This window comes from Vicugna pacos, chromosome 21 (genome assembly GCF_048564905.1).
Source record: "Vicugna pacos chromosome 21, VicPac4, whole genome shotgun sequence".
Lineage (NCBI taxonomy): Eukaryota > Metazoa > Chordata > Mammalia > Artiodactyla > Camelidae > Vicugna > Vicugna pacos.
In genome coordinates, this window is record NC_133007.1 from 15,832,578 (window position 1) to 15,904,666 (window position 72,089).

General features: G+C 43.1%; 1 protein-coding gene across 1 annotated transcript; it reads left to right on the top strand.

Moving 5' to 3' along the window:
- Positions 1–13,267: 13,267 nt before the first annotated feature.
- Positions 13,268–46,865, top strand: DPT (dermatopontin). The gene is made up of 4 exons (XM_006211092.4): positions 13,268–13,619; positions 30,136–30,261; positions 42,026–42,133; positions 45,721–46,865. Exons 1-4 carry the CDS (start codon positions 13,315–13,317, stop codon positions 45,785–45,787), a joined length of 606 nt encoding a protein of 201 aa, XP_006211154.1. The 5' UTR covers positions 13,268–13,314; the 3' UTR covers positions 45,788–46,865.
- Positions 46,866–72,089: the final 25,224 nt, after the last annotated feature.

A 72,089-nucleotide genomic window follows, 5' to 3' on the forward strand; every position in this document is an offset into this window, starting at 1 on the left:
CTTGGCTTTCTGCAGTGTGCGTTAGTACTGTGGTTTGGAACCATGCGCTTCCTGTAAGCCACTTTTTTTTTTTAATGTTTCCTGGGTCTGTTTCAAATGTTAAGAACTGTGTGTGTGTGTGTGTGTGTGTGTGTGTGTGTGTGTAGCTCCTAATTAACAGGACAAGGGTTGCTGGGCATGGAGCACCTCCTTTCAGAACTATGCAATCTCATTTGTAAGGGTATCCAATCCAAGCAGTTTGAGGAAACAGGTTACTCCTATGGGGAAACTTGTACACTATCCTCTGCTCCTTCGGTACTTTTCCATCATTGTCATAAGCGTCTGGCTTTGAAGCTAAACTCAGGCTGCCTCACACACTATAGGGAAACATTAGACGATGGGCTTTGAAGTCAGAATTCTTGGGTTCAAATCCCAGGTGCTCTACAGTGTGTCTGTGTGGCCTTGGGCAACTACTTATGTCCTTCCCCGAACAGTTTTCTCATTTCTAAAATGTGTATAATCCCATCTCACAGGGATTAAATCAAATGTGCGGATCAAATGTGTTGACGAGCATATAGAGTTCAGCCTGATGCCCAGCACAGAGCCGTGGGGATGGCAGCTTTTGTTCTATCTGTGAAGTGGTTTCTGCTGATAAACTTGCTCACAGAGCTAAGCCATGTACCCTCTGCCTTTGTCAAAAGGAACTGGAAATTCTTTTCTCTGTTATGGTAATCAGTTATTTTTTTTTTTAAAGAAAGATTTATGAACTGAGAACTGGCGAAAACAATGTTTACTCTCAGGCCCTTTTCCACCAATTACTCTTTCTCCACATGCTGGTTTGTTTTTTTTCCCCTCCTTTCTTTCTTTTTTCTGATCACTTTAAAGTAAGATATTTATGTAGTTATCAGATGGTTCCTAAAGGATTAGGGCTTAAGGGAGAATTCTCATTAGCATTTGGTATTAAAACCAAAATCTCACACCTTGTAACTATTAACATTATTTTATCACTTATTACATCACTGGTACCTTTTAAGTATTTTATATATGTTGACTTATTTAATTCTCACAAAATTGAATGAGGTAGAAAATGTCAATTTTCCCAATTTACAGAGGAAGAAACTGAGGCCCTGAGACATTCACTAATTTACTCAATTTATGCCATCCTGTCTTCCCAGGGTCCTCTAAAAGTCATAGCCTGAGGCAGGGACTAAAGCATCAAGTCTCTATTTGGGAGATGCAGATCTGGGTGCGAGTGAGATGAGGAAAGAGGTGAAGCACAGGCAGGCATGTTCCCTGGAGAGTCAGGGCTTCTCTGGCATGTTTGAAAGGAGAAAGTGTCCCTTGGAGCAATCAGTGGAAGGAACATTTATCTACCCGTTTCCTGCCGTTTTCTCATCCCCTTTGATGGAGGTGCCCCTCTCCTCTTCCCTGAGAGCGCCCTGCCTCTCACCGTACTGCATGAGTACGTCATGCAGTCCCTCAGCTCTGCCGCTGCTCAGGAGCCAACGCCGTGATGTGGAGCGGCACCCAGAGCAGGTAGAGTGCTGTCAGAGAGAGAAGAAGGTGCTTGAAGGAGACTGAGAAGCCTGGCAAGTGTGTGACTGGAAGATAACTGTCGCTCCAGGGATGGGCAGAACTGCCTAGAACCCAAGTGTATTCATTTCCTAGGACTGCCACGAGAAATAACCTCAAACCTGGTGGCATAAAACAACAGAAACGTATTCTCTCACCATTCTGGAGGCCAGACGTCTGAAATCAAGGCGTCAAGAGGACCATGCTCCCTCTGAAGGCTCTAGGCGAGAATCCTTCCTTGCCTCGTCCCAGCTTGTGCAGCTCCCAGCAACTCTTGGGGTTCCTTGGCTGGTAGATCATCACTCCAGTCTCTGCCCCATCTTCACGTCACCCCCTTCTCTGTGTCTCTCTGCATTCTTGCTCTTATGAGGATACCAGTCATTGGCCACCCTAAATCCAAGATGATTTCATCTTGAGATTCTTAACTAATTACATCTGCGAAGACCATTATTCCAGAGAAAGTCACATTTTGAGGTTCTGGATGGACACAAATTTGGGGGGACACGATTTAAGCCACTCCAGCAGGCCTTACAAGACCGTCACTTCTGGTTGTAGTAAAATGAACAGGGTAATCATGCCCCTGCCTGAGAGAGACAAGGACCATTGGGTGCACTGTGGGGCGTGAAGTCAAATAAAATCAAAATACCTCAGAATGTACTGATAATCTAGTTTACTGAGCTTATCAGAATAAAGTCATTTGGTGCCTTTTGAAATAAAGTGCATTCTCTTTGGGATGTCCAATTGAAATGAGCTGTCTGCTTCAGCCACACATCCGTACACACACATACACACATGTATACATGGAGAGAGAGAAAGAGAGAGAAGGTTTTATATGACACTGCTTTTTGTATTATCATATACATGTAGCTAAAAAGACCAGAACTTCTTTGCATTTTTTATGCAATTGGAGGCTTCTCTTTAGTCAATGCCATTGGTTACTTTGGATTACACAGCATGACACTTTTTGCAGATTTGCATCTTCTCTCCATGAATTATATTTTTTTTCCTAAAGCCATCTCATTTTGGATATTGCCACGTGGTATGCTGTTGATTGTTGATTATTCTCTCTGTAAGGTCACAAGCCAGGGGACCACATTAGTTCAAGCCTTGCCTCAGTGGCTCCTGGAAGCATTTTTTTGAGGGGGAAAATTTGAACTGAGAAAGGAGGATTGGAGCGTACCTTTACTTCATTGATGCTGTCCTATTTCAACTCATCCATGCAGGGAAAGGCTGATTCAGCACCTGAGATCAATGCACCAGTCCCTGTGATGGACTCTGGGGATACAGCGGTGAACCCACAGGCTTGTCCCCTGCTTTCAGATGTCTAATCACCCAGCTCACCAGACAGCAGCTGCTTGGATATACTGGGGTCATGGCAAGCAATGTAAGTCAGAAAAACCATCCTTTCTAAGCTACTTCTTGATCTAAATTCAGTGTCTTAAGAGGCAGCAGACAAACAAGTATTTATAGAATCAGAAGGCTGAAATTGACCTCTTGGATCATGTGATCCAGTCAACAGACATCTGATAAACATCTATTAAATGCCAAGAATGTACCAGGCACAGTACCTGAAAACACACCAGTGAGTAAGATCAGACACAGAACTTGCCCTGATGGAACGTGTAGTCTAGTTGGGGAAATCAGATGTTATCAAATAATTACACAAGTAAATATAAAATTGTGATTGTGATAAAGGCTATGAAGAACGTTTATGCAGGATCGTGACAGTGAGATTGGGAATTTGTCTGAGTCAAGAAAGTCAAGAAGGCTTCCCCAGGAATTAGACTCAAGCTGAGATCTAAAAGTGGAGCTTTGCAGGGGCAGAGAAGAGGGAACCGGCAGGTTCATTGTGGATTCGCATTCCAGGTCCTTCTCCAGACCTGCAGCAGGCTCTGAATGGGGACCAGGAATCTCCCCTTTTTTTTTTTTTTTTTTTGCAAGCCATCGGTGTGATTCTGATACAACCCTGAGAGAGCCCTCATTTTGAAAGGAAAAGCTTTGTGTTCTACCAGACTTTAAAACAGATTATCTTCACCAGCTAGGTGACCTTGGGCAAGTTTCTCTTTTAGCATCAATCATCTGCTTCGAAGAATAGGGATAAGATATCCTTCAGAGCGTACAGAGATGACATTCAGTATCATGCATGTGAAAGTGTGTGCCACGGTGAGACACACTGATGTGAGAATGCAGATCAGTGAATTGTCATTTTCCTTTGCTCAGGAAGATCTCCAAGGATAGAGTCTGCATGGTCTCTAACAGCCACAAGCAGCTAGAGACCGATGTCCAGAGCTGGGGACTGTCATCATGTTTCAGAATTGGCCTTATATTGAATCCAGCCTGTTATCTCTTATATCAGTCAGGTCTTGGCAGGCAGTAGGTACATACTTAGGAGGAATGACTGGAGAGAATAAATGAAAGAACCATATACAAAGATGTGAGCAGGATTAAGGGTGAACACCCACACCTGGGCCAGCTACACTAGAAACAGCTGAAACAGTGCTCCCAGGCCAGAAGTGGCAGGGTAAAGGGTGATGTTACTGGAATCTAGCCTTGGAAGAGGGACCAGCCAACAGAGACTGAGGCTTCATGGTGAGAAACCCAGCTACTGCCTACCAGGGCTTGGCAGGCAGGGAAATGAATATTTTGACCCTTTCCTCTCATCCTTTAATATTCTCCTGGTGCCTCCCATTGGCCAACCCAAGGGCAGGAGAGCACATTAATGCAGTGCATAAAACATCCCAGGGCACCTTGTAGGAAGGAGAAGTGACTGCTTGTGGCTGACAGCTACCCCGTAGGAGAAGAATGTGCTCCTCACTTACATGATGATGGGGAGCATCCTCGTGGTTCCTTCTTCACTGTGAAGCCAGTCCCACTTCTGCCCACCAGTCTTCTACCTTCCACTCATATTGCTCCATCCAAATGCACATCTTTGCAGACTGTTCCCTCCAGGAAGTCAAAGGCAAATCTTGTCCAGGAAACAGATCAGGAATCCCTTTGACTTGTCCTGATGCGTGTGGGAAAGGAAAGTGAAATGGAGATTGTCCAGTGCATCACTCACAAAACCGTAACCCCCCCCTTTTTTTTTTAGTACGAGGCCCTCTTCAGGCACTTTCCACATACTGTGTTATTTAATTTCATGTAGATTATAAGTAAAGTATGTGCATGTAGGTAAGAGTGCATGAATGTGCACAGATGTGTGCACACACACACACTCACGCACGCACACCCTGCATGGCTCTGGCAACATAGCAGAAATGCTGCAGCCTCTATCAGTGCTGCTGCTCAGATGAAGCAATCGCCCTGCCAGAGAGTGAATTATTTTGGTAGATGTTAATATTGCAGCATTTTAAGAAGCTAGGATAGAAAATAGAAGTCATTAGCATGCAGCATGCTCAGCTCCAAGATGTTGACGGGGACCAGAGGGGAGGCTGGGCTGCTGCCTTTGCTGTGGTTCTCAGTTCTGCTCTGTCGCTGTCCTCGTGGCCAGTGTGTGAGCCGGAGGCCGCCGGTGTGCGCCATGAAAGCAGGATGATAAAGCCCTCACTGCAGCCCATGGGCCGTGGTTCCGGGGGCACACCTGGACCTGGACCAGCAGCTGGGGAGTTGGCAGAGGAGCCTTGCCTGGTTCTGCCTCACTCAGGGAAATGTATGAAGTCAGACACATTCATGGGAAATGAATACGCACCCTAGCCTATGGTTGTAGACTTGGAAAGTCTGCTGGGGGGAGGGGAAGCTCATTGAAAATACAGATCCTGGGGCCCCATCTCCAGGAGTTCCACTTCAGTAGGGCTGACGGAGCCCCAGGAATCTGCCTCTAGCACATTATTCCTTGACGCAGATGGTCTGAGGACCTCACTTTGAGAAGCACTGATTTGGAGCCGGCATGTGTTTTTAGAGTTGGGAGAGATGACAGGCTTCCTAGGTGGCCAAGTCCAGCTTCTGAGGCCCACAGAGGTTAAGTGCTTGTACAGCGTCAAAGGACGTCCAAGTGTGCAGAGGCGGGAAAGCGAGCAGGAGTGTGAATCGTAGTTAAGGGACCAGCACGACCAGCGGAAGCAGCAGACAGACCGTGCTGGGGAGGAGGGGCAACAGCAGAGACAGTGGAAATACTCTCCCCTGGAGTGGAAAGTTCCCTTTAAGGAGGCTCCTTCTCCTGCTAAATGCTCAGAGGGAAGGGGTTGGTAAACGCTCATGAACTGGATCTTCCAAGGCACTCAGGGTGCGTCACCTTGCTTCCCTACGGGACACACCAAGTCTCATGATCCCAAGTCCTCCAGACCCCTGAGAAAGCTGAGACTGACCGTCAGAACAATGTGGGGAGCTTCAGGATCCCCGATTTGGAAGTGGGAGACATGGGTTTATATCAGCACCCCGTCACTCAAAACGTCTATAACTTTAGACATTGCCTCTCAAAGCCTCCATTTCCAGATTGGTAAAATGGAAATAGTAAAGCCAGCTTTATCACCTCTATCAATGCAAGGACGAACCGGATCATGTCAAAGTCCTGCAGATGGAAGGAGGCAGATACGCACTGAGAGCCTGCTACCTGCTAGACTGTGTGGTTTGTGTACAGAGGCGAAAGTATTTGTAAGGCGGATTTCAAATTAGGAAAGTTGGCTTGGAATGACATCCCTTAAGTGCTTTCTGATTGAATTGTTTCTTTGTTTCTCATCTGCATCCACATTCCCCCACTGGGATGGACATTCCTTCAGGGTGTTCTCTAGCAGGTCACGATCTCCTGATTACATGTATTCGATGTCTGCTGCTTCACTTACAAGTACACAATGTATTCACTGAAGCAATATTTCCAGCCGCCTACATGTCTCTGGGCTTCATTCATCCTCACAGATTCCCCCGAATACTAATTAGGCACTTAGCCCTGCGAGCTTCCTTCCATGAGTGCCTCAGAGCTAACCTGGCTTAACTCCCCAGACACAACCTTGGTTCCAGTGCATGTGAAGACCTCCCTCTCCACCTTGAAGGCTCCTCCTTCTGCCTGTTGCTTCCTAACCTCCCGAATTCTCCTCCCTCACTCTCCACCTTCATTGTCCAGCCCTGTCCTCCTGACATCTCTTCCTGAAAACTCACTCTCACTGACCTCTGCCATCCACATTCATCTACGTGAATTAATGGAGCTCCTGAGAGTGGTGAAACAGCACCCTCCCAGTTTTGCTCATTCCCAGCTAATTCCACCTGTCACATATCTGCACAAGGATATTCAGCTGCCTGTAGGGCCCTGGGATGTTTATCACACTGATTTGTATGATGAGACCCTCCATCCAGTGTCTAGTGTTTCTCTGAAGTGATAATGACAGCCTACATTTATGTCAAGTGTTAAAATTTACAAAGGCTTTGCAAGACGGTGATTTGCTTTGATTCTCCCCAAAATCTCATGGTGGTTATTATCTCTTGTTTTACAGATAATAGAACAGATTTGTCTAACTCAGTGATTCTCAACCAGAGATGATTTTGCCCCCACCAGGGAACGTGCGGCAATGTCTGGAGGCATTTTCGGGCGTCACATTGTCGGGAGGGGAGATGCTACTAGCAACTAGTGGACAGAGGCCAGGGTTGCTGCTCAGCATTTTATAATATACAAGACAGTTTCCATCACAAAGAATTATCTGGCTCAAAGTATCAGTAGTGCCGAGGTCAAAAAATCTGGTCTAATGTCATTTGATTTACTTGTAGAACCAGGATTCTAACCCAGATATTTGGATTCCAGGAGCCCCTGCTCTTTTCAGGATCGTGGGCCACTGCTTTGAGGTCCTGTCACTATCTGGGATAATATACACTCCTCATTAAGAGAAACAGACTGATGGATTCAGTGAAGTCCCTTTTGTGCCTTGTGCTAGCTGTGAAATTAGGACAAGTTACTAATTCCCTCTGAACCTCATTTTCTCATTTCCATAAAATGTTTTTCCTAGAACTGTTGGAAGATTACCCAGTCTATCACATGTAAAGCACATAGTAGGGTGTCTAGCACACAGTAGGTGCACTTTATTCTACCCCTCCCAATCTCCTCTCCTCTCTCTCCATAACTTGGGCTTTTACTCTTTCTCTACTGCCTCTAATATGAGCATTTTTAACTTCCCTGGTAGCTGTCAAGGCTAACTTCAAATGGCACAAAGGTGGGTTCTATCTTAAGAAGGCAAAAGATCATACAAAAATTGGCAAGCTTGAGGAAGAAGAGGACAGCCTGGTTTGCCAAGACTATTTAAGACCTTCCTCCGCAAACTATGAAGATGCTGAATATTCTTTTTGGAGGGAAGCTATGAATGGTTCAGCAGACACTTGTCATCTTTCCTGACAGCATATATATGAAAACCCTGTACTTTGGCCACAGAGAACTACAAATCCTAATGATACACAGAAGTTAAAAGGGGTAAAAAAAGAAAGTGTGCAAAATAGAACCCTCCAATAATTTCCAGTCAATATTCTAGGTTAAGCATCTGTTTAGCTGGGGCTGTCACCTTCATCCAGGCACTAGGATAAGCCATGCCCTCCAACTTCCCAATAGCTTGGACACAGAGCCAACAGACATGCCCAGGTTACTGCAGTGGACTTATGTCTACTCTAGAATGACACCGTGAGTGTATATTGTTTTAACTGGCAACATACAACAGGATCGTCTTCAATCCTGAAAGTCTAAAAGTAACTCACACAGAGGGCTGTGCTGATTTGAAATCCATTCTAGGGCTCCCTGTTGAGATCAGGCCAAAGCAGTATATTTAGAATTTCTCAAGAAGGGACTATATCTCTGAGGAAGCTGCCAGGTAGGAGTGAATCCAGGCTCCAAAATGTCTCACCAGAATGGCTTTGGCTTTCCACAGCTTTCAGAAGAACTCAGACCTAGTTAAAAGTATTGGTGAGGATGCAGAGAAATTGAAACACTCATACACTGCTGGTAGGCATGTAAAATGGTGCATCTGCTTTGGAAAGCAGCCAGGCAGTTCCTCAAAAAGTTAAACACAGAATTACTACACAGCCCAGCAACTCCACTCTTAGTTATGCATCCAAGGGAAATAAAAGCATAGAGCCACACAAAAACTTGTATATGAATGTTCATAGCCAAAAGGTGGAAACAACCCAAATGTCCACCAACTCATGATGGTTGGATAGCATGTGGTATGTCCATACAGTGGAACATTGCTTGGCATTAAAAAGAAATGAAGTACTGACACATGTTATAATGTGGAAGAACCTTGAAAATATTATGCTAAGTGAAGGACCAGTCACAAAAGACCAAATATTGAATGATTCCATATATATAATATGTCAAGGTTAGAAAAATCCATAGGGACAGAAAGTAAATTAGTGGTTACCTAGGGCTAAAAGGTTGAGGGGAAATGGAGAGTGATTGCTAATGGGTACAAAATTTCTTGTTAGATGATTTTAAAAACTGTTCTAAAACTGATTGTGCTGATGGTGGTACAACTCTGTGAAAATAGCAAAAGCCATTGAATTATATACCTTAAATGATGAATTGTATGGTGTATAAATTATATTGCAGTAAAGCTGTTAGAAGGAGGAAGAGGAGAAGAAGAAAAACAAGAAGAATCATCCAGGCTTTTGGAATGCTTATTGGCAGAGTCTCTCCAAAACATCTCAAGTCCATTACTACTAGGAAGTGAGAGGGCCCAGGGATTACGCTGTGAGCTCTGGAATAAATATGAATGAGTCGAGGTTAGACAGGCTTTAGTATCTCTATATTACTCCTTACCGAGTGACCCCCAGAATTTGGGTAGAGTTTTCTGAGATATCTTGTGTATGGTGGCTCTACAGCATGCATCGGATCACCTGGAGGGCTCGTGAAAATGAGTATTGCTGGGCCCTACCCCAGAGTGTCTGATTCAGTAGGTCTGGAGTAGGGTCAGAGACCTTGCATTGCTAGCAAATTCCTAGGGATGCTGATGCTGTGGGTTCCTAGAACCACACTTTGAAAATTACCGATTTAATATTTAGTTCCTGAAGTTCCTCAGGGACTATTGAGTATACTTTGCCAACAACAGCAGAAATTCATAGTGCAAATTAGTATGTGTGTGTTATTATTAACCTTATAAATACTGGATTTGGCAATTATTTCTAAATGTTGATGTGTAATTAGTGGACTGTAGTTTTGATGAAACAATGAAAGGAATCACAGAATAGGAATCAAAAGACCTGGGGGTCTTGCCCTTCTAGCTCTAGGAATTTGAACCAGAAAACTTCCTGACTACAATCTCCTCGTCTGTGAAAAACAAATCCCAGTAATGCCTCACTAATATATAAGGCTGTGAGAAAGATAACATGATAACCGAGTTTAAAGATGCATGGTAAACTCTACGTGCATTAAACTTACACTCTTTTTATTTCTTATTTTTCTTTTATTGAAGTATAGTTAATTTACAGTGTTGTATTAGTTTCAAGTGCACAGCAAAGTGATTCAGTTATATGCATTTTTTTTCAGATTCTTTTCCATTGTAGATTATTACAAGATATTGACTATAGTTCCCTGTGCTATACCATAGGCCCTTGTTGTTTATCTCCTTTATGTTTAATAGTGTGTATATGTTAATCCCAAACTCCTAACTTATCCCTCCCCTCCACCCCCGCTTCCCTCTTGGATAACCACGGTTTGTTTTCTATGTGATAAACTTACGCTCAGGGGAACGATTCCAGGTGAGGCCTCCAGCAATTGGCTCCAAGTCCTCAGCAGTCTCTGGAGGAATTGTAGGAGTTAGGCTGCTTTCAACAATGAGTAGCAAGAGCCTACATCCAAACTAGCCTAAACTGTCAAGATATTTACTTTTTCACGTCACTGGATGTTTGGCCAGGGAAGCTCCAAGATGTAAGATAAGAGAGGTCTGCTGGGAACAGCAACGGGGAGGGCCTAGAAGTTGTTCGGAAATGAATGTGTGCTAAAGATGAGTGCTTACGATGATTTGTATTGTCTCTTGGAGTTCTTTGAGGTTCAAGATTGCTCGTGAGTCATATCCAGAATGCAGGCTATAATTCACGAGCATCAGGATGATGTGTTTTAAAACCTCTGTAGTAGCGGGTCTCAACCTTGGCTGTATGTGTGAGTCATACAGGAATGTTTTCAAGGATCCTCTTGTCTGGGCCTGGCTCAGGACCTCTTGATCTGATGGGTCTGGGGTGAGGCTCAGACATTGGTGTTCTTCAAAAGTTCCCCAGGTAATTCTTAAGTGCTGACAGGGTTGAGAATAATTGCTCCAGCATATCATAAATTAGAGTAGTTGGAGGACTCCGGTTGCCAGCACTGGGGAGTTAACTTAGGGATAGAAGTGATAAGAGAAGATGGTACTAAAACAAAACTGGGACTCATAGTCCTGTCCAGCCCAAAGCCTCTTCCCCTCCCTTTGATAACTGCATCATGGAGCAAATTACGTGCCCAACACACACACACACACACACACACACACACACACACACACATACACGTTTGCTTTCCTCCCATGTGTGACTTTCTCCATCAAGTTCACCTTAATCTAGCCTAAATGCCATCTGGTAAGTATTTTATCCATTGGGCAAGGGGTAGGATTTATAGTGATTTTTTCCCCCCCTGGCTCACATTCTTTTAGGAAAATGGTTCTTCAGCTTTGATGTGAGTAAGAATCACCTGGTGGACCATTTTTTTTAATATAGATACGTGGGCACCACCGGTAAGGTTATGATTTACTAGATCTGGAGTGGAACCCAGGAATCTGCACGTTAACAGTTTCCACAGGGGCTAAAGAGATTATTGGTCAACAACCACAATTTTAAGAAACGTCCTTAAGAACAGCCCTGATGAAAAATGAGAACTACCACCCACTTAGGAGACGATGCCCACAAGGCTCAAGAGATCTGAACAGCTGAATCACCAAAGAAACAGACGGATGGCCAATAAACACATGAGAAGATGCTTAAAATTATTAGTCATGAGGGGAATGCAAATAGAAACCTCATTGAACTACCCCTGGAAACCTATTAACCTATTAAAATGGCTGAAATAAAAGAAATGGCAATTTTCTGGGAGGGGTGCACAGTGGTTCAGCGCTTTAGAAATCAGATCGTTTCTTACACAGCTAAATGCACACTTACCTCATGTTCAGCACTCTTATTCTTAGGTATCTGCCCTAATGGGGAAAAAAAAATTTGCTCACACAAAAACCTGTACATGGATGTTTATAGCAATTTTATTTATAATTACCCACGTCTGGAAAACACCCCACATCTTTCAGGTGGTAAACATATAAGCAGTCTGTGGTACAGCCATAGCATAGAATCCCGCTCAGCAGCGCGAAGGAGCGAACCACTGACACACAGAGACATGGATGAGTGTCGCAAGCATTATTGCTATTGAAAGGGGGCGGACACAGAAGATTGCGTATTTTATGATCCCATCCATTTGACATCCTGGAAAAGGCAAAACTGTACCGACAGAAAGTAGATCAGGAGTTACCAGGGGCTGAATAATGGGGAGGGTGTGACTTGGGGGTTAATGGATCTGTTCTATGCCTCGGTTATGGTGCTGGCTAAATGACTGTATGCCGAACATTAGAAAAGGTGAGTTTTATTACGTATAAATTAAACCTCATTAAAAAGTGAAGTAAGCCAGAAAGAGAAAGAAAAATACCATATGATATCACTTATAGGTGGAATCTGGAAAAAAAAAGACACAAATGAACTTATTTACAAAACAGAAACAGACTCACAGGCATAGAAACAAACTTATGGTTATCAGTGGGGAAGGGAGGTAGGAAGGGATAAATTAGGAGTTCGAGATTTGCAGATGATAACTACTATATGTAGGATAGATAAACAAGTTTATACTGTATAGCTTAAGGAACTGTATTCAATATCTTACAGTAACCTGTAGTGAAAAAGAATACAAAAAGGAATATATGTATGTACAGATATGACTAAAACAATATGCTGTACACCAGAAATTGACACATGGTAAACTGACTATACTTCAATAAAAAAAAAAAAGAAAACTCAACATGGAAGGGAAAAAAAACACCAAAGGGTGTAAAGAAGCTTTTTTCAGGTTAAACCTATTACACATTTGAGAGCCTAGGACAGTTCCTAGTTGTACTTGGTCTACTTTCAGCAGCTCGGAAGGATGTGTAAGTGTAGAGATGCCCCACTTATCTCTCCAGGGGCCCACTGTGCTTCGTATGTGACTTAAAAATTCTCAGAGTAGCCTGCAGACTGGTATTCCCTGCTTACACTCAGGGTTAAAAGATGTTGGGCTGAGAACTTGAAAGAAACCAGGCGTCCCAGCCTTGCAGAAATCTAAATGATGCTGTCCCTTCATCCTCTTATTTTGATGTTTTGAAATCACTCTCTGCATATCTGTGTGGTCCTGGAAGGCTAGTTTGGAGAACAGATACAGGGGTTTGCTAGCGGTGGGTGGGGCAGGGCAGAGAGAGGTGAGGTGCTCAGAGATGAGGGAAAAATACGCTCTTTTTTTCAAGGGAATGTTTCTAAGAAGAGTGAAGCTGTTTGCCTTTGTAATCTGTCTGCTAGCTTGTTCCTTCTCTGGGGAGTTTCTTCCATTTGCATGTTCCTTACATTTTCCTAGAATTCCACCTTAAAACAAGCCGAATGTACTTATGGCCAATAGCTCCGCGCCGAAAAGTTTTGCTTAAACGATGACACACTGCAGTTGGAGCCTGCTCACCCACATCTGGAAGCCACATGTCAGCAGCAGCTGCATAAAACGGGCAGCCCAGCAGACCTAGGGTGACATTTTTTGCCAGAAGCCCAGGCAGCATGGACCTCACTCTTCTGTGGGTGCTTCTGCCCCTGGTCACCGTGGCCTGGGGCCAGTACGGCGACTATGGGTACTCATACCAGCAGTACCATGACTACAGCGATGATGGGTGGGTGAATCTGCACCGGCAGGGCTTCAGCTACCAGTGTCCCCACGGGCAGGTGGTGGTGGCTGTGAGGAGCACCTTCAACAAGAAGGAAGGTTCTGACAGACAGTGGAACTACGCCTGCATGCCCACGCCCCAGAGCCTCGGGGAGCCTACGGAGTGCTGGTGGGAGGAGATCAACAGGGCTGGAATGGAATGGTAAGAGCCGGCCGGCTGCACTCGGCTGGGAGTATCCCAGCAGAACCCTCCCCCTGGGGGATGCTTGACCTTTGGGGAACAGCACTCACTGAAGACTGCAGAGTCCTACCAGGAACCGTACCACGGCACGCTCTGGGTGGGGGCAGGGCAGATGCTATGGGACACAAACCCAGGATGAGGGGTGTCCGTGGCAGACGGACTCCTCTGAGGTTCTGTTCCTTCCAGAAGCAGCCCTTCTCAGTTTGGTCCAGGAACGAGTGTGGCGCTGTGAAATGTTTACCAGCCTGCCAAAAAATTAGTTCAGAAATGGAACGTGTTTAAGCAACGTTGTAGCAATTTAACAGTGCTGTGACGTCCAAGTCCTATTTTAGTTAAGTAGTCATTTACTTTTGCTGTTTTACAAAAGGATTGGTACCCGACAGTCTGGGGGAAGTAAACGACAGGACCCTCACCACGGACAGTTTGAGAAGTATTGATTTAGAGCACATGAATGGGGGAGAGGGCTCTGAGAAATTTAGACAAAGAGAAGTGACATTACATCGCTCTCCACTGCCCCGATTAGATATAAGTGCCAAGGGTCTTTTCTCTGAATTTAAAATGGGGTTCGTTGCTGGGAAAGAGTTTACTAAAGTCTTCTGGGGAGCAGTGCTGTTCTTACCTGACTGGGTTCTGCCTTGGCTGATGACATGGAAATGGCCTGAGTCTGTTTCTTCACTGTGGGATGTGACTGTCTCTGCCTAGGACTTGGTCAGAGCCCATCCCAGAAGCTATGGACTCTGAGGTCATGGCCGCCTGGATGGAGGCAGGACCGCTGGGTGACTAGGGGAGGAGAAGGGGTGAAGACAGACCCTGAGGGAGCCGGCCTGGGGAGATGGAAGCCCAGCCTGCAGGCTGCTGCTGTGGTTACTGCAGAGAGAAGGCTCCGTGAACAGCTCCAGCCAGCATGTGGCCGAGTGGGGGAGGGAGTGGTCAAGCATAAAACTCTGAGGGTCACTCAAGCAGCACATAGGACATTGACGGGGAGATCAGGAGAAAAAGACTGATGGGGAGAGGAGCCAGGCAACAGAGAGGACCCCTGAGTAATAAAAATAGCTGCCATTGATCAAGTCCTTACCCTGAGCAAGCACCATGCTGAGTGATTTATATGGATTATCTCATTTACAGCTCGAAACAAATCTATAAGTCATTTCATAAGTAGACAGACTGCAGCACAGAGATCGGAGGTTCCTGGAAAGTGGGAGAGCAGAATTTGGAGCCAGCGAGTCTCAACTCCAAAGCGTATGTGCTTAGCCATGGTGATGGGCTAGCTGCGAGTCGGCTGCCCCTGCTCAGTGTGGGCTCGGTCAGCACAGCCAGGGCCACAGGACTGGACTCAGGGCAGTTCTTCACCCTGGGGAGGGTGAGTATCTACAAGGTCACAGAGGAAGTCGGTCCTGGAGGGATGGGACCAGCTTGATTACTTCCGTGGCTGAGGAGGGGCTTAGCCAACCTGGGGAAGGGATGGGAGAGGGTCACACACGCAGCAGCAGGAAGAAGCCCCTTTACTGGGCCTTTCTCATCCACCTCCACTGCTTCTCGTGAGCAGATTTAATTATCCAAAACCCCTTCTGACAGATGGCTGACCCACAGTCTAGCCTCACCTCAATGACTGACCATCTCCAGTGGCTCCCCGTAGCCAGGCCTATTGCCTGACACAGAGCGTGGGAAGGACCTAATTACAACTATCCATCTAGTCCTCCCATTTAGGGGGCCATTATATGGGTGGGGCCCCTTTCTAATGCCCCCTTTCAGAGCTGGAACAAAACAGCACTCAGAAGATTTCTTAAGTCCCAAAGGAGGAGCCATGGGCTCTGAGTCAGGAGGCCTGAATTTAGATCCTGGGTTTTAAAGACAACTTGCCAATGACCTTGGACCATGGGTTCGGCTCTCTAGGCTCCCACCTCATTTGGATAATGAGCGGTCAGACGGCATGATCTGGGAAGTCTCCACAGCTCCAATACGCTGTGCTCTACTTGGCCCTGAAAATACAGCTGGATTTTTCTTGCATTCTGTTGATCTTTGTGTTTATTCCTGCTAGGGGAGAAGGCAAATTATGTTTAGTTTTAAACTTGCCAACGTGTGACTGGTTTGTCATTAACTCCCAAACTATTTAAAGCAAGGGAGTGGAAATACCGTGATTTTGTTTGGCCAGTGGGAGCCACATGAGAAGCTGAGAGGCAAAATCTCTCTTCCATCTCCTCTTCCTCCACATTTTTGAGTATGCAGAGTCAAAGAACTTTTTTCTTTTCTCTTTCCACCCTCTGTTGCCTCCTTCTCCACCTCCATTAATCACAGAGTAAAAAATGTACAAACATGAAAAACAGCTTCTTTTACAGGAGAACTCGGATGCCCCAGGACTGATACCAATTACCCTGGAGGCATTTTCTTAGATGATTATTGCTTTGAGTTTAGACTCCAGATACAGTGAAAAATCTGGAAGGAAAGAAGTTGCTCATAAACTGGGGAGCAATTTTATCTTCCCATTGGCTTCAGGCTCTTAGTCTGTTCTGGGGGAAGAATTGATGGTTTTGTGCAATTTGGCTGCCTTGTATAACTACATTAGCTTGCAGGTTTATTTTAAGTGGGGAGAGGAATCTCGAACACAGATTAGACCACAGTGCAGAGGATCTGCTTAAAGACACTTGCTAATTAGAACACAGTCCTTAAAAAGGGCTTCCATTGTGGCTGAGTGGCTTGTAACACTGCTATTCGCTAGGGTTTCTCTGTTGAAAAATCACTCCTTCAGGTGCCAGATTCTTAGGTGTGCATGCTGCCCACCCACCCCCTCCTCCCCTCCACTGACAACTGTTTGGAGGCTTCACCTGGGTCCCATGAGTGGCATTTTGCCATCTCAGAGTGGACCTCACTTGTTCCGAGAGGATCTTCTCTGACTTGGGTCGGCACAGGCTGGAGGACATGTGGGTCCTGGGTGGAACAAGATGAAGGTGGGACTTTCTAGGCAGGCTGAGCTGGAGTGTGGTGGCAGGAGCTCTGGTCTTAGAATCAGGAAACATTGATTCACAGCTCCTGTTTCTATCATCTCTAACTCTGTGGTCTTGGGCATTTCAGTTGCTCATTCTGGCAAAAAAAAAAAGTGTGACACCCACCTCACAAGTTGTTAGGAGGTGTGACTGTGATGCTTATAGGAGAAACTGTGGGAGAACTCTAAAACAAATCTAAATCTAAGACAAATCCCTGGCACGTCACGGGCAGTCAATTAAGATTTTGTGGCATCTGGAACTTGCTGAGGCTGATCTGGGGCAAGCCAGCCTTATGTGGAGTCTGAATTCAGAGGAAGGACATTGAGTCTATTACCTGCTTCCTCCACTGGGTTTCAAAGAATTCTTGAGAAGACGTCTTAAAGTGACAGCTTGTATTCGAGCTGACTGCTTGAATTTATGAATTCACCAAAGATAAGCCACGTAATAGAGAAAAAGAAACCATGTTGCTTCTACAACATTACAAAATCATGAGATACTCTGAAAATGTATCTACTGTTAGTATAAATTGGGGCAGTTTTGTACTTGGCTAAAGTACAAGCCTGCATAAAAGCATAGAATTCAGCTTGTTAGGGCCAAGTAGCCATAGATAAAGATACCACTTCATCCATATCAGAAGAAGTTACAATAGCATATCCAGCACAGTTTTTGCCATTGTCACCTTTTAAATAAGCACCATCAGTGAATCATGAATAGTCAGTTTTACCCAAAGAATTTCCCACAGATCAACACCCATCAGTGTTAAGCAGTCGTGGGGAACTGCATCAGTGATGCAGGCGAGAAGAGTAGTGGGATTAAGGTTACAACAGTGTAAACACGTGATGTGAGGAACAGTTAACACAAGGACTTCTTAGGAGGTGAGGCAGTTGGCTGAGGGGTGCTGACTGTGATGAGAGTTCAGGTGAGCTTCTACTGCATAAGGTACAAAAATGGCCAAAGGGGAGCCCACAGTGATTTTCACCGTGCCCTCAACCAAAAGGGCAGTGATTGTAATGGTTCTAAGGTAAGGGGAGGGGGGTGTACCCCTGAGCCATAGAGTCCAGTTGCGGGCTGTAAGACCCTATGGTGGTAGGGTGGTCCCTGCGTTTTGGGGTGAGTGCCCCAAGGGCATTCCTTTCTCTTTCACATATGAAAAGGGAAAAAGGAATCTGATCATGGGGGTGCCTAAGGGCAGGTGGGTTCATCAAACTCTCTTTTAAGGCCTTGAAGGCTGTGTCATCCAATTTCTCCCGTAAAACTGCATAGGGGTTGTTCTTTAGTAAAGCATACAGAGTTTCGGTCATGAGAGAAAAATTTGGGATCTGATTTTGGCAATAACTAACTACCCTAAGAAAACCTTGCAGTTGGCATTTAGTTTTGGGTTTGGGGAAACTTAGGAAACTATGAAGCCCATGTGGATCTGGATGTAGCCCTTGTTTTGATGTCAGATGCCCTAAGCATTAAACCTGGGTTTGGGCAAATGGTAATTTTTCCTTGGCAACCGTATGTCTCTTTAAAGTTAGAAGCGTTAGCAAGTGCATGCTGTCTTCCTGTGAAAAGGCTTGAGGAGGACAACGAAGAAGCAAATCATCCATCATTAAAACTCTGAGTCATTACTGTCCAGCTTTTTTTCTTCCTAAGCAAAGCAAAAAGGTGTTAGCTAGCTTCATCACCTAGAACACTAAAGAATTCACTGCATAAATCAATTATAGTAAAAAAAAAATTGTTTCCAGTGGAAATGGATGTTAGTAACGTATGAGGGTTAGGAACAATAGTGTTAAAGGATAACAATGTTGTTTATTGCTCAAAGGTCCTAGACAGACCTCCACTCTCAGCCCTTAGGTTTTCTCACCCTAAAATAGGAGCATTACAGGGACTAGTATAAAGGACAATGAGGCCATGAGCCTTGTAATTGTGTAATATGGTCTTTATGCCTTGAAGGGCTTTTTTACTTATACGATACTGATTAATTCTGGGAAGAGGTTTTAAGAGATCTATTTAAATCTTGACGGAAGGTGGGCTGTGAATTTTGTCAATATCAGCTGGAAATTTTGCCCATGAGGAGGGTGGTAGTTGATTGAATAGGGGCCGATGATCAGTGTTTTCAGAATCAGCTCTAGTACCATCAAAAACAAAGCAAATAAAAGATGCCAAGAGTCATTTAATTCATTCAGTCGGTTGGCTGCTTTGATGACTACTGTCAAATTCTAGAATCACTTTCCCCTTTGGGGAGAAACAAATTCCTGTATGATACTTCTCTAAGACGTCTTGACCTGATAAGTAGATGGTCAGAGAAATCGAGAAGAAAGGGGTATGTGTTTCTCAAAGGGCCAAACAAAAGGGACTAGGTTCAGAGGCAGAAATCTCTTGAGGTCCATGGGAGACCCCACCACTGGAATTGTTTCAGTACTCTGAGGCAGGGGCTGCTTTGTTGTAGTGAAGCTGAGCACAGAGAGTGTGGCTCCTTTGTCAATTAGGACTGGAAGAGATTCGTCGCAGTCAAGAGAAACGTTTCTTCAAGTCAATTAAGAGGGAGGATTGGGAAGAGACCCTGTAGTTCCTTGGAGCCTAGTCATTGAGAACTGAGAGAATGTTGGAAATGCCAATTAGAGGGCTAAAGGCACTTAAATTTGAAAGTTTCTTTTCCAACGTCCTGGATTTTTGCAATAATAGCAGAAACTTGGGGAGGGGAGTTTCATTTAGGGGACTTCATTTGCTGGAGTTGAAGGTTAAGAATTGTGGCAGTCTTTCTTTTAAGTGACTGTCTAGAGTATGAGAGAGTTGGTTTATCTGATTAACTAAATCTGGAGTGGACATAGTTTCCCATCCTGGTCCTTTTTACTAGAAGGGAAAGGTCCCCGGTTCAGCCCATTAATAAACATAGAATTAAAAGCCACTCGGGTGGAATCAACATCTGAAGAAAGACCAGAATTTGCTTCAAAAATAAACTGAAGTTGATTGTAATAGTCATAAACAGGTTCATCAGATTCTTGTGTGCAAGCCTGCATTTTACTCCAATCAGCAGGATTTGGAAAAGCCTTAGGAATTTCTCAATGAAGCCACTTGGTGATTGCCTGCGCCTGATCATGTGATCTGTTAGCAGGCTGGCCTCACGGTTGTAATTCTAGAGACCGCTCAGGATTTTCCCTATTAGTGGTTTTCACCCAGTGCTGGGCCTGGCCTTCGTCAACAAGCTTGTGAACTAGCTGAACTAAGTTAAAGAAACCAAGTTGACAAGTTTCAATGACTATTCGTTATTCAGCAGATCTGTGACGGATCTCCAGTTACTCTGGGGAGATCTTCGACTGTGGCTCACAGTTCAGCTTCAGTCCAGGAAATATAAGAAATTGAGGGTGTAGCCTCTTGATCCTCAAAGGGCTTAATTTTAAAGGGACAGTTTTGGGTAAGTTCAGAGGGAAAGAGAAGGGGGAGAGTTTCAGAGAAAAAGGGAAATCTGGCAAGAGAATTGGTAAGGGGGATAGAGTAGGGATAGGTGGCAAAGAAGGAAAGGAGAAAGATGGCAGTGGAGGCAGGTCTGAGCAGGAGGAGCTGAGGGAGAGAGACAAGGTGTGGTGGTGGGGGGTGGAGCCTGAGACGAGAAATCCAAGGAAGAGGAGCCTGAGGCTTCAGGAGTCATTTTCTCTTTCTTTAATTGTTTACCTCAGTTCATCTTAGAACCTTGCAGAAAATTTCAGAGATGCAGTTTTAGCCTCCTGATAATGTTTGGGGGCCTCAAAATAACAATTGAAGGAGGCAGTTGGTTGTAGAAATTTAAAAGCTATGGTTGTCCAATTCAATTTTAAGAAAAGTAAGTTTGGGGATTTCAAAAATTCCCCATAATGTCCATTGATATTCTAAATTGCCTTTGGTTAGGTCAGTCCATTTAGTTAGAAGTGCACATGAAAAAGGACCTTGGTTTTCAAACATAAAATAGGCCAGGATCCCTGTAGATAGGGGGTAACCTCAAAATATTTACACAACTGGGATCTCATCGCTTAGAGCTTTTTCACTAGAGTACAAGAATAATTTTCAAATAACTTAAACAGCTCAAACAGCTCAAATAGCTCCAACAGTATGCACACCTAATACCAGCCAGTTCTAAGGAAACAGTCTAGTCCTGGAAGAGCCAGGCAGAAAGCTGCTAAGCACAGTTCCAATGAAACAGCCCCTGCTCCTGAAGGAATGGGCTGATGGCTAGCCAGGTCTAGTTAGAACAGTCTGATTTCAAAATCGAACTGAAGGGCCAAATGTGTCCTTGCATACAGAGCAAGGTCTTAACCAAAAAAGATGAAACTTTAAAATAGATCCTGAATGAAACTTGGAGAGCTTCAAAACTCAAAGAGGGCAAAGCTCAGATCTAGGAGAAGGACTTACCCTCAAACCCCAGGGTCAGTTAGAAAACCACTGAGCAACAGTGGTTCAGTGTTTGCACCTATTTGCTCACCAGGCTCAGGGTCATTGGAGTCTTTACTGGATCCCCATATAGAATACCAAAATGTTGACCTAGAGCAAATATACTGCCAGTTATATTCCTAGAAAAAAAAATGAGTTTATTTGGGATGAGCAAAGAATTACAATTTAGGATCTACAACCATGGCAAGCCACATTCAAATCCTTCACAAAATGGAAAGAACTCTTTTATAGAGGGAAAAGAAAGTTAGAAGGGCTGTCGCAAACGAAGAGTCCATGGCTTTTCATTGGCCGAGTTTGACAACCTCTCATTGGCTGAGCTCTTGCAGGCGAGAAGAGGAAGTCCTTCTTCTTCCTGTTGGGCTCCGCTATCATCCCAGGGTGTGAGAGCTCCCCCTTCTGTTCTCCTGACTCTACTTAATTGAGGTTTCTGGTTTCTATTAATTTTATATAGAAGCAACTCAGTTTTCCATAATCTGATTCTAATTGAGACCAAGGTTCTGTATAGTACAGAGCAATCAGTCCTGATTCGTCATTCTGACCATTCAGTACACACAGTGCCCATCTCCTCAGAGAAGTCTTCCCAGACCACCTCCTCTAAACCAGTGTCTCTTACTCCGTACTCCCAAAATTGCTCTGTGTTTCCTGTGGTGCACTTGTCATTACCTGATTCACATTTGTATATTATTTGCCTCCTTCAAAATACAAGCTTTGTGAATGTAGGGACTTTGTCTCATTCACCACTGTATAGAATATTGCCCAGCACTCAAACAGTGCTGGCACATTGGAGGTCCACTAAATATGTAATGAAAGACCAAAGAAAACTAGTTGATGCTTCCAGCAGCCCAAATCCCAGCCAGTGTCCCCAGCACCCTCAACAAAGAAGCCTGTGTACCTTCCTGCAAGGGAAACCATTTTGCTTACTTTTTTTTTTTGGTTTACACTTTTGATTTTCAATATGCCAGATCTATAATATGAGGCTCCAGTTTATTGTTCACATTTCATTTTGGCCTGTAGCATTTACCACCTTACAAGATGGTCTTTTTCAATTTCCTTAAGTTTTCTAAGCCATACACAGAGGATGGCTGACACATTTGTTACCTCAGGATAAATTCTTTATTAGGTTTCCATTATCCCCAAAATTTAGTGTCCCAATATGCTTTTTAAAAAAAATGCAGTAGTAAAACTCTTCATTGCAAAAGCCATAAGGGCTAAATGCTACATACTATCCTAGTTTGAACTCTGTAACAGAGAAAGGGCATTAATGGAAAAAAACTAGCAAAATCTAAATAACATCTGGAGTTTACTGTTATGCCAATGTGAATTTCTTTGTGTTCATAAAGGCACCATAGTTATGAAAGACAACTTTAGGGGAAGCTAGGTGGAGGGCATAACATGGATCCTGTGTGTTACCTTTACAACTCTTCTACATCTCAAAAATTATTTCAAAATTAAAAAATTACAAAATACAGATGCAGACTGGTGCATATTGGGAGTTTAAAAGGCAAACAGAACATAACAGAATCGAAGACTCTCAGCACTGAGGGGAATTTCATGTATAATCTAGAACAACCTCCCTCCATCATAGATTAGGAATTAAAGCCAAGAGAGTGAAGCAATTGGAAAAGCCATGAAGCAGGTACATTACAAGTGCTGTTACCCTAATCCTAATTGGTATGGTGCTTTAGAAAGTATTCCTCATTCATACATTCATTTGCTTATTCATTCACTACCAAGTGCTTATTAGCACAAACTTTGCCAAACTCCAGGAATATGAAGATGAATAACCTATGGTCTATGCCGTTGAGTTGCTCATGGTTTAATCTTATCTGATCTGCACAACAATACTGAGAAGCAGGCATTACTGTTTTCTCCATTTTATACACAAGGGATAGTGTCTCAGAAGCACTGGGAGACTTGCCCCCTCAGTCAGTGAGCAGCAGAGGTGGAACGCAAGCCACAGTGCTGATGTCACAGAGCTGCAGGTGGATATTAAACGTTGATGTATATTTGTTCTCGAATAAAGCTGTCGTGAGTGCTGGGCTGAAGAAGATACCACATCCATGTAGGAGTGACTTCTGAGGGCAAGAAGGCTGAGTGTGGGCGAACAGAGTTATGGCAGATCTAGGATTCTTGCCAACCTTCCATCTAGGTCATGCTCCTAAGAATCAACAACCAGTTGTCTAGGGGAACTTGAGCTTTGTAAAAATGGCTCTTGGCTGTGCTCATAAAGATGGCCAAGGTTCACTCCTTCTAGTAGAGGATTTGCTTCTGTCTAGGTGCTTGTCAGAGATAATATTCCTGATGAATAAGAGATTTCCACAGTTAGGATACCTTCCTCTGTGTGTGTGTGTGTGTGTGCACGCGTACAAGTGTGTTACTTTGAGGTATCTTGAAGTAATGGGAATATTATGAACTTCTGAGTCAAACAGAACAATTCTTAAAATGCAGCCCCACTACTGCCTTTAGGCAAGTCATGTCAACTTTCTAAGTCTCAGTTTCTACTTCCATAAAGACAACTCCCTAGAATTGTTGTGAAAATTAAGTGAGATAATATATATGTTTCATTGGGTGTGTGTCCTTTGGGAAATTACTCAACCTCTCTAAACCTGAGTTTCCTTATCCATCTAATGGTGATGGGGGGCAGGAAACTAATTATCCAAGCCCATTTCATAGGATTGTTTTGATGATTAAAATAATTAATGCAGGTATAATGCTTAATGCAATGCCTGGCACACGGTTAAGTCCTTAATAAAAGTTCCTTATCCTTACTATTACGGCTACTCTCTGGAAACTGAAACTGAAAGAGATAGATTGATAAACTATAAAGCTGGAGTTGAAATATGAATCTTGAGATTACAAAGACCCCTGTACCATTTTGTTTTGGGAACATATAATTCAAGTACCGTTTATAAATATTAACTGTACATTATGAGAGTCTTAAATATTTGTCACGTTTTCAGATAGACATTGACATAGCGTTAGATCTCTTGGTTATCAAATATTGCAATAATTGGCGTTCGTGAGCTCCTGTGGTTACGCCTGAAATCTCTGCACGACCTAGGCTAGATCTCAAGCCATAATTGATATCAGGACCTAAATACATCTTATAAGATAACCTGGATCTTCTCAGAGGCCTTGGAGTAGCCTCTCCTGCTTTTATGTTTCCAAAACAGGTCAGGTGTTTGTATTTTAGGGAATTTCTATTTCTTCCTCTGTCCTGTTCTGTGTCTCTCTGTCCAGAGAAGCTGTACAGCAGGTCACTTCTGCTTCACCATCTTGAAGCCTGGTAGACCCTTGCAAACTTACAACTTGACATGGAGAAGATAGCAGAACTCTTATGTAGATGAGGGCAGGACGAGAGCAGACTGGATGCGACTCAGCAGTATTTAAAAAGATTGTTCCTATCCCCACCATTGTTGTCTGGGGACCAGTGGCCAGTGGTTCAGAACCCCTGCAGTCTCTCACCATAGGATGGTTCAGTGATAGCCCGTGTTAGAGGAACTATGTGATAGCGACATCAACATGTCATGAGGAAGAAAAGTCAGTATGAATTGGAATTGTCAAGAAAGGAAGACCTCTTGGAGCAAGTGAGGCTTGAAAGTACGTTTTATTCTCTCTCTCTTTTTGTTTTTCTGAGGATCATCTCACTGCCCCACTGGAAGAGTTCGACAGTGACAGTTCCTAATTTCGGTCCCAACGGAAGGTGGTTTGTAGAGACTAGAATGTAGCTTCTCTTTCTAGTTAATTGCAAATTTCAATGATATAGTAATAATAACAGCTACACCTTTCCTGCCTTTCAGTAACACCTTGTGCCAGGCTCTGGGATAGATCTTGACATATAGCATCTCTTTAATTTTCATTGAATTCTATCAGGCTAGACATTGTCGTTCCCATTTTGCAAACGCAGGCATTAGTATCAGCAGAACAGAAGAGATGGGGCATTGAGTCATTCTGCAGGACTGAAGAGAGAAATCTAGAACTTATAAAGATCCTCTGTCCGGGTAAACTTGTCCCCAAGCTGATTTGTCTCTGCCCCACCATCCCCATCCCCACCCAGTCTCTTGTTTCTCTTCTCTGTCTTTAGTACCAATCTACTTCTTCTCTCCAACTATCTGCATTGTTGTGATGCCTCTTCCCAGAATTCTGGAAAGAATTCTGGACCAAGTACAGTACAAGGCATAGAGTAGTTTCAGTGAATATTTGTTGAAAAACTTAACTAACATTCTGAAATTCTGTGGACTACGTTATAAATGCCTGGTAGCAACTCAAAGGATTATTCTGGGGAAAATAGAGTTAACAGGAGTCAAAGCTTTACTCTAAAGGAATGAATCTTTCTTGGTGGAATTTAAACCCTCATCAGGCTGGGTTGGGAGAGAAGTGGTGAGTAAGAGCCTGTGCCACGTGGTCTCCCAGGCACAGGGAGTTCGCCACTGGCCTGGAGGACAGGCAAAGCTGCTCTTATTCTGTCTTTGCCATGGAGTTGGAGACTGGCTGGCATCCCTGGAAACACGTCTGTATGTTTGTGGAGCTGGAAGAGACGAGACCAGCACAACCAGTCCATCCGTTTGCCGGCGCTGTGAAAGCTCTTAACCAAGGCAGCGCTGCTTTCCTTTACCCTGTTCTCCACACAACCCAGTGCCTCCTCCAACTTGCTAGGAGTTTGGACTTTCTGTAAGTTTGGACTGAGACTAGCAGAGATCAGGAGGGGAGACGAAATCTTCACGGAGGAGTTCACCAGCAAAACCAGACATGTGCACACTTTCCAGTCCTGGTCTCCATGATTCAACCCAACTGACAGCCCTGGATCCAATGAAGAACACAGAGAACAGGGAGAAAGCCTGGCTGGAGAAGGGATCCGAAACAGAAGGACAATCCTGGAGCAACTTTTTGTGCTCCGTGACAGTTCATGAACGGGAGCTTTGGCCTCAGAAAAATCTGAGTTCAGATCCTGGCTCTTTCGGTTTCTGTCTTGGCCAAGATTTTTGCAGGCGCTACTTCATTTCATCCTCACAGAGACCTAAGTGAGGCACTGCACAGCATGTGAAGGCCAGGGCTAGGACCAGGGCTAAGACCAGAGCTCATGTCTTCTCATCCCTCAGCGAGGGCTCTGTCCCCTGCATCCTGTCACTTCCATGTTTTATTATCGTGGATACAGGAGAAGGTTTTCTGTCTTTGTTTTCAGAGTCATGGCCCTGAGAGAAACCACTTGCATGCAGAAAGGCCACTTTCTCCAAAAAGGTCCAGGAGCATTGTTGTCAGAAGAGGAGTAACTAACTGCCTGGCAATTTTGCTTCTAGAAAGTTCTAATGTCAGGTGGAGCAGGGCTAACAGTGCTCCAGTTTGTGAAACTGAGCCTCCAGCCTTCAAAGGAATAGTGAGGTAGAAAATATGTCTCTTTAGGTGGAGAAGAGAGAGCCTTGAAGCAGAGCCCTCCCCATGCCCTCAGCCTCTGAGGGAGTGTTCCCACCACTGTGTTGAGGTTTTGGCCCAGGTCCCATCACCATTCACCAGGAAAGCTGCAGACTTGTGCCAGTAACTTTCTACGGACCATTCAGGGGCAACACCCAGGTGGTGGGAAGTGAAGCGCAGCCTCCGGGATGTCATTTTTTTTTAATTGAATTTGAATCACATTAATAAGGCAAGCCCTCTCCAGTGCCCCCAGTCCCCTCCCCCTGACAGGTGCCTCATGGCCCTTCTCACCTGCCTGGGACCTGTGTTTGCAATCCCGCAGCTTGTGGCCAAATGTTTAGATGAGTTTTATTAATAAGTTGCTTTTAGAAAAAGGTGATTGACAGGGAAAGGAGTGAAGGAGAGAAATGCCCAAAGCTATATACCTTTTGCACCCTCGTCCTAGAGAAGGCTTTTTCCTGAAGGAGAAGGTGGAAGTGGGAAGATGGGTCTCTCACCTTAGTTCCCACTTGGGAAATACTTAGAGTTTCCAAGCCCTTCCTGGATTTGACTGATGGGCTCTTAAAAGTCAGTTCTGCCTCTGATGGTGGAAAATACTCTGACCATTCATTCATTTATTTATTCTTCCATTAAACATTTGCTGGACCCCAGTAACAGGCATTGTGGATAATTTAAATTCAAGATAAAGTGATCTTTTCCCTCAAGGACTTTGCCATCTATTGGGGGCAGTAAGTCATACTCAGGTTTCTATGCTACAAAGTGGGTGCATCAGCAAGTAAGACGGCCAACCTCCATGAGCTTTGTTTTAGGAAACCAACCCCTCAAGGAATGCGTATGAGTCCATCAGCTTTCCACTGATGGAGACTCACAAGAGTGTACTCACAAGCACCATGTGGACGAAATGAAAGTATGATGACAAGAATAAGTAATTTATTAAGCATTAAAAGACACTATTCCCAGAGTTGTATGTACATTGACTTATTCGATCTTCACAATAACTTAAATAAGTTCATACTGTTGTTATGCCCACTTTACAGATGAGGAAACTGAGACCATTTGAGGGTGTGAAGCCTGTCAAAGGTGACTCAGTCAGGAGTGGTTGGAGCACCAATCCAGCAGCATAGGCTGTGCTCTTAGCCACCCTGCTATACTGCACCCACGTATACCCAAACATGCCCAAAAATCCAGTTCTAAAAGGAATAATCTCATTGTGTTGGCCACATACACTACCAAACTCCAGTGCAGGCTCATTCTACCAAAATATGAAGGCAATGGGACAGAAAGCTTAGGGAAGTGAGTTCTACGTGGTTATCTAATTTTCATCAGATGCTTTCAGGCCTTGGACCTGCAATGTCCAAATAATCTTCACCGGGCAGTGTTATCTGAGGTGGTGTGTGAGAGAGTGACACACACACTTCCCATACAAGACTGTGGAGCCAGCTGCCTGGCTGACAGCCGGCAGAGAATTCATGGAACTTGGATGGCCTTCAGAACTGGTACCCCATGAAACAGGTCGCCTTATCTTGCTGCATTTATTTTTGCTTATGGGAACTTACCACCACGGGAATGCTGCCCCTGTTCTAAGTGCACAGGATAAACCAAAACAATGGAACAACAGCTCCAGGGAAACTACAGGCTGGCTCAGTTCTGAAAGGGCCGTTTTGGAGGAAGGCAGAATTTTAGTGATGGTAAGGAGGGAGATGACAAAGAGCACCAGTCTCCTGCACCATCTCTCTTTGCATACATGTGAGCTTCGTTTACAACACTTAGAGCTTTCTGTTGAAGCTGGCTCTCACTAACATTGCCAGAATTAGGATAGGATAAACCACGCTGGACGATCAGCCCCCAGTGTTACCCTTCAGACCCTAGTCATCCATTCCAACCATGTGGCTTCCTGAAATGCACCAGGTGTTTTCCAAACTGGTAAAACTCCTGATGAGATGGAGAACGGTAGAGCAAAGGCTAGGTCATCAAAGCGTCTGGGTCTCAATTTACATCTTAATTTGCATGATCAGTCTCCTATAGCTGAGCTCTCTAAGGTCCGTCAGAGCTTCTTACAGGTCCTGGGAGCAGGGAATTCAGGCTAATTTGCATGATGACCAGGTACCAAGCCCATCTCTCAATTCTTTCTCAACACAGAAGCATGGTGATTGATACAGAATGGTAGTGGAGTACAATGCCGAGTGGATGGGTGAATAAATAAACACATATTTGAATATATATACATATATTTGCAGGAATGAATAAGTGAATAATAAATGAATGAAAAGTACAAGCATGAAACATATTTAGTATCTAGTTTTGGCAGATCCAGAAGATCATTTCCAGTAATTAAAAAGAATAAAATGAAATTCAGTCACTGATAGCTTTATAGTTGTGTGTCTGCAAGGTCTCTCTCACCTACATCAGCCCAGCATACTTATTCTAATTTTATCTGTTATATTTTGTGGCAACTTATCTTTACGTGGAAAGCAGGGCTGTATTCCAGCAGCTGTCAGGCCATGACACAGAGACAACTGTCTGTTCTGCTCGCTCATAAGAGTGAACATGATCAGTGGCCAGGTGGGTAAAAGACACCAAGAAATGGAGGTCGCTAAAGACCTGTTTTGGAAGGGCTTGTGAAAGCTCTCACTCCTCCACGTAAGGTGTGAGCCCACTGCGGCCAGGTGGAGAACAGCCTCCTCTTCATCACGGCACAAGGCAGCTAAGCCGTAAGGCACTGGTGGGATGTGGGGCAGCACTGGGAGGCCGCAGTACGGGAGGTGGAGCAAAGGAGGAAATAATACTGTGCTAAGGCAACTCTGCGGGAGGTGCTTTGGAGCTAATTCCTAGACCAACAGCAGCCCAGACAGAATGAAAGAGCGAAAATTCATGCGACTGCAGGGAGGGTCTGTGGACTGGAAGAATTAGAACTGAGTAGCTAGGGCAGGAAAGGGACCCTTAGTGGTGTTTAGGGAGTTCAGGGAGCGAGTCACCACTCTGCAAGGAGTGTCTTTATATGCCAGGAGCCGCAGTGGGCACTGGGGATAGAATTTTGACCAACACGCTCCCTGACCCTGCGGAACTTGCAGTCTGGTGGGCAGTAGAAAGATTGCTGGATCTGGGGTTGCGGTCCCCGCTACCCCTCTGGGTCACCCTGCGCAAACCGCTGTGCCCAGCCGGGCTTTACATCCTTTTTAGGGGTAGGATGAACGAGCATCCTTGTGTTCAGTTGCCAGAGCTCTTCTTTTCAGCCGAAGAAATGTTTATTTGAAATTCACCGATCCATCGTGTTTGTCTTCTTTTTATTTTGAATTCAAGTGCAGTGCATTATATTATCTTTTATTTTAAACAGCATGAATAATACAGTCTTGCATTTGTAAAATTCTCAGTGTCTCTATAGCCATCCATTTATGCATTCTTTCCGTCTAACAAGATATTCAAGAGCAGAGTTCCCCACATTTCCTTCCCTTGAAAGATCCTGGATCATTTGAATTTTAATGGCGAGTGCGTGCCATTTCTACAAATAAAACAAAGCCTTTATCATTTGCATAAGAATGGAATAAATTGTTAGGAATCTAGGTCAGTGAAAGAGGAACCTGACTCAGTAAGTGTGAGAGCTGTGATCTTGGGAAGGGCGTCTGGGGTCCCAGTAAACACTGTCCCTCGTTTACTTGGCATTGCTCTCTTCTCTTCAGGTACCAGACGTGCTCCAACAACGGGCTGGTGGCGGGGTTCCAGAGCCGCTACTTCGAGTCAGTGCTGGATCGGGAGTGGCAATTTTACTGCTGTCGCTACAGCAAGAGATGCCCGTACTCCTGCTGGTGAGCTTGGCAGTCACACGCAGCCCCTCAGAGCTCCTGGGGCTGGAGGAGAGCTTGGGGGGTGCCCTGGTGCATGTTTCTGGCTACAGATAAGTCTGGGCTGTCACAGATTTGAAATGCAGCAGCTAGCATATAAAAGGGAATGAATGAATGAATGAATGAATGAATGAAAGGCTAGAATAATAGTCCCTCTGGGAGGAACCTTACAGATCATCAACCCAGTGCTCCTACACCCCTCTTTTGACAGAAGAGGAAACAAACAGAACAACAGAGCAAGGAAGTGGCTTGTCCAGAACCACCCAGCAGTTTCATGGGGCTTCTCCTCTACGCTGAGGTCTGCTGACTCCCGTTCCAGTGCTCTTTCCCCTCTCTCACACTAACTTCTCGTTGCATCCAAGGCTACTGGACCTATCTGGGAACCTGTGTTTTCCTGCAGGCCTTCTTTGGCAGAAGCCAACTCTGTTCCAGGTCACAGTGGCAAACGTAGCATATAGTTATAGACTGGAAAAGAGATCTGTGTTTTCTAGATCACTTTGTAATTCCATGCTGTGGAATTTTGCTCCTTTCCTGCCCACTGGACTGATGCCAGATATCCCCTGAGCTGGCCTTTGAGTTGAATGGGAGAATGTCTATATGGTTATTTACCCTGATAACTGACACTGGATGTTGGCAGTACAACTGGTCCCAAGCTCTTCAGTCTGCGCACAAGCCAAGAATTTCTACTTTGGACAAAGGGATCCGAAAGTGCCAACATTTGAAGGTTGGCTCACTCAAGTGATGTAGCTTACTCTCTGCAGTGTGATGCTTGGAAGGGCAACCTTGTGGGTTATACTTACCCTCTGCCAACCAGACACCATTACTCCACAGATGCCCAAGGGAGGCACCATGTCTCTGGGGACTGGCGGCTTTGCTTCTGTGTGAAGCAGTGATAAATAGTAAAATCAGAGCTCAAGGTCAGTGGGTATCAGTAGCTATCTGATGGGGCAGGGACCTTGTCCAGGTCTCCAAACAGCCTCCATAAGGCTGTTCCCACTCTACTGCAGCAGGTGAACAGGCATGACTGGGGTGTAGGATCCAACTCTGACAGGTCCTGAATCAAATACCTAAAGCTCTCATCTTCTGGGGTAGGGTGGAAGGAGCCCTGATGTGGGCAGCAGAAACCTGAGTTCAGAGCTCTGTACTGACCCCTGCCCTCTCTCCCTCTCTCTTTCCCCTCTTCCTTCCTCTTCTTCCCACTGTAACTGTGCCTTCTCTAGAAAGTCACTTTATTTCTCTGTAGAGTCTCAAGTCCATCACTTACAATGAGGACCACCTTTTCTGGATCTGTGAGATGTTTAAAAACCTGATGAAAGCTAGAGGTCTCATATTCAAGAAAAAGAAAATGCATTTAAGCATATTTACACAGAAGTTTACAGAGAATTTCAGGAGCCCTCAAGCTCCCTGAAGGCCACTAGTGGACATCCTGGATCCTAAGCTGAAACCCACGGGACTGAAAAATCTTTGAGGCTTTGTAGAGCCGTAAACACCTTTGACTCCAAAGGTGCTTTCGTAAAGGATGATCCAGATGCCCAGACTGTTTGCAAAGAAAGGAGGAAGTTTCTAAAGATGACTGAGCCGTGGCGGGAGTTGGGAGTCAGTAGGAGCCTGCCAGCTGTGACCTGAGAAACTGGGCCATCCCCAGTCTTCCCTTCCCCAGTCTGCGAATGGCCCTCCCACAGTGACACCAGCCTCCCTTTGTTGCTAGGCATTAAAAGCAAGTTAAAATACAAATCAATTATCTGAGGAAATAAACAACAAACTAGTCCTCGGTCAAGAAATCCATTACCATTTCAGCAAGACTTCCCCTTGGTCAGGCTCCAGAGGAATGTGTCAGGGATGAGGGACACCAGATGGCCCAGGGAGCAGGTGCAGGAGAAGGGGTGGAGGAGAAGTCAGCCCAGAGCAGGGCTGCAAGGGGGAGGATGGACAGCCCAGGGGCAGCAGGAGGGCTAGGAGCAGGGGCCCTGTTTTCCTGCCCTGCATGGATGCCTCTGTTACAGCGCTTAATACGCTGCATTTTAACTATGTATGTACAGTTCCCTCTCTCCACCTAGGTGGGGAGCAGCTGGACGATGTAAGGAACAACTTGGTCTTTGTAGGGCTTGGAATTCTAGTGTCTGCTTAATAATTATTGCATAAACGTTCAAATAAATGATCCTGGAGGCCATGCAAGTAAGGTGAGGAGGCCAGAAAGCAGAATTCACTTACTTTCTCTAAAAGGACTTTTTGTTTATTTGTTTAATCTGCGTCCACTCCTGCACCTTCGCCCTAGAATGTAAGCTCTTCACAGACAGAAATCTTTGTGTTGGTACATCCCGAGCCCTGTAACAATGCCCAGCACATAGTAGGCACTCAGTAACGTCTGTTGAATGAATGAATGAGTGAATGACTTCAGCCTACTTCCTAATTTGGTGAGTGTTAAATGAGATGATATGTGCCTGGTATTGCCACTGGCTATTCCCACACAGAGCCCCCTTCACCCCCTCAGCTGCAACAGAGACCCAGCCCCCTCGTCAACTAACAGACCTTTCAAAAGCAGACTCTGCCCGAGGTCATCGCGGTCAGGGGTCAGATCGCCACGCAGAATGCAGAACCTGTGACAGGAGGTGGTTATGCGGAGGAACAAGGAACTGCCCACTTGGCCAGTCTGCTGGCGGTGTACTGACTCATTCCTCCCCAGGCAGATGAGGAGGGAGCTGGGGCAGCTGCACGTCTCATCACAGCGAGGCCCAAGGTCTCTGCCAAGATGAGCGAGACACCCCTGCCTCACCTGGCGGTCACACAGTCACTCGCTGGCCAGTTGGCTCCTCACCATACAGAACAACAATACGGAGTGGACTCAGGGCGCAAGGCTTTCGGTGACAAGGCAGGCAAGAAACTGAGGCTCACTTGGTTTTAAAAAAAAAAGTTGTCAAAGAGCAGAGGTAGGAGGTGAACAGAGGTGAAGGTGGAATGAAGGGGGAAGCTTCTAAATCTTCCCAGAGTCCCGTGATTCTATGGAGTTCTGTGATCTGTGTCACTGCCCTAGTCATTGCGGCTTAAAGCGTATCCTGTTTTTTTGGATGTTGAGACCTGGAAGCCCCACAACCCCCACCCCAGGTCTTCTGTCTCAAAACTCTGCTAGTTTTTTGATGATGCCCCAGGCTTGCAGTGGTCACCTGAGGGCTGGTTCCAGGCTGCTCCTGCTCCTCACGAGTGCGAGATGTCCTTCCTCTCGCGCACTTTACAGCGGGCTTTTCAAGTTCCCTTAGATGCAGCCCACCCTGCTGAGATGCTACGACTCTAGTGATATGTATGCGCTGTGTATGTAGAGCCAAAGTCTTCAGGTTAAATACTGGCAGATAGAGATGAGCAACTTTTTTTTTTTTCAAGTTGCCCAGGACGTTCAAATTTCTGGTAGCAAAATTTAACCTTGGCCTTAGTCTACAATGCTCTGTCCACCTTCCCTCACCACGGCATCCTCGCCCTTCCCCACCCCACCCCACCCCACCCCCCACGTCACTGACGGTTGGTAGAACCAAAGGGGTAGGGGGAGAGAGGATAACAATTTGGAAAGACACAGCAAGTCAACTTGGAAGCGGTCCCTCTAAGGAAGTCTTCGCCTGGCTGCACCTCTTTCTGGTTGTGTAGTGTCACAGCTGAGAGCTACCGCAGTTGTCAAAGGAAAAGGTACTTTTTCCAAGGGACACTTGGAGCCGCAGCAGAGAGAGACTGCTATGCGCACCATGGCATGCAGTGCATGACTCACTGTCCCACTGGTGTGTCTAGACGTTTTAGTGGCATCTTTAAATTTCCTGAGTCATGACGTTGTGTTTTTCCAAACTGAATGAAGCCTCTAGGGCATGAATGAGTTCTTATTTCTTCAGCATCTCAGCATATTGCCTGGCACAATGTAGGCCCTTAATAAATGTATCGAATGAATAATCGAAATTTGCAGGCTCCCTATGAACAGTTAAGAGTGGTGAAACTTGACTCTGATATAATGATGTTTTATAGTGGGACAAAAGCTCCGTTCCCAGGCATTATTTCATTTGATTCTTTTAATAGCCCTTCAGAGTGGGAACTGTTTTCCCACACCTTCCCACGGAGAGAACTCCTGATAACCCTGTCATCTGAAACCTTCACTTACATCACTTTAATTCTCTTGAATCACCTCCCAGGGGACTGGACACGTGTGGGTGGGGGCATTTTTCTCTTCTCGCTCTGAAGGCCATTCTGCAGCACGGAGCCAACCCCGTTCTGAACAAGCGAAGTGAGCGGCTGTCCTCTGGGCTTGCAGGCCTTCATGGATTCAGGACTAGCACCACTCTGTGCAGGAAAAAAAAAATTATCATCCAACTGGCTCCCACATGAGTGCAGGATTTATTTGTTTGGTGGGAACCAAGGTGCTGCTCCCACTTCAGTCTCTCTATTTTCTCGTGAGATATTACAGCATCACTGAACTCTGGCAAGAAAGTGAATTCCTGATAGATGCAGACATGCCGTCACTAACCAGTCCCCCCTGGGATTGGATACATATGTAAATTTTACACATATTTATTTATCTATGAAAGCTTGAATTCTTAGTCCATCCATCTGCAAACCACAAGCACATGTCACTGAGGAAGCCACAACCTCTCAGAGACTGTTTGAAATAACTCCCTTCTCTCCAGCGGCTGCACGCCCGTGCACCACGCTGTCCCCCATCAGTGTGCTGAGGCTGTCTGGGCATAGACCATGTCCCAGCCACTCATGGGTTTGAACTGAGTATGAATTTCCTTTCCTAAGTGGTTCTTCTCCAGATTCATGGCCTTTCATCAGGCTCATTGAATAATGTGTTTTGACCGAAAAAATCAACATAGATGACCTTTTAGCTTTCCTCCAGCCTTGAGACGCTATGAGTCTCAGATGTTGCATTCTCCACTGCCTGGCCCCCCCTCTCCCTGATGCTCAAGTTATATGCCAGAGAAGGGTTTTGTTTTGTTTTGTTTTGTTTTAAAGAGATTTGGAATTAAGGTGCTTTTTATTTTTTAGTTTTTCTTTTCTGTGTAAATGACATTTTCTTTTTTTTTTTTAATTGAATCACAGCCAGTTACAGTATGTCCATTTCTGGTGCACAGCACAGTGTCCCTGTCCTGCATATATACATATGTTCATTTTCATATTCTTTTCCATGAAAAGTTATTTCAAGATGTAGAATATAGTTCCCTGTGCTACACAAAAGAAATTTGTTTTTTTAATCTGTTTTTATATATAGTGGTTAATTTTTGCAAATCTCAAACTCTCACATTTATCCCTTCCCACCCCCTTTCCCCCAGTAACCATAAGATTATTTACTCTGTCTGTGAGTCTGTTTCTGTTTTGTAGATGAGTTCATTAGTGTCCTCTTTCTTTCTTTCCTTCTTTCTCTTTCTTTCTTTCTTTCTTTCTTTCTTTCTTTCTTTCTTTCTTTCTTTCTTTCTTTCTTTCTTCCTTCCTTTCTTCCTTTCTTTCTTTCTTTCTTTCTTTCTTTCTTTCTTTCTTTCTTTCTTTCTTTCTTTCTTTCTTTCTTTCTTTCTTTCTTTCTTTCTTTCTTTCTTTCTTTCTTATTCCATATATGAGTGCTATCATATAGTATTTTCTTTCTCTTTCTGTCTTACTTCACTTAGAATAACAATCTCCATGTCCATCCATGTTGCTGCAAAATGGCATTATTTTATTCTTTTTTATCCCCGAGTAGTATTCCACTGTATAAATATACCACAACTTCTTTATCCAGTCATCTGTCGATGGACGTTTAGGCTGTTTCCATATCTTGGCTATTGTAAATAGTGCTGCTGTGAACATTGGGGTGCATGTATCTTTTCGAATTAGAGTTCCCTCCAGGTACATGCCCAGGAGTGGGATTGCTGGATCATTTGGTAAGTCTATATTTAGTTTTTGGAGGAATCTTCATACTATTTTCCATAATGGCTGCACCAGACTACATTCCCACCAGCAGTGTAGCAAGGTTCCCTTTGGAGAAGGTTTTTTCTTAATTCCTAGATAGCTCTAGCTAACAACAGAACCTACAAAATCAGTTAATCCCGAAAATTCTTCTCTCTTCACCCCCAAAGCACTCCAGCAAAGCTGATCTTTAACTCCCACTCTCACTGTTCAGATTTTAATACAAGACGGATAGTGTTTGCACAGCCGAGCCCCATGAAATCGTGGTAGGACAAAAATGACCTCATAAGGCCCTCAACGGTGGCGTCTGTCAGCCCCATCCCTGCCCAGACACCTGCTGCATCACTGGTCTGAGAGGCCTGGTGGGAAGGGCAGCTTCTACACTGGTTCCTCTGAGTGGGTTGGAAGCTTTGTTACAGAGGTGGAGACACCCGTACTTTGAGAAAATGGGACTGGATGTTATGTTTTAAAGCAGCTTGCATTGAGTTGAGGTGCCCTGGAACAACCATTGCCTGGCACCGCATGATGCACAAAGCACTCATTTTGTGGGACAAGAGCCCCTCTGAGCTTGAGTGAAATCAATCATGCCTTTCATCAGTGGGGTGGCTTTTGCAATTACTGTGCCATAATTATAATTTAGAAATGTATTTGGTGCCTGCATCTCAGCGATGCCGCCCTCCCTGTGCTCAAACTTCAAGAGCAGAAATTTTAGAGCTGTGTCTGGTTGTCTGGTAAGTATTGACTAACCCAGGGCCAGGACCTACTTGCTACTTAGAACAAAGTAAACCTCGCAATTCAAGACCAACTTTGTTGCTTCGTTCTCTCTAGTCTGCTCCCCTTTGCTGTATTCTAGCAATAATCATTCATTCCTCCATTCATTAATTCATTTAATTGGACTGAATATAGATGGATGTAAAATAAGTGCAATTCAAAGACTTTGATTCAGTTCCTGATGATGATGATGATGATGATAACTTTTATTTATTGAGCACCTATCATGTTAACTCATTTACTTCTTATGCACAGAAATTGCGATACGTACATGAGGGAATTGAGGTGTAAAGTTGTGACTTGTTCAACGTTCCAAACTCAATCCCAGCAGATCTGTCTGCCTCCGCATCCCATGCTGTTTGCTCATTTCTGAGCTCTCCCCATCTCAATGAGGAAATAAAACCTGGACAGGCGAAGCATTAGGAACAATACAGTAGGCATCCAGTACTGAAAACAGAAGCAAGTGGTTATTTTAGCTGGAGGGGAGACGTTGCCAGTGGAGCTGTCCCCGTCAATTACAGGACTAGGGCAACCCTGATGTAACGTGGCCAGTGAAAGCCAACATGAGTCAGAACAAATGCGCCTGCTGACCAGCTCTGGGCTTGGACAGGGAGCTGGAAACTCATTTCCAAGAGAGCAATTTGGAAAATACTTAGGGACTTTCCTCTTCTAATTTAAGCCGCAGATATTGCTGGAGCTGTTTCCCATGTTGTGACACGTATTTGAACTGTTTGAAATATAAATCTTCAAAATGCCCCAGGAGGATAGACATGAACATACTACACCCTTTTTCATACCCCCAGGGCTCAGGGTCTCTCTGCAGAGAAGGGCACTCTGATGACTACAGAGCCATTTGGTCCCACTTGATCAATTTCCCCAGCTCTTTGCAAGAGAAGCTCTTTGTGGGCAGCTGTTCCTTCAAGGTTGCTTTCCTTCATGTATAACTGTGTTTTCTTTTTCTCATCCTTGCAAAGATAATTCAAACAGGTTCTGATGCAGCACCTAGGGGGGATGCCAGCCGATTGGCAAATTAGTCTAACCTAGAATATTCTCATTCTTTGTGTCTTACCTGGAAAAGTATTTATTCTGCAAGAGGATTGATCATGAACAGATTCTGTTTATTTAAGACACTTCTCAATGATTTGCCTGTCAGAAAGGGGAATCCTCTTTTTAGCTGGATGTACAGTGCAGGCCAACCATAACACATCAAGTCTACCAATGTTGAATTTCTCCTCCATGCCCACTGCTGAACTAGGTCATAAGGGTGTATACACCTGCCACGTACCAGTGACTCCTCAAGGAGTTACTGTATTGGTCATTATCATGAAGCAAGATGCTAGACAGTATCCTGTTTTTTTATTAATTGCTAAATATGTGGTGCTGACAAATAATAGGACATTAGAATAGGATATTTAAAATAAGGTGCTAATAGGGAAGTGTAGAAAATAGGAGCAAAACAGAATCAGAGATTGGATTAACCAGAAGTTTCTCTAAAATGTTGAGCATGAGCTGAGCTCTAAAAGAATGGGTTGGAAAACATTGGTTATTCTTGTTTTGAAGAAATCTGAAGTATGGCTTCCTCAGTTATGCCCTCTGGTAACTTGTCAATGCTGAGTTTTTCTTCCAGTTTTTATGGTAGGAAGTCTGTGGTGTGCGCTTCGCTGGTATCGCGCAGGGTGGAATAAGGTCGAGGATGCGACACTAGCTGTCACGGCCCTGTTAGTTCATGTGCACAGCAGTGGAGCGCACAGCCTGCAAGTGGAGCCTCTAGGATGACCCCAGGTAGTCCAGTTGTCCCCCGTGCTGACAGGTCAGACACACAAAAAATAAATGCTAGACCTATGAAGTCTGACTTTGTGTTCAAGTCTCAGTAGTCAGTAATAAAGGTGGGGTTTGATAAAATCGTATACTGAGTCACTTTCTGTTGAGGAAGAGATTCAAAGACCTTTCCTTTAACTATTAAAAATTTAAAAAGTTCTTAAGCAACCCCTGACAGTGAGTAAAATTGGCCTCTTTAACTAAATTCAATCTGAACCCCCTTTTCTTTTTATTATTATTATTTTTAATGGAAGTACAATTGATTAACAATGTTGTGTTAGTTTCTGGTGTACAGCATAGTGATTCAGTTACACACATATATATATATTCTTTTTTTATTTATATATTATAATATTTATATATATTATAATATTTATAATTTGTTAATTTTTTTACCTACTCCCTTTTTTAAAATTTTATTTTTTGTTGAAGTATAGTTGATTTACAATGTTAGTTTCAGGTGTACAGCAAAGCATTTCATTTGTATATATATGGTTTTTTAAGATTCTTTTCTCTTGTAGCTTATTACAAGAAATTGAATACCGTTCCCTGTGCTATAGAGGAGGTCCTTGTTATTTATCTGTTTTATGTATAATAATGTGTGTCTGTTAACCCCAAACTCCTAATTTATCCCTCCTCCCCTCTTTCCCCTTTTGTAACCATGGTTTGTTTTCTATGTCTGTGAGTCTATTTCTCGTTTGTAAATAAAATTTTTATCTTTTTTCAGATTCTACATGTAAGTGATACCATATGATATTTGTCTTTCTCTGTATGAGTTACTTCACTTAATATGATAATCTCTAGGTCCATCCATGTTGCTGCAAATAGCATTATTTCATTCTTTTTTATGGCTGAGTAATTTTCTATAGAGTGTGTGTGTGTGTGTGTGTACGTACGTACGTGTGTACCACATCTTCATTATCCATTATCTACTCCCTTTTTTAAAATGAGTGTGATAATATATATCTATACTAACTACTACCCCAGGGCATTCCAGAAATTGATTGAACAACAATCTTCTCAAAAGAGATGCTTTGCAGACAAGCTGTTCACTTGAACAGGAGGCCTTTGGTTACGACCAAAAATGAAGCAGTAGAGAATGCTAATTAAAGAAAGTGTTGGTTGACTTTTGTCCCCCTTTGAAACTTAGAAGTTTGTGATTTAAAGAAAATGCAAGCCTCTCTTTCTCACCTTATTCCCAATGTATTTAACTATCCAAATAATCTGGAGGTAGATCAGCAAAAACTTAAAAACTAATAATCTAGTCTAATAATTTCCAAGTAGTTTTCGCAGTTGGATTTAGCCTAATGTAGTATTGCCTTATGTGGATTCTGCCTCAGCACATATTAAAATGTTTCACAGTTAAACTTTTTTCAAAAATTTATTTTTTTTTTGGTGGGGGAAGGAGGTAATTATGTTTATTTGTTCATTTATTTATTTTAGAGAAGGTACTGGGGATTGAACTAAGGACCTCATGCATGGTAATCATGTACTCTACCACTTGAGCTGTACCCTTTCCCCCAGCAATGAACCTTTATACATTGTATCTGGAGAGTGTTTTTAAAGTTCTGGATTTTGTGTTCTCTGATATAAGAAAAACACATCCTACTTCATCTCTTTTAACCCTAATTTTCATTATCCACATTCTCTACAAACTCCTCTTTCTTTGAGTAAACTTGAATCTAGCCCTTGCTAGACTCCTCAGGGATCACTAACCAGTGGATTACAAGTGAGGCCCTATAAGGTTCATTTATGAGTCATTTAACATTTTCACTAGGATGAGGAAGTCTTTGTTCTAGGTCTCTTTAGAAGCACAAAAGAGACTTCTACATTAGCAGAGCTTCATTTCCTTTCATAAACGTTAAGCAGAAATACACGTAACCCACTCCAGGTTGGGCTTGGTGTCCTGATAGAGCATAATTATGTCTTGAGAAGAGAAAAATCAGCAAACAAGGACAACCGCATAATATGGGGAGAGGAATGGTTATGAACAAGGGAGTGTTGTCTTAGTGGAGTCTGGCTAACCCAGGTTATCTTGAGCTAACCTTTGATCTTGTTGCACCTAAGCACTGAGATCCTCCTAGGAGACCTTCCATCTGATAAATCAGTCTTTCCAAGGTTTCATGACAATCCTTGCAATAGTAAATCTACATAGGGGAAGATCATTCTATCATCATCATAAAATGACCTGGTGACCCCAGATTGTATTAAATTACTGACACTCACTGTTTGTTTGCCAAGCAGCCTTGGGGGTGCAGATAAAGGCTTTGGGGAACTCACATCATACTGAAAGGACTATTTTGGTTCTGAAGATCCCCAATGGTGAAGACTTATGAGAAACAGGAAATTCTAGATTTATTCCAGGGTAGACCACAGCGAACCTACTCAGAGAGGACCAGGATTGACTTAATCTTGGAGGAGAAAGAAGGAAAGGAGAAAGAGGAGAAACAGAATTTCTCCTGATTCAACTCCTACCTTGTACTAGTATGTCACACATGGGTGTATTCGTCCCAATGATAAACCCATACAGTAACTCATTCTTCTATAGACCAGGGAACTGAGATTACGTGACTCTCCCAAGGCCATTTATTTATTCAGCGAATACTTACTATGTACCAGGAGTTGTTTTAGGTGCCAGAGAAACAATGGCAGGCAAGGTAAAGACTATCCTTGTATACTTTAATGTTTTTCAAATACTTTTTTGATCATGACTCACAGTAAAAAAAATATGTATCAAGCTATCACATAATACAAACTACACACGTGTGTATTTGAAACAAAGTTTTTACACACACACAAGAATTTATCATTAATATGTACAATGAAGTCTCTGAGGTTTTCTATTCTATTTCATTTTCTTTTTTAAAGCTTATTTGGTAATAGCTAATTAAATTGATTTCGTGATCTACTAGAGTCACAAGCCATAGTTTGAAAACATGGTTCTTGTTGACTTGAATGGATGGGCTAATATTGATACTAATATTTCCTCAAGGCCTGAGGAGTCTTCTGCACGTTTTTTAGTGTGTAGTTCAATGGCAAGAAGAAAGATCAGAAGTGGGAGGAAGCGGTCCATCTTTCTGCAGCCTGGAATGGTTTGATGGAGGCCATCCAACTCTGGTTTGGGTCTCCCATGATGCTCAAACTCCATCTCTCCTTGTAGCATGTCTCCTGTCTTCTCCCCAACAGTGATAGTTTTATCCCTGTCTTCGAACCTTTTGTTCTTCCCACAAAGGCTGACAACAGAATATCCAGGCCACTATGGGGAGGAAATGGACATGATCTCCTACAACTACGATCACTATATGCGAGGAGCAACAACCACTTTCTCTGCAGTGGAAAGGTGAGGCTTCCCCCCTGGGCTCGGGTCAGAGAGGCCAGGGACTCTCTCCATGCCAGGATCATGTCTGCAGGAATTTTGATCTGGGGTTTTCCCTATTTTAGTTTCCTACTTGGTCTAGGACTAACTGAGAGATTGGCGGGACAGTGGAATGCAGTGGGACCTGGACCAGCCCATGGAACAGCCCACCCTCGGAGAGGTGGATGGGTTCCCGCCTGCTCAGAGCAGGAAATCCTCAACTTGGTATTCCATGATGTTCTAAGCTCTTCCCTCTGCTCAATTTCAAAGAGCGTGTTTTCTTACCAAACCTTAGGAAGAGAGAACAAACATGAGTACCCACTCTCAAAGTAGACCCTCTCCAAAGCCGTTTCTCCACGGTGGCCCCCACTTTGGGCTGTGGGGAGGGAGAGAGAAGAGAAGGAAAGGGGGCTGGAGAGGAGAAACATGCTAAACTTATCAGCCATATTTAGACATTAAAAAGGGAGAATTTAAAAAACATAAAATAAAAAAGGAACTAATTTTTTATCCTCTTTCCCTCACAGTCACAATCTTATCACAAATACATCAAAATAAAACAATAAGAAAGAAACAAAAATTCTTCTCCCTGCTTATACAGAGATGTGAATAAATTCAGGTGTTAAGAGCTTGATTTGACCTGTTTAACCAGGTGATCATCACGCCACACAGCAAATGAACTCCTGAAAAGTTACTGATAAACGTTTTGCAAACAGAACAAAACTTAACTCGTAAAATTAACTCATTAAAGAATGAACTGACCAATTTGAGCATGACTTATCTTTTGTGTATATTTATGCTTTTAAGGGAAATGACTTCTCACCTAACTAAAGTTAACTTATTTAATAAGACCCATAATTTAAAAAACAAAACAAAACAACAAACATGAAGTAGCTCTGAGAAGGCACAGTATATGGGACAGGCTCCGTGAATGAAAACCCTTATGTTTGCACAAAGAAGGACCCCTCAGTTCTCACACATTCATTCCTTGTATTTTAGATACATTTTTAACTAGCTTACTTACCATTTTCTAGAGGTGGCAAATTTTAAAATAAACAGGAGTGATACTGCTTAACATGAGACTCACTTCAGCAGTGAGAAGAAACAGCTGAATGACGTGACACACACAATAATGTATTTAAGAAAAAGAAAGAAAGGAAAGGAAAGACTTAAGAACTCAAAGGCTATGGAAGCCCAGTGACATCTCGCAGGGGTGTGTAGCCCCAAAGGGCATCACAGGATTACAGTACAGCAGGGTGCTCAGTATTCCTAATGATGTCTCTAAGTCAACAGGAAAATTAGTGCTGCCTTTTCTGCTTAAGAAGACAGGAAGGAATACAGTAAAGAAAGAATGCCACCCACAATTATTACAAAATATATATATATATATTGGCAGTTAAAATGTCCAATTGCTATCGGCTTGGAAATTTTCAGTTATGTGGCTTAATCCAGAATCTTGGAAAACTGAAATATTATGTCATGCATTTGTTTAGAATGAATATACCCATGCAATTTTGCTGCCGTCACTAGCAATCAGTGGCTTAAAGATCCACAACTTGGGTTCCCTTCACTCTGCTGAAAGATGCGGAGGCTTTTGCCTTGGAGAAATATTGTTAGTGCAGAACACACCGGGCAGGAACTTTTCCTCCATATGCAAATCATAGTGGCTTCCTCCTGCAATGGAGTTGCTCAGCTTGGGCACTGTTGACATCTGGGGCCAGATAATTCTAGATGTTAGCAGCATCCTAGCCCCTACACATGAGATGGCAGTAGCAACTCCCCTCTTCCACAATTGTGAGAACTAAAAAACTCTAGAGAGCAAAACTGCCTCTGCTTGGGAACCACTGTCCAGGAGGGAGATCAGAGACTGAGCCTGACTGAGTCCCTTGGTCCTTGTAGGGTCAAGTCTAAATTTTTCTTAGCATCAACTGACAGCCTCTTGAAGGAATAGTGTGAATGCCTGGCTTAAGCTCTTATATACCTGTGTCTGTTGGCACACAGATAAATAAGACTTGTCTACAATAGTGAAATGTGTTTGATAAACACACATGCCACCAATTTTCTTACCTCCATCTGAAACAAGCCATGCCCTCTATTGACAATTGCAGGAATAAATACTAATAAATAGTAGGTTATCTAGGCTCTTGGAGATTTGTACTAGGGACCCTGTGCCCACTTCTTCTAAGTAAACAACCTGGAGCAACAGACTCAAATTCTAAAACCTGCCTTAGGCTGTCTGAGCAGCATGTACCGAAGCTGCTGGCAAGAGTTATCCCCCAGAACTGAGAGTAGTCAGTCCCACCTTCCAGGTTCAAGGCTGAATGGAGGTCTTATCAGTGTTGGTGTTTAAGAGAAACTGATCTGGGAAGAGCCCCTGCAGACTGAAAAGGAAGGATTCTCGAAGGTTAAATGACCCCGCTCGGTTTGGAAAGGATTTGCATCATCATATACGGAATGACTCTTTCTTTTTTGCCCTCTGTCAAGACTTTGCAAAGGATGTGACAGCCATGTCCTCGATGGGGTGATGGCACCTAGTTACGGAGGCACTGTGGGACAGGGGGAGGAGCATGATATGAGTTCAACAAACTTGGAACCTGAAGTTGTCTCCTAATTATCTTAATGAAAGACACATTTCTCTGAGTCTGTTTCTTCACCTAAACAATGACTTCTCGTGAAGATTAAATGAGAAAATATGTAAAGCATCTAGTGCGATGCTGGATATGTTGGAGGACTCAGCAAATAGCAGTTACAGTGACCATCGCCATTATCATTATCATTGTTAAACGATGTTAGACCAGAAGAGTGCCCTGCAGAGTAGGCTCTCAATAAATTTTTGTTAAATGGGTGAACAAAGAACTTAGGCTAGCCCTTAGCAAAGAGCAATCCTTGAAATATATCCACACCACGTTTTTCAAAGTTGAGCAAATCTTTAAAAAAAAAAAATGGAGGTACTGGGAATTGAACTCAGGACCTTATGCGTGCTAAGCATGTGCTCTACCACTGAGCTATACCCTCCCCCATCTAAAATAGAGCAATTCTATGTCCTTTCATACCCATGCCAGGCCATTTAAACAAATACACAATTCAATTTCTGTTATGCAAGAATGACGGGTGTTTTAGAGCTGTCTCCCCCACCCCCTTCATTTCCCTGTAATAGTGTTTTCTGACGGGAAATACATAGGCTATAGCATGAAGCCTACCACATGGGAAGTGTTCAGGAAAAGAAAGAATAGATGAGCAGATGGTTAACCTGTATGTCCAAGAGGTACCTTCGGGCCAGAGCAGTGGGGAGCTGAGCACCAGTGATGAACAGGGCCTCCACACGCCGTAACTTGGCTAGTCCCCTCCTAGGTGCAACCGGAACTGTGTGAGGAGGTGTCCAGGACGCCTGACCTCCCAGACGATTACCTGGAGGTTCTCTAGAGACTTCATAGCGATGTCTTCCGGGAGGAAAGTGAGGTTAGGGTGGGTGTCCCTAAATTCTCCAAAGATCGCTCATTGCTTTTCCCTCAGCAGTGAGTCTTCCTAAGGTGTCTTTTCTCACAGACGTTAGCTTTCTGACTCTCTCCCCACAGGGATCGCCAGTGGAAGTTCATAATGTGCCGGATGACGGACTACGACTGTGAATTTGCAAGTGTTTAGATCGGCCACCTACCAGTCTGGGTGAGGGGAAGGGGGGCCAGGAGACCGGAGGACGTCCACCTATGTTCACATCAGTTGGGACTCCTAAGCGGTTTCTGCTGCTCTCTTTTCTTCTCTTCAAGCTGGTTGTTGCTGCAATGCCAGCTCTCTGGGCCTTTCTGACTAGTATCACACTTATAATGAAATCCACAATTTCTCACTTTCAACATGTTCCGTAGCAGCCACTCTATGTAAGTGACAATGGCTCTCTTGCACACATGCATACAGTGTGCCTGCTCACAGCCTGAAAAAAAAAAAAAAAAAGCCTTGTTCCTGGAACACCTGTCACAGCCTTGATGCTTCTTTTACTACCAAATGAGCTGCCTGGCGCTGAGCAGTATCCGAGAAGAGGTCCAGTGGAGTGGAGTGAAGGGGTGAAAATTAGGAAGCTGGCAATGAAGGTTCTCTGCAGTTATGTCTGGTTGAACAGGACCCAGGGTCCTCACCGCAGGCAGACCTTCTGCCTCAAGGGCACATGTTTCCACTCCCCTCCTCCACATAAGCATGCTTGCCTGGAAGGTCAAGTGCAGGAGGGAGGAGACTCGGAGGCAAAATGCGACTATAGAAAGGTTGGGGGTGCCGAAAGGCTGAGGATGGGAAGAATTTCCTAAGTGAGAAGACTGTTAGCATACCCAGTGATGAAGGTGAGCACAGAAACCAGAGGAACCTGTGAAAACTGGTCTCAAATAAGACAAAAACAGAGAGGGAGGGAGAGTCAGAGAATGGGACTCAAATTAGGAACTTGGTGGGGGAAGGAGAGTGGCCAGGTTGCTTCGGGAAATCGGACAAGGCATCTGACTCCCTGGTACCTGGGAAGGCTGGCTTATGCCCTGTAGCCAGTAGAGCTGCTGGCCAACTCACTCGGATTAGTCTCAGTTTCCTGGATGGAAAGGCTGCCCTGGGGGTCTGCTTCTCTTCTCTGTGTAGTTTAGGGGGGTCTTTTGCACAGACAGCGCTATCTTTCATCCTCCTGTAATGACTCTGTCCCCAGCCCTCTGTATTCTCTTCATCATAAAAGGAATAAAGATATGAACACTTATTATGCTGCAAATGTTAAGGGTAAGTTTTTGCTCTCCCCCTCACCCCTTTCCAATTATTCATCCAGCCATTCAGAAAATATAGCTTAGCGTTGTGATTTGGGCCAAGCACCGTGCATGGCACCAGGGTACAATAGTGACTAAGACAGTACAGTTGAGGGCTCCAATAAATAAAACAAAGTGCTAAGTGCATTCATTAAGGGTTGGACAAAGGGTGCAACCACATTTCTTTGCCTTTGCATCTAGCCTGATTCGTCCTAAGCATCCTACAGACTTCCTCCCACCAATACGTCCCATGGTTTTTAACCACAGGAAGCCCTTCTTTCCTTTATCCACACAGTTTACCTTTTCTTTTCAGATCTATGCTGTCCTTCCCTTCTCTTCTCTCCCAGGGGACCCAGGAGAGCAGGCAGCCAGGCAAAACCACAGGGGTCATACACCTTGTTATGCACCCCATCTAGGAAGCCAAGGCAGTGGCCAGCGGTGCTGCATTTCCCACAGTGAGACCCTAGCAAGGCAGAGGGGAAGAGGAAGGCAGAGCTTAGGATGCCCTCCTTTGCCTTAATGCTGAAGCTCTTTTTCCAACTATGGTTTTGCTTTATTTCCTCCATTTCATTGTTTCCATCTCCCTGGCAATTTTAATTGAAAACAAGCTATGCAGTGGTACTTTTCACAAAGGGCACCATTAATATTTTAGCAACTGCAGCACTGGGTCAGGATGGCAGCCAGGAAATGGCCTTAGTTGGGTGCGTGAGGAGCCCAACTGAGAGGGAGGCAAGCAACACAAGTTGGCAGCCACGATGAAAACAAAAAACTGGGGACGGCATGGGGGGCACTGGGCAGCGGGTGGCTGGGGGTGGAGAGATGCAACTTGGAGGTGCAGCCAGGAGGCCTCAAGAGAGCACAAGTCAAGAAAAAAAAAATGATAAAGCAATCCAATCAGTGTCTGTGCCAAGTAGAATAAATGGAGAGGAAAACTAAGAGAAAAGCTATTTCTTCACGTAGGCCAAGGACAGTGACAGTAAAGACATTATCAGCTTGGTTCGGATCTGGATAATTTACACCTTCTGTCCTCTGTCCATCAGGAAGACCTAAGGGCCAGACCGGGGCCAGACCCCAGCCCTTCTGACCGCGGGCGCTCTCTCCCCGCTCTCGTTACTCCATCTTTCCACTGACTTGCTCACAGCCTTGGGTGAGCCGCCTCCTCACTCTAGGAGGACACTTAGCTAGGTACTCATTGTGGTTTCCTGCAGTTCTGGAATTCTCTGAGCACTAACAGCTGCTCCAGAGTGTTTGCAGAAGGCTTTGCTAAGGCATTTCTTTTTTTTCCAGAGAAGAAGCCTGGGGTGAGAGTTCAACTCTCAATTCTCACAAAAGCATCTGTGAATACATAAACTTAAACTGGAAAAAAAAAAAACTAAAAAATTTAGACATTTCCTTCTTCCGTGTTTTCTTTTTAATTGCTCACCATATAGCCCCAACCTGGGTCCTACCCCTGACCTTGACGGTGGGTGGCTGTGTAATATTAGACAAATCCCTGAGCCATCGTTTCTTCATCGTCTGCCAGGCTAACCCTAACCAACAGAAATCTCTTTTTCCAATAACTTCACAAGATGGTGGTCACATAAAATGGGAAGAAAAGAGACAAGATTCCTGCTTCACAGGACGTACAGTCGAGTAGGGAGAGATGAGAAAATGAAGACACAAGTGCAGGAGGGTTTTCTGAGGAAGCTGAGTCTGTGGTTGGCCCTGAAGTATGAGCAGAACTTGTAAGGTAAGTAGAAAAGAGAGTGGGCTGTGGATGCCCGTGCTCTGGATATAAATCGTGGTCTGTCACTTATCAGCTGCATGACCTTGGCTCAGTCACCTACCTTCCCTGAGACTCTCATTTCCTTAGCAGCAAAGAATCATGAGGCGGTTGTAAGGATTAAATGAGATCTTGTAGTGTCCTGCACATAGTAAGTACCCAATAAATGTGGTAAGGGGAATGGAATATTATTAGTATATATTAAAATAATATTCCTCATGTAAGCTGGATATTAGTATAGGTATATAGCAGGAAAATTCATAAAAGAGGTGGGACTCAAGTTTTGCTGTCATTCATTTACTCATTTATTCATGATTTGGTCACTGAATCAATAAGTCATTAAGTGCTTAGCATATGTCAACCCCTGTACTACACACAGTTCCTGCATTCCAGAGGATTATAAACTGAGGGAGTCAGACAAGCAGAGAAACTGAGTCCAGGTTGCTAAGTCAAGAATAGGTAGCATTTCCATAGAGAGTGGTGAAGGGTTGAGGTGAGAAAAGGGAGAGTGGCCTTTCAGACAATGGAAACAATGTGATGGAAGGCACAAAAGGATGTATAGGCTTAAAAAGTTTCCCCAGGGAACACTGATGTCATTAAGGTGTCTAGTCATAATGCCCTAAGGATGGATCGGTAGCTCACATTAGCACCATAAGACATGCCACTATTTGTGCATATTGCTTGCAATTTTTGCATCTATCTGGAACTCAAATCTCAGCTGGGGCCTCCTACAAATCTAGGGAGAGGGAACTTATCAACTCCTGTCTCCACTCCCCCAGCACCCCCATATGCAAATACCAAGTTCTCTCTCCATCCTCAGTCTTCATCCACATAAATTATCTTTACAATCAGCTGCTCTGACCCAGACATGAAACTCCACGTTTTTTTTTAGTTCCTTCAGAGCAGTGTATTCTCACAAAAGCATTAGTGAATGCATAAACTCAAACTAAAGGAAAAAAAAAACTTAAAAATTTAGACATTTCCTTCTTCCATGTTTTTTATTGTTCACCATGTGGTCAGAGATTTTCCCTGTCTGTAGTTGGTCCCTTATCTAGCTTCCAGACTACTTGGTTCTCTTCTTACCCTTTCCAGTTCTTCTCCCCCATTCATGAGGGAAAATGTTTTTCAGTGCAGCCCACACCCAAATAGGTGTGCACAGCAACGTGGCCAACACAAACGAAGGCCGTGTAGTCAGCAGTATCTGCTCTCCTTACAAAGCTTCAGTGTTAATCAAACCACTTCTGTTTTGCCCTCTTAAATTAAACCACTCTCTTCAGAAGTAATACCTGAGCCTCATTCCATTCTGGGATCCAGAGTCATTAAGGTAAGTGAAACTCTTTGCAAAATGGTACCTGGATCTAACTGGGCGTGTTATCCATTACCATTAACTTGTTGAATTTATCAACTTATTCCTTTGTAAAGCAAGGATAAGAAAACATAGCTACCTCAAAAGTCATTTTAAATAATAATAATGATAATAATATAATCATGCAAAGCTCAGATTTTCATGGGACTTACAACTTTTCATAGGATGGAGTAACCATTATCTCCTAAAAACTAAAAACCAAACTACCTACGTATTTTAAAACTTACTCATTTGATTCTGCTGTGCCTTGCCTTTGTGAGCTCCTTCTTCTCCTTCCGAAATACCCCGAAGGAGCCCAGTTATCAATATGAATGAATAAGTATCTGTATCAGTGAAAAGTGTTGACTAGAAATAACTTTTAAAAATGCAAATTATGATACTCTCTGAATTGTAGCTTTAGTGTTTATTTCTTTGTTCTTTTTTATACTTTTCTGCCTTCCCCAACTTTAAAAAACAATTTCCATTGACTGTGTGTATATAATCAAAAAAGAGAAGTAATTTTAATCTAATGGAACAAAAACAGTCACCAGCTGCCAAGCAGTTCAGCCCTAGGTCCGTGTCCCAGCTGAAATGTGAGCATATGGTGACTTCATGGAAAGTGAAAGATTATAAAACCAGACTCTTTCATCTAACCGACTGCCTAGTGGGTTATAATTTAATATTCAGAATTACCTGCTCTTTCCAACATCTCTCACCGTCCCCAGAGACAATGGAACAGATGTTCATTCTGTCACATGGTCAATGAGAAACTAATATTTAAAAATCCTCCACTAACCAGGGTCCTACTTGTCCTTCAGGGCAAGCATAGATTCAGCTCCCCTGGAAAACTTCCAAGACTGGTTCAGGGTCCCTCCCTGACTCCCTCAGTTCTCTGTGTCTTTGTTTTTACTCCCCTGAGGAGGAGGGTCCTGTCTCTCTTGTTCGTTGGTAGGTTTCTAGTGCCTGGCAAGGTGTTTTACACATAATGGGCATCCAAGACATATGTTTTAAAATTAATCTGGATTTCTAGTTGGTTTTCAGTTTTTGGGGGGAAGACCTATCAAAGCTCTAAGCAATCAAGAATTGAAAATATGTGTAAAGGCACTTTGAAAATTATGAAGTTCTATTAAAAGGCATGGAATTATGATGATGCTGTGTTTTGGGGGGGGTGATGAATGCCATCTTCTGCTCTCTTTCTCCAGCATCATTAGGTAATCATTAATTCCATCCTTTTAAGTGTTACCCATTAATGATAAGTGAGTTGGAAAACACAACAGTGAGTCACAATTGTCTCAGAAAATGTCACCCACCATACTAGGCAACTGAATGTGAATTTTGGTGTTTTTATGACCTTTAAACTGTATTGAAATCAACATCTGAGTGGCAAGTACAGGGCTAGGCACTTGATGAGTATGACATAGAACCTTGTTAACTAACCCCTGAAGAGACTGGGGACTCAGGGCAAAGAGGTTGAAGTTGGAAAACTGGTGTAACTGTATGAATTTGCATGCATTTTTAAGTCTTATAGCAACATATGAGTTCCGGGGGGGGGGGAGGACAGTGATTTTTGTTTGATATATCCCCTGACAACAAATATTTGATGAAAAAATAAAAGCAGAGCCCTAAAACAAACTCTAACACAGATTATAATTTCACGACTATAGACCTATGACCTTTGCTTTTGCTTATTACTCCCACTAAGAGTTTATTTGTGGGATTAGCTGGTGATAAGTGAGACTGAAGTAGTGAAACCAGTTTCTCAGAATCGGGGTTTCCTTTTTATGAGGTTGCCTGGCAGGAGTTTAGCGACCTCGCTGGTGTCCCATATCTTCCCTCTCTATGACTGGTACATTTCAGCCGATTCGGGTATCTCCCTGGGCTGCTTTTGTTGGCAGACCCAAAGGTGAGCTCATTAGCCATTACTCCTTGGAAAGGCGTTCTTGGAAATCAGACATGCTCTGAGTCACTCCTGCCCGTCCCCTACCGAGACGGTACAATGTCATGCAGATTGGTTCTGCCCATAGGCTTCCAGGAGAAAGGAATTGAAAATCTCTCTCAGTGTAAAATAGCTCAGGTTGGAGAAGGACTTCACCGAAATTCAGAGAGAAGGCAGGCTTAGTTCTCTCCATGTATAGGTAAGCTTTGATCAAATTCACCGGTCTTTACAGAGAGAGAGAGAAAAAAATAGATGTAGATGAGTGGATTACTGGGGCAGAGGGGTCAGTCTCAGCCCTCCCCAGAATGGCACCAATGCTTGTTCTAAATCCATAACCTCACACATCTGTGCTTTTGTGCACAGAAGGTTGACTGTTACTTAACAAGTTATTAATCACCCACTTTGTTTCTGGAACAAACTGAAGGAAGCCAAGAAGCATAAAACATACTTCTTTCCTCAGAGAGATTTCTGTTCTAGATAGAGAGACAAGAATTAAAATCTAGAAAAGTTGATTAAAAGAAGGCTGTTTACAATCAAGTGCCCAGTGAGTGACAATCAAGGACACAACAAGTCAAACACACAGGAAATCTTATGTTACTGCAGAGGTAGGAGGATCACAATGGGCTGATGAAATAGAAGACATCCGAGAAGTTGCCTGAGCAAACCTATGGAAGTGAGTGCTCCTCAAGGAGCTAAAACCTTGGGGCCCGTGAGTCCAACTCTTAGATCTTGCCAGTGGAAGGCTGGAGCCCCCTGAGGTAAACCACTTGCTCAGGGACACCCCATGGGTAAGTGGCAGGGCTGGATCTAGAACTTAAGGCTCTGGGATCTTAGTTTGGCAATGGGCTCTCCCAGGTGCCTGTCCAGTGACTTAGTGAGACAACGGAGCGGGAAATTCAGGCCCTTGAACTCTGTGTTCTAACGCATTTCGTACTTGTGGCCATTCTGAGTAGGATTGCTTACTGCCATTTTATAGACTGGTTCAAAGGTTTCTGAAATAGAAGGTAACTTGACCAAAGTTGTGCAGTTAGTGGAAGTGGACTTTGAACCCAAGTCTGGCTATTCACAAAGCCCAGTTTCTCGTTGCGATGTCAACCTGGAGTCAAGAGTTTCCACTGAGAGTAAGGAAAGACAAAGTTTTTAGACTCTGCTTGTTATTGTTCCATGGCTAACTAGAAAGAAAAGATTTACCAATTTATTCCAATATTTTACATATTACCATGGAGAGAGAGATACACTGTAAGAACGTTGTTGGAGGTCTGGAAAAAACCAAATGAGTGGTCTGAAAATCATAACATTACTACTCTACTTTTTCATATTATTGTAGACCTTGCCTGTCACAGTAAAATCAGGAACAGATTCAATATATCCTGTAGTTACAATAACTCTGTGTTGTCTGCCTTCTAAAATGATCCCTGCATAACAAACCCTCAATTTGATAAACCCAGTCTAACCCAAGTAAGCAAAATTACCCCGACAACCGAGACAATAATTATCTTCGCTTGGTCTCCCAGCCTCCACAGCTGTTTCAGCTCCGCACAGAGTCACAGCCTCATTTCTCTTTGCTGCGTGTGCCCTGGGAGGATTTCTGCCTAGAGAATCAGCACGCTTAATAAGCACCACTGTTCTTTTCAGTTGATTAAACCCCAGGATACCCAGTCTGTTAGCAGAAATGTGTGTTGGACTGATATCAAAGCTCCAGCCCACCTCATCTCACGAGTCTCTTTTCCAGCGTTATCTTAAAGGATGAAGGTTACCTGCATTATAAACCAAACTTACCACTGGAATTTGGTAGTTACCTGATTCAATAGACATATAAATTTTTTATTAGACTTTATTCCCTGGAAAGGAATATGGACACCTAATCTAAGAAAGCAGAATAATGCGTCCCAGCTCTAACAGACATTGTGAAGATCTTATTTGCCAAAAGAAAAGAAGAAAAATATGCAGATTTATAGGAGTGGCAATTTTGAGGGTCTTCCACATGAAGTCAGTCGTCATTAAGGAAGCTGCCTTTGACCTGATGTGTAGCTTCAGCCCACACCAGCCTCAGTGAATTCAGAGCTGGACTCCACCTCCTCAGGTAACCAGGTCTTTGATTTACCTATGACTCTAAATAGAGGTACCAAATCATGATGATGATAGCAATTATTTTTATATATACTCTGAGCCAGGGACTTGGCCCTTAAATGCACCTCCTTTGAATACTCATAATAGACTTGCAAGGTGGTTATCATTATCTTCATTTTACAAGCGTGGAAAAATGACTCAGAGAAATTGAGTTCCTTCTTCAAGGTCACACACCCTACACATTAGAGCTGACCCAGACCTGGCTGAATCCCATGCATGAATATTCTGATACAGACTGTGCTGTGCCGCCTTGTGTAGGCAATGCCATGGACTCCCAATCTGATCTTCCTCTCCCTGCCTGAGGCCTCAGCCAGCATGAGCACCAAATCAAGTCAACATCGGAAGCCATGAAGCCAGTCAGTCCTCCCCTGGTTCATTACTGCATTCCCAACATGTAGTGGAGTACCTAGTACATTGTTGGAGATCAAAACATGTTTGTTGGCTGAATGAATGACTTACCTGGTTGATTATTCTTGGTGAATGCTCTGAGTGGCAGCCCTTTTATTTATCCCTTCTCTCCCATTCCCTTTATTCATATTCTACCAATCATGTTCTTTCACTATTGCTTTCATTCTCACGTCCCCAAACATTTACAATACTTAGGCTCTTGGAAATTGTATCCCATGGGTCGAAAAAGAAGAAAAACAAATAACCATGCATCTTTTATCTTTTCATAAACTCGTGCCTCACCTCCTTGTTTTAAGTGAATCCTGGTTTTCCCTGTACTCCTCTTGGGGGGTGGGGGGTGGCATGCATTCACAATGCTCCCTGTACTACGGATTCATCATTTATAATTTTTACCTCCTAAGCAATTCTTGGATTTGACCCACTGAATTTAATCTCCTATTACCACTTTTATCCAAACCCTTGTTATTGCTTCTCAGTCTCCTTAGCGACAGTCTTTCCTTCAGGAAATCCATCCATCTGCTGGAAGACTTTTTTCCAAACATAAATCTAACATGTTGAGTCCTTGCTCAAAGTCGTCACGTGATTCCTAAACACATTCCTTCCAATGACATATATTCCTTCACAGTCTGCACCCCCCGCCGGTGTAATTCTACTCCAGTCATGCAGAATTGTTCGCATTTCCCTGGAGAGACCATGCCATGTGACTTTGAAGACTGTTCGCTACCCTTGGGTGTCTCTGTACCTGCACCTTGTTCCCTGGCTGACTTGCAGTGCTGACTCCCTGGCTCCCCAGGCTGAGTTAGAAGTTCCTCACTGGTGCTCCCGTAATACCTAATTATACCTACTTTATAGCACTTGTCACACTGTAGCATTTTCCTGTTTTGACAAAGACCAAATGTTCTCTTTGTCCCTCTGTATCCACTGCCCCACATACAGTAGGCATTTATTAACTATTAACTATATAAATATTTAAACAATGAGAAGTACCTTCCAACACCTGATAGTCTACAGTTCCATGAAAAATAGCTGCAAGTAGAACCCATCATCTCTTTGCCAAACCACTGAAAGATTTCTCTATCTCGTTTCCTTATCTCCACCCCGACTTGTCGCCTACAAATCCCACTTACACATGCTCTTATGTTCCATGCTGTCTATAGTGCATGGGTTTGAGTTCCACTTCTTGATAAAGCATCACTGTCTTCCGTGGGACTGTCCTCTGCTTCTTGTCTCCCCATTCCTTGCCTTCCTTAATCCCAGGTGGCCTCCTTGGGTGATCCCACAATACTATGTGCAGAACACCATCACCAACTTTGCCACAGTGCTTTATGCAAACCATTTTAAATGATGTTTTCATTTCCTGACAATAAATTCCTTGAGGACAGGGATTGTGTCATATTTGTCTCTGAATCCCTGGTGGCTACAACCGTTTCTGACCTATAGCAGGTGTTGCTCAATGAATATTAAATTAACAGTATCTGACAATAGACACAGTAGTTAGTTGGCAGGAAAAGTACTGCAAAGGAAAGCAAACTTGGACAAAGATCAGGCCTTCCAGGAGAGTTTAAAATTTAATATATCCCAGGATGCTAGGGTACTTGTATTTCTCACCAAAGGTTTTCAACTGCAGACTATAATCTGTTACAAATTGAAATGTGATCATATCTAAAAGATGAGTAGAAAATAAAAGTGCAAATAATTTTTATAAAATGCAGCGAATTTTATAAAGCAAATATAATTTAATATGCATTTTCAAAACTAACAATACACAGCATTCACAGCATTGCACGTGTTGGTTGGTTAGCAAATTTATCTCTGTCTTCAAGGGCCGTTGTGTCAACTGGGTTGTAAAGGCAGCAGCATAGCACTCTTGGAAGAGTGTGGGGTATGGAGTCAAGTTACCTGGTTCTCATTCAGTCTCTACAATGTTCAGTCTGTACAACATTGGGCAAGTAACTCAATCCCCACGAGTCTTTCTCTGAAAGGTAAGGATGACTATAATACTTTCTCCCTGCCTCACTGACTTGTTCTGAAGATCAACTTGGACATGATAAACACATTCTAAGCACCATCTGCTGATTTCATTTTAGTACTGATTTTACACTCTGACCTGCCATTCTGTGTTGCCCGAGTAAATCCTTCTTTTTAGAGACCCTAACTGCTTTCAGCTTCGAGTAGGAACGAGTTTGTAAGCAAGTACTCACTGAGTAACAAGTGTGAGTCCCATGCTCTGCTAGGAGCTACAAGGATTAACAACAAAAAGAAACAAATATATGGTAATCCTAACACTAGGGACTTCATACTCTAGTCATGGAGAACATATGGATACCAAACAAACAAACAAACAAACAAACAAAAAAAACCTAAATACTGAGAAAATCAGGATGTAGATTTAAGGTCAGTTAGATGAGACCTAATGGATGGATTCATGCATAACAGAGGCGAAGTGTAGGCAGTGCCAAGCAAAGCTTTGTGAAAGAGGGACATGAGTTGGGTGAAGATGTGAGCATCTGGAGAGATTAAGCTAACGGGAAGCTCTTCCCTTAATCAAGCCACTCCTGAGCTGAGACCAGTGTTCAAAGATAAACTGAGGCATATTAAAAATGTTCAAGGGTTCATGGAGCAAAAATTGATTCGAACTGGGCAGTATTCAACCCAGCAGATAGAAAGACGCTCTGAGGAACTGTTCAAAATAAAAGATTAGACAGAATGAAACAAAGAATTTATACTAGGGGAAAAAACAAGTTAGTTATTGCAAACTCACTCTCCCTTAGGGAATGACAGGGGTCTATCAGACAGTTTACCTAATTAGTGCTGATCACGTGATTTCTGATCAACTGGTTTAAGATTTCATTTCTGGGAGAGCTGAAACTGTAATTAAGTCTCCGTTTGGTGACATGGGATTTGGCGTAAACAACTCCACTTTCGGCTTGTTGTCTTTTTTTTTTTTTTTTTATCACCATAAAGGAATGACAGAGTAATTCAAGAGAGACAGAAAGATGGAATCCAAAATTTAGATCTTAGCACAGGATTCCTATCTCCCTAGAAAAAGGCGGAAATGTTGGCAAACGTATAAGAAAACATATTCAGTGAAGTGCACTGCAAGGCTGAATAGGAAATTCAGTGGAACCAAACACAACGAAATACTCAGGTCGTAATTCTATCACACAAATTAAGAAAAAGATGTTTTACTACAGGATTACATTTCATATCCTCAAATATCCACATCTTTTAAGAAATGAACATTTTTGGGTCTGTAATAGGTGCAAGATAACTATATTGAGGTCTTTATAGATACTATCTAACATGTATTATCCAATTAACTGTAACGGTGCAGTGATCTCAGTTTCATATCCCCATTTTACTGATGATAAATCCGAAGCTTTAGAGCAGTGGATGAACTTGCCCACATTAGTGGCAGCGTGAGGATTCCTAGAGACATGTTTTCAGTCATCTTAAAAAATATCTTTTCCTTTTTGAGTTTCATGAGCTACCTGTTCATTCAGGGGTTGAAAGGTCTCAAAACAGCTAAAATCGGATATCTATTCTGTAATTTTGTTCTCTCTGTGAATTGGGATGCAACCTCCATCATTCTATTTTAGTGACAGAACATTTCAGCACTGAACATCTCAATCATGGAACATGGGATATTCCCTGTAGGAGCTTGGTTTGAAAACCACTGCTAAGCAAATTAAAAACTCTGAGAAAGGCAAAAAACAATGTATAGCATGCGGAAACCATGCAGCAAGGTCTTGGGAGAGAGAGGGAAGAGTGTGGAGCTGGGGTGCTGCCTTTATTAGCATCCAAGGTGGGGTGGAGTTTCATGGGTTCCCTCTTTACTGGTGAATTTTAAACACGATAATGGGAATTAGGACATGGTGGGAAGGGAGAAACCTTCAGTTGTCTAGGTTACTCAGGGCTTTCTGAAAGGCACACTTGACAGTTCGTGGGTTTTGGGGGCAACCCACCTCCTTATCTAATTGTTTTGCTTGCAGCTGTGTCATAGGCTGGTGGTTTGTTTTGAGATGGATGTCTCTGAAATGGATCTCAGCAATCGAAAAGCTTAATGCCAGGCAATTACATTACAATCAAAACGCTTAATGTCAGGCAGTCACACTACTGAAGCCTTGCAGCTTGTCCTCTCACCCTCTTAAAAGGCGGCCTGACACCGTGCAGAGAAGCCAGGTGAAGGTGAAGGACCTCCTGAAGATCACCTGACAGCAGGGGGAGGGCATAGCTCAGTGGTAGAGTGTGTGCTTGGCACGCACAAAGTCCTAGGTTCAATCTCCAGTACCTCCATTAAAACAAACGAATAAACCTTAAAAAAAAAAAAAAAGATCACCTGACAGCAGAACCCAGATGTGCACAAGGCCACCTTCGACCATCAAGGCCAGACTGGCAGCCAGATGCTTACAGCTGCACCAGCTGGTTCTACCCACCCCCCTGAAGACCCACAGAATCGTAACAAGAAAATGGTTGCTATTTAAGCCACTCAGTTTGGGGTCGTTTGTCAAGTAGCAATAGACAACTGATTCAAGTGCTAAGGATCTGGCCAGATCTCTCTCTCTCAAGTTTCTCTAAACCCTGAAAATTCTAGCAATGGACCCAGGAATTCAGAATTTCAGAAGGTTCCCCAGATGGTTCTTTTTCAATGTAATAGTTGAGGTATAACTACATGCCGCATTTATGTGTTATATGAGGTTGTGACACCGAATAATAGATAACCACAGATCCACTACCATCTTAAGAGCCAGAAATTATCAACACCATGGTACCTATCAGTGCTGTCCTTCTCTGACCCATGCCACTGTCTCCCCCGTGAGAGGTAGCACAGTGAGCTGGGACTTCATCAGTTCTGTGCATAGATACGTATATACACATTTTATATATACACTATATAGTGTGTATAAATACGTGTGCATGTATGTGTGTGCTTGTGTGTGTGTATATATATACACATTCACGCACAGTGTATTTGGCATTTGTGCCTGTGCACAGATTCTAGCTCTCCCACTCAGTGTCTGTGTGACCTGAGGCAATTTACTTAACCTCTATAGGACTTGGTTCCCACTTCTATCAAATAGGGTGGATTCTAATAATACCTGCCTCTTAGGGTCTCGGTGGAGGTTAATGAATTAGCATATCTGAAGTAATTAGAATAGTGCCCTACACAGAGTAAGTGCTCTGTATTCCTGTTTCTATTTTGCAGTTTGCTTATTTCATCCAGCGTTACGTGTGTACGATTCATGCGTGCTGTGTCAGTCACTGCAGATCATTCACATTTTACTGATAAATATCACTCCAGCACAGACCTACACCACAATTTATTTAGCCACTCTCTAATTAAGGGATATCTTCATCGCTCCCAAGTCTTTGTTTTTACAGCAATGCTACTATGAAAATTGTTTTGCACATCTCCTAGGGGATAAATGCAGAATTCTCTCTGGGGTGCACGTCTTGGAGTAGCGTTGCTGGGTCATACGATGTTCTTGCCATTCCATGAATTAAGCTCTGTTGACTTTTCTACCGTTCAGTTATAGTGGCGTTGTGTGAAATTAGCCAAAGTCTACCTGTGCTATGTATATAAGTCTTATTAGTTAACAATAAATTGTGTAGAAACATACAGGCCTTCAGCAAGCTTGCCATTCACTGAAGCTATGCCAATCTATTTCTTACTCTCCCTATCAAATTTCACAGATCTCATAGTGCAAAGGAAAGTGACTTAATATTGCTGAGACTCAGTTTGCTTCATCTGCAAAATGGCCAGAATTTACCAATCTTAAAGGATTCAATTTTTAAAAAGTCCCAAACCAGAAATGCCCCCATCAGTGTAAGGTGTTAATCATCTCAGCACGTGACCATAGCACATTAATTATACACATATAAAACAGAATTTTAAAATCCTACTAACTTAAAACCACAGTCATCACCAGCATATATGGTGGCAGCAGAGGCCAATATTGAGAACTTTTAACAACAGACTCATTTACTGACCTTCATTCATGAAAGGAAAATTTATCTGAATCACATCTCTAAAAAAAAAATTCTTCAGTTAAATGTCAGGTTGCTAGTAATAACCAAAAGCTGATTAAATATTGAGTGCTTATAATCCAATTTAGGGTGTTTGCTCATGTTTTGTGCTTTCTAAAAGCTGATCAATAAAAATAGACTTTGGGTTTTGATGTGTGATCACAGCCGACGTGAAGACGTACTCTGATCACAGGTGTACAGACGTACTCCGGCATTTATTGAGCTACATTATACCAGACACCCAGCATGAAAATAGCAGTAGGCAAAGACTAAGTCCTCCTTACAAAAGGAAATAGCAAGGATATTTTAGAACCACCTATACTCAAGGAAGATGGAGCTTTAAGTCTTTCTAAGGCTTTCTTTCTGCAAGCCCAATTAGGAATGTCTACAAACCACCATGGAACATTTTTCCTGCCTCCAACCACCATTTCACCTACAACAGCACGGTTTCTCTACATAATTTTTCCCTATATTTTTTCTCCTTTTCCCCATTTTCTCTGAAATACGGAAGAAAAATCAATCAATTCCTTTTTCAACAAAATACAGCACAAGGAATGAATTGAGCAGAGTTCTCTACCCAAGAGGCTAGAAAACCCCTTTATTTACCTCTGGGGATTATACCTTCTTCTTGGACCACGCCCCCATATTTTGCTTTTTGTAAGAACCATAGCATTTGGTTCTCCTCTCTCCTACTTTGCCTTAGCACAATGAGCCAGTTGAGCATTTCTTGGCTGAATCACTAAAGGATACGATCAAATTGCAATCAATACAATCAAGTTTCTGGAGTACAGACTCCTTAAAAAGCAGTAAAGTTGTTACTGACTTGCCATATGCCAGTAATATAACAACTAGAGCCACATTTCAAAAACTCTACTGAATTATTCTCCATTTCCTGCCTGTTGCTTATGTGACCACCAGGATCCATTTTGCTTCCCTTGATCTACCTGAACAACTTCTCCTTTACAAGCGCCATTCAAATTATCTTAAAATGAAAGTTGCCATAGTTTCAAACTCCAGTTGCCTGCTCAGGCTCTCCTGTTCAGGTTTTGTCTCTGCTCCAAGAAACATGTCTATTTGACAATGTTAGTGACAGTGATGATCAATAACAAATGGTGTTGATGTTCCAGTAACAAAGTGACAAGAATTTTCCTGGAATAATTTACCATCTCTGCTCAATCCTAGGTCTTTCTATGAAGACTCAGATAATTCTTCTCAAAAAAAAAATGTTATTCATTAGCCTTGCACATGTCTACCCGTTACAATTTTACAATATAATCATTATAATCAATACAATCAATGAAGTGTTCAACCATTTATTGAACTATATGCCACATCCTGTCCTCCAAGCTTGTCCATGGTGGCCCAGTTAGTTAATGGTGGAGCTGGGATTTGAACCTAGATTTCTTTGACTCTGAAGACCATGCTCTTAACCACCGCATGCTTTCTCCATTTACTTGCTAGTAATTAGTACATGGGATAATGTATACGAAGGACCTAGTGCAATGCATGGCCTGTAAATATTTCCACCTTCCGTTCACCTGAATCATATAATATAATAACTATAATATGTGTGAGCCAGATGTAAGAAGAGAAACATCAATCCCCAAATGCTGTAACAGGATTGAAAATAAGGTGGTCCCTTGGGTTGGTAAAGGGAATAACTGCTCATCTGTTGATTTTTCCACCCTTAAGCCAAAAATATATTTATACCACCTTGAGGCCACAGATTAATTAAGGAAAACAATAAAGGAAACAGGTATTCTTAGTTGTTTGTTGGCTGTTTCTTGTTTTGAATGGGTAGATTAAGTATCTTACCTTCTAGGCCAGGTTTAGTCAGATTATTAATGATAATAATTGTAACAATTAAAATTCTTTTCATTAAGCATATATTATGAGATATTTTACATGCTGTATGCATTTAACCTTTTTAAAAAAATCCTATGAGATTAGTGGTACTATCTCTATTCTACATAGATAAAAATTAAGACTCTATAAAGGTAAATATCTTGGCCGAGATCACAGGACTGGCAGACAGTGGAGGTAGAATCTGAGCCCAGTACGCCTGCATTAGACATTTATTTACCGGTATATTTGTGAGCGCCTATTGAGTGCTGCACATTTGGCCAGGCATCGGGGACACCATGCTGAACAAGAACAGTAGAATCCTGGCCCTCGTGGGTTCTTCAGTGAGGTAGGAATACCAGTATGACAAATACTTCTATATGATACAAGATGGGGATACAGGATGTTATGGAAACTTATAACGGGGCTATCTAACCTAGTTTAGAGAGTCGATGAAAACAGTACTGTGAAAGCAACATTTAATTTGAAGCTTGAAGGAAGTGTAGGAGACAGCTAGATGAAAGAGAATAAAGGAGTATTGAGGGCAGAAGTAATAGCACGTATGAAAGCCTGGAAGCAAGATGATGTGGCTCACTGGAGGAACCATGTGGCCCACCAAGACACGAGCACAGAACTGTTCTGTTATGGGCAGTGTTAAGGAAGAGGAGGATTGCTCATCTGGGGTCCACAGATGAAGGGTGAGAGGCAGACGAGGGCCAAATTATGATATGTATGTAAACCACCTTAAGAAGATTGGACTTTGTGTTAAGAACAGGGGAAACACCTAAAGGGTTTAGGGGAAGATGAGATTTATGCTTGGAGGAGGACAAGAGTGGATGCAGGAAGCCATGGTCTGCCTTAGATATTTTACAAAGTCTCAAGTAGAAGAGAAGACATGTTTCTTCTCAATGGAGTTAAATTCTAAAGAGGGGATATACCAATAGGTATCACTGAGAACTGTGTGCCATTCGTTCATCTGCACATACTTACTGAGCACCTTCTTTGCACCTGACACTGTTCTAGGTGCTGAAAAGGCAGCAGTGAACAAAAACACACAAAAATGCCTGTAGCCATGGAGCTTACTTTGAGATTTGGCTGCCAGACACTAAGTACTTTAGAGATATTAACTAGTTAATCCTCCCCCCAGCCTTTTGAGGTGAGCTATCAGGTTATTTAACTTCACCAAGAAACCGAGGCACAGGGTGATCAAGGAGTCCCCAAGATTTACCTGCAGATCTGTCTGGCTCGAGAGCCGATGCCTCCCCAGGGGAAAAACGTTGGGGAAAGGCAGGAGAACTCAGGGGACGAAAGCCTAGAAGCACAGCACGTAGAGTGACGACGGTGGTGGGAGTAATCCTATAAAGGCTGAATCCACAAGCCTTAATTTCAATTTTGTAAATGGTGCTTTCAAAGCTTTCTATGGACTTTTATTTTGTTTTGCAGTAAAATGCTATTGCCCTTGAATTACAGTATTTCTATTGGGTAAATTCTGTTCTCTGCTTGGCACAGAAATTAGCTATGCTCTCTGGAGGCAGCACATTCAGTAGCCTGGCTCCATAGGGCATGACTGTGATGGATCAGTTTGGGGTGTCTGACAGCGAGGCAATGCCTGTAGCTGCTCTATTGATTTTCCTTTCATCCTGTTCTCCCTTCTCCTCACTGAGTCTCTAACAAAGAAAACTTGGCTTTGCTTTAATTAGAAACCAGATTCCCTGTTTGCTCTCCTTGTAAAGTCATGCCTTCTTGGCTCCTTAGTTCTCAATATTTCTCAGGACCTAGGATCAAGAGGCCATCTTAGCATTAGTGTCTGGAAGAATGTGCTTCAGGACCCTTCCCTCAAACTCCTGGAAAGATACTGGTCATGGACGTTGGGTTAGATGCTCGTTTAGTCCAATAATGGGCACGACCTGGCCAGGGATGCTGTTCTTCCTCCATCCTTCCTGTCCCCTTTGCTCACCAGCCTTTTGCCCAGCTGAGGTCCATTATGTGGTCTCCCTGTCGCTGTTCAAGCCGTTTAGCCACGTCATGGGATTCCAGTGGGAGGTTTTCAGTAAGATCGTGAGTTAAAAAACACTTCCTGGTTTGTATTTGAGGAAATGGGAGGGGGAAATAAAAGGACAGGCCATCTGCTCAGAGTCAAACCAGGCAAGGGTAAATTAGCTTATGATTTATTCCTGAACTGTGGGATAAGCTCAAGGACGCTGCATTCCCTCCCATGGAAAGATATCTGCACGTGGGATTCCCTGTGTCAGCAACAGTGCTGCCCCTAAGTTTATTTCTACACTTCTCTTTACCAGTTATCTCCTATCCACCCATCAGCTCTCAACCCAGACTTCCCAGCGCTGAGGCTACGTAGCACTCCCCTGACACGTGCTCTCACAGGATCAGGCTTTTCCCCTCCATAACATTTGGCTCACTTCTGTTTATACACTTGTTTGTGAGCTTCTTTTATTAAATCAGTGTCCCCCCCGACTAGCCCATGACAGCAAAAACGTTTTGCTCACTGTTGATTTCCTGGCATGGTGTGTGACACGTAAGAGGTACTCAAAAATAACTGAATAAATGAATGAAACCAGATCACCAAGATGAGAGTTTAATTTAAAATAAATAAATAAATAAAGGCCTTACTTGGTAATAGGAAATGGGCTGAAATCTGTGATGAGAGACAGATGGAGGTCTGCAGTGATGCTCTGAGGACAGAGAGGTTAAGGGTTGACCGTGAACATGACCGAACTTCGGCACATTTCTATGGTGTCCCTTGTGTACGTTCTATGGTATCCACTAATTTAATAGGGGTCAGGCTCTCTGCTGTTCTGCATAAACCTGCAGAGGTAAAATTTATTCTACCAACCTCTGGGAAAAACCAATTTGGTTAGTTAATTCATGGTTCAATAGGTATTTAGCATTGATTAGGTGTTCAACAGCAATCTAAATTCTCCAAGGGATTATAGAGGAGCTATTAATGTAAACATGGCCTTGCTCTCAAAGAGCATTTCAGCCCACGGGCTCTAAATCCAAGTCTGGTTTTTGTAACTGGTTGGGTGCCATGTCAATTTGTTGGGGATATAAACATGAGACTTTTGTTGAACTCTCCCGTCTAACTGAGTAATGGATCCCTTAATAGCATCATGGCTTAATTCCTTAACTTCCCAGATCCTGTCCCTCTCAGGACAGTTTAGCACTTAAGCTTTAGTTCTTTTTATTTATTTATGTCTTTTATGTCAAATTCAACCCAAACATCATCTCTTTCCCTCACAAACCTCAGTGCTGGCTAGAGCTGTCTTTGGCGCCAGTGGTTTCACCAAACATTTTCTGTAACAGGATGAGGTGGCTGCCCTCGTGTGGGCTGGCAGCTCCAGCTCATGGTTGCTAGGCTGCAGCATGATGTGCGAGAGCAGCAATGGGCCTCACATCTTGCTCCTGTGCAGATCTCCCGAGCATTAGAGATCCCCTGTGACACTTGGCCCCCTTATCAATCTGATCTCCAGCTTTATGCCACAACCCTCTGATGTGTGTTCACCTTTGCCTCAACTTCAACCCCAAAGCTTATCGACAAGTTTAGGTTCCTCAGTCTCATCCAGCTGCCACAGTTAACTCTTGCGGGCAGGTGCAGGAGGCAGCACCGTACTTTCTGGGAACTGGATATTGAAGGGGGCATCTTGGCATCCTTCTCAGAAAGACCATCCCACATACTCTTTCTCCCAATTCTATTTTCCTTATTCAGGTGGTACAGGGTAGGTCAGAGAGTCAGCGGGCTAAACAGAAACCAGCTGAAGAATACAATACCAGTAAGTTCCTTGCATGCCAAAACCGCAAACCTTAACAATTCTTGGACAGTCTTCTTCGTTTACCTCTGCTTCAGGGAGGAAAGCACTTACCGTGGGTGGGAAGGACAGAGCCTCTTTCCATGCACTGTGCGTCCCAAGTGACCCTTCTTCACTCTCAATCCTTGGGGGCTGCTATCTTGGCAAAGGGGGAAACACAGGTTGTAGGAGTTCTGGGATCTGACCTGGTGCCTAGGAAAGGACCTGGCAGATCTTTGAATTGAGAATGTTGGGCACTAAGAGCCCTTTTCTTTATCTTTGGGCTTCAGCCCCGCTTCAGAACTGTAGAAAAGCTCACTTGATGTCTGTTCACGTGTAAGTAAAGGACGAACAGACGAGGCATGTGGCGCTGGGTGGACCAGGTCGTCAACGCTGACGTCTACTTCCATGTTCCTCTGTTCCTATTTCCATCCTCCCTTCATTCCCACCTAAACCAAAGATAAAGCAGTCCCCACCTTCCAAGGCGAATCCCTCCTGCTAACCTGACTCCTTCAGTTGGGAAATGAATTTCCTTTCGCAGGATCCTTTACCCCACCCTGCAGATATGCCTAAGTGTTCTCTCTGTCAGTAAACCTTGATCCAAAACTTCCTGCTAAATTAGTTAAGTGACCTTCGTATAACTCTCCTTCCTTTCATCCCAAATTCTCAAGTTCATCACTGACTCCCTTCATTTCCAATTCTACTCAACACTCAATCCTTCTTAATTTCACCTCGGATTCTGCCACTTCCTGAAAACTTCCCTTGAAGCTCCAATGGCTTACCTACAAATTTATTTTTTTCCCTCAGTCTGGAAGAAAAGGCTGAGAAAGACCGATATAAATACAAAGGCTGGATAGGTCAAAGATGGGAATGAGATTGAGGGCATATTAACAAAAGTTGTATAGTTAAGTGGAGAGGAGAGAATGGGAGCAAGTACTTACTTGGAGCAATTCCTATAGACAAGACAACATGCTAGTTATCCTGGGCGTCCAGGATGTGTCAGACATGGATTGTTAACCCCCTCAAGGGTCTGTAAACTAGAAGAACAGAAAAAAGTCTGCACAGACTGACTCTATTTCAAAGCTGAAATCTATATACACCATAAATAATACACTCATTAAAAGTTTTGGGAAGACTGCATAGGAGACATTCCATTGTATTTTAAATTTTAATTTAGTTTTCTGACTCCTTTTGAGGGAAGGGTAGGTCTTATCTGGCTATATCTCTACAAGAACAGTCATGTGCTAGGCACGCAACAAATGTCTATTGCAGGAACAAATTGAATGAATGGATCAATGAAACTAAAGATTCTGGTAGGTTTCCTTTCAAAGTAATAGTACCATAGAATCATTCTTCATTTGAATGTTTCGTATGAAATAAATGAGTATTTCCTTAAAACAAAGGGCCATGCTATGTCTCATTTTATATTCTTCACAGAACCTGGTTGGCACAGTTAATGTACAATAAATATTTCTGAATAAAATGAATTAATCAGTAAGGATGCTTTACAATGTATAGCAAATAAACAACTCCAATGCATTTGTCAAAACTCATAGAACTCTATGCAAAAAGGATGTATTTTAATGCATGTAATTTTATTTTAAGAAACTTAAAAAACCGTAAGAGGTTTAAACAATGAGAAAGTTCCTATGCACCAAGCTAGAATTCTAGAGATAGGGTGACTGCAAGGTCAGTTGATTTCATAGCAAGAACGTTAAGGATTCAAGACTTTTCTCTCTCTGTTCCACCATTTTTTGTGGTTTATTTTGTCCTCAGGGTAGTTCTCACGGTTACAAGACCCTACAGTAGTTCCACATGTGACATCACCCAGACATAAAAACACACAGAGGAAGACGCCATCTCCTTTCCGTATCTTTTTTAAAAACAAGTTAACTTTTCTTAGCAGGTCCTAGCAGACTTTTCCTCGTGTTCCAATGGCCAGATTTGTCATTTGTCTATATCCAAACCAAAGACTCCTAAGAGGGCAAAACCACACTGACTGACTTAGAACATCAGTATGAAGCCCCGAACTGGCCCAGCACCAGGCTTCCCTAGACACACGGCTCTCTAAAGAAAGTTGTACATACTAACAAAATAAAGCCCGTTAGAAAGTAATAGTGGGAGGATGGAGAAAGAACATTAAATTGGCACCTACTAGTGATGCTCCATGGAAGGGACTTTGTAAGCACTGAAAAATTTTATTTTCACTTATGATGAAACTGGAATCTCAGGTACCGAGACAAAAATCTCAAGAGAACTTAAACCCAAGTAAAGTGAGTTTCTTTATATTCTTCCCGCTCCCCTTCTTCACATTTCTCACTCCTCCTCCAGAAGGTCGGCCCTTTAGATAACTCCAGTTACCCAGGACTCCCAAGGGTACCTCGTTCAGACGTCCACTCCTAAAGCCAGGCTTCACCTCCACCCTGTTACAGCTACGGCTTCTCCTTCTGTCAAAAGTTACCTAGACCTCCACTTATTTTTTAGGGTTCTATCCTCTGCCATCTAATAACTTATTTTTTCTCACTTCCTTTTAAATTGTTTTCAGGAGTCCCAGACATACTATCTGGCCAAAGACATAGGCACTTTTGCAAGTTCCTAAGGATTAAAAAATGGCCTCAATTCAGAAGTAAATCTCATCTTGGAAAATGATGTGTGTGACTCTCAGGCAGGCTAAAGAGGAAAAACTGGGGGAAGGGAAAATTTCCTAGAGGCCATCTAGCATGTATACATCACCTGTTCCATCATTGTCTTTCTCTTCCCTATGCTCTGTAGAATCTGTCCTTCTTGTATCAAGTCAGTGAGGTATTTATGACCATTACAACAGCCAGAAGGCTGAGGAAAGAGGGATAAAGAAAGGAGGGGTGTGGAGAGGAAAAGTTTCATTGCCTCAAACGCTAGCGAAAGCTGTTGGATGGCTCAGCTCCCCCTACAGGATGCCATGTGACGTAGCAGTACTCACTTGGAAAGTACCATTTTGTTAATCTCCTAGGCCTTCTATTTCACAGCATCATACACTGTCTATAAGAAAACAGTCATGGGCACCAACTTCAGCCTTCTGACACCACAAACGTTTTCCTGGCCTTCCTTAATGTTTGCAAATAGACAAATTTCTGGCAGTAAAATGCTTTATCAAAATTAAAGAATGAACTCTCAACATTCTCAAGTGCGAAGTTGAACTGAAAAACTTCCAGTGTCCCTATCCAGCTGTAAGATACCACTGTCCTTCCTGCCAGATGACAAGCCATTCACGAAGTAGTCTCTGACCTCATCTCACATGTGATCTATAAAAACGTTAGCACCTTTGATGAAAGGTTTCACCACTAGATGAAACAACCACTGCTGAATCCGGGACATCGGGTAGAAGGCATGTATGTCACTTTGGAAACCTTCAGAAGGCCCAAGACTAGTGATTCCCAACTATTTATTCTACAAGGGTGTGTGTGTGTGTGTGTGTGTGTGTGCATGCACACGCATGTGTTCATGTGATCTCACGCATGCATGCATAGGTATATTAGAGTGAGAGGAGAGAAAGCTCTTCATTTTGTTGTATTATATTGCATTTAGAGAAAACACAAGCAACACAGAGCTGAATTTGATGTTCCAGAACCTTCTTTCATTACAGTCAAGCTGTTAGTAATTGGGCAGCTGATGGGATTGCACTATAGCTCCATCTAGCTCTCACTACTAGAGCCTGACGTCCTATTCCCAGCCTGGTGGAGGGGTTTAGGGTTAGTCACTGCCCAGTGAAACTCAGCTGATTGCCATTATGTGATGATGAAAGCAGGAAAAATCCCAAAGCAGGTACATGTTTAAAATAACTTACATTTAAATTTTGTTGTCTACATTTCAAATCAGTTTTCCACTAAAAATATCAAGGCTTAGCTCTTCCTTCTTGAACATAGGTTAAATGTGGCCCTGGGTTAGCTTTGTTAATCAAACTTCCCCAGGGTTTGCATTGATTACCCTGTGTCTTCTTTGGAAAGGTGTCAGTAGGCAGTGTTCAAACAAAGATCTAAAGTTAACAGATCACTGGTTCTTTAAATTCCCAGAGCATTTAACAAAAATCTCTAATGAGGACAATTGGTAAAATTTTATTTTAATCCACTTACATTGAACACTGAAGTTGTTCACAGAGCACTTGTGAGGAGGAATGTTGGGGGGGGCGGGTCATATAAAGAAAATAATGAACGGATGTCATGCCTGCAGAAGATCAAAGATCATTGCTGTGGGCGTGACTTGGAAGAAAGTCTAAGATCAAAATTTTATGATGCTTCCACATAATAAATTCTTTGCTGAAGGAACCAATTGTGGAGACTCGTTCCTGCTTTCCATCACTGGAAACGTGGCTACTCGGGGGAACGCTAAATGTCAAAGGGACAAGAACACCAGAGTTGGATTTCTTCTCTCCAATAAACAATATCATGGTGGAAAGATCACAACGTTTGGCTTTACAGAGTTGGAGTCAAATATTCAAACAGGCTCTTTCTAGAGATTTGGGGAAATTAAACCTCCTTGAGCTTTTCAGTATTATTGCAAAAAGTAGTGGAGGTAATGTCCGTAGAATATCTAAAACTATTTTTCAGAAAAACAGTCTTTATGATTCTATATAAATGCTATTAAAACATTAAAGAGGAATATAACTGTGTCCTGGCATTTTTGTGGGCATCATTAGACAGTATATATTTGGATCCCTGGTAACCTGGTGATGATTTGAGTCAGTGATTTAAGAGGGGCAAAAGGTTCCCTATTGCATTACCTTTCTTCTGCGTCATCCAGCTTCCAAAAATAGGGACAGTGCATCCTTTAGCAGAAATAGATGTCTGAAATAGCTGTTAAGCTGTTTGAATGTCAAAGTCGTAAGTATGAGGTAAATTAACCTGAAATAGAGCTGTAGCAGAGAAGAATCAAGATGTGCGGCTGTATTCGGCCACGGAGACAGTTCTCATGTACAAGATTCCTTCTGGCTTCAGGAAGACAATTCAGTCAGGAAATAAGCAACCAACTGACTGAATCAAGAAATCCAAGTTTCACACATAGCCTTTCCACTCACTAGCTGTGTGGATAGAAAAAAAATCTGTACTCACAGAGGCTGCATTTCCTTATTTGTAGAATAGAAATTATATTTTTAACTACCTCTCAAGGATTGTGGTAAAAACAAGAGATAATATGTCTGAAAGTCTTTTGCAAATTATCAAGTTACAGGCAAATGTTCCATCTACCCCGACATAGCGATGGTTGAAGCCAAAATTCAGCAGCTTCTCCGAGTCCCATCTCTCTCCCCATCACCCACTACCTCCATCCATCGGCAAGTCCATTCACCTTGCTCCCTAAACACATCCTGCATCTTCTTTCCATCTCTACTGGTACCACCTCTTTGCGAGGCACCAATTTTCTCTTATCACAGTTGTTACAAGAGCCTTCTTTCTGGACTCCCTGTTTACCCACAGACCTCACTAAAAAACGTTCTCCAAACAAGAGTCAGAGTGACCTTTCCAAACATAAATCAAGAGACAACCAAACATTACAAACCTCTTCATGGAAGTATTAGATGACCTTATGAAATATTCTTGACAAATTAAACCTAAACATGATCAGCCCTGCCCACTTCTCCATTCATGTCCGGTTCCTCACTACCCCTCCCCTACTTTGGCTTAACCCAAGGTCAGTGAGATTTTCTTTTAGATTTTCACCTAACAGTTTCACAGTTTTAGCTCTTACATTTAGGCCTATGATGATCCATATCAAGTTTATATTTATATCTAGTATGAGGTAAGATTTGAGGAATTTTTTTGGCATTTGGACATCAATTGTTTTCATATCATTTGTTATAAGGATTATTCTTTCCCTGTTGAATTGCTTTGTCTCCTTTATCAAAAATAAATTGACCACACATATGTGGATTCTATTCTCATTGATCTATGTCTCATA

Coding starts and splice junctions, on each gene's coding strand:
- DPT (XM_006211092.4), top strand. CDS start 13,315: ATGGACCTCACTCTTCTGTGGGTGCTTCTGCCCCTGGTCACCGTGGCC. Junction 13,620..30,135: donor AACAGGGCTGGAATGGAATG/GTAAGAGCCGGC, acceptor TCTTCTCTTCAG/GTACCAGACGTGCTCCAACA. Junction 42,134..45,720: donor ACTTTCTCTGCAGTGGAAAG/GTGAGGCTTCCC, acceptor CTCTCCCCACAG/GGATCGCCAGTGGAAGTTCA.